General features: G+C 31.8%; 3 protein-coding genes across 5 annotated transcripts; all 3 read right to left on the reverse strand.

The window, feature by feature from the left end:
- Positions 1-12,890: 12,890 nt before the first annotated feature.
- LOC121131829 (sodium/potassium-transporting ATPase subunit beta) lies at positions 12,891-37,878 on the reverse strand. 3 transcript variants are annotated; one of them, XM_040727228.2, is made up of 2 exons: positions 37,721-37,878; positions 12,891-15,718 (listed from the first exon to the last, which is right to left on the reverse strand). In XM_040727228.2, the coding sequence occupies exon 2, from the start codon at positions 15,688-15,690 to the stop codon at positions 14,695-14,697; it is 996 nt and encodes a 331-aa protein (XP_040583162.1). In that variant the 5' UTR covers positions 15,691-15,718; positions 37,721-37,878; the 3' UTR covers positions 12,891-14,694. The 3 variants fall into 3 exon arrangements, with proteins under 3 accessions (XP_040583162.1, XP_040583160.1, XP_040583161.1); XM_040727226.2 differs by having other exon boundaries at positions 37,717-37,863; XM_040727227.2 differs by lacking the exon at positions 37,721-37,878 and adding an exon at positions 17,018-17,381.
- A 2,332-nt stretch (positions 37,879-40,210) lies between these two features.
- LOC121131831 (charged multivesicular body protein 6) lies at positions 40,211-43,321 on the reverse strand. Its single transcript, XM_040727229.2, has 5 exons — positions 43,146-43,321; positions 42,861-42,970; positions 41,215-41,338; positions 40,737-41,031; positions 40,211-40,479 (listed from the first exon to the last, which is right to left on the reverse strand). Exons 1-5 carry the CDS (start codon positions 43,203-43,205, stop codon positions 40,442-40,444), a joined length of 627 nt encoding a protein of 208 aa, XP_040583163.1. The 5' UTR covers positions 43,206-43,321; the 3' UTR covers positions 40,211-40,441.
- Positions 43,322-59,300: 15,979 nt separating this feature from the next.
- Positions 59,301-61,037, reverse strand: LOC121131832 (uncharacterized). Its single transcript, XM_040727230.2, has 2 exons — positions 60,637-61,037; positions 59,301-60,574 (listed from the first exon to the last, which is right to left on the reverse strand). Exons 1-2 carry the CDS (start codon positions 60,844-60,846, stop codon positions 59,915-59,917), a joined length of 870 nt encoding a protein of 289 aa, XP_040583164.1. The 5' UTR covers positions 60,847-61,037; the 3' UTR covers positions 59,301-59,914.
- Positions 61,038-72,089: the final 11,052 nt, after the last annotated feature.

Raw genomic sequence — 72,089 nt, forward strand, 5'->3', positions numbered from 1 at the left:
AATTTGCAATAGGTATAAGTATGAAATTTTACGCTCAAATTGTAGTTCAAGTTTAAGAATGTAGCAGATATAAAATAGGGTAATCAATTTTTTTTTAAATTATTTTATTTCTGTGGAACACCTTAATGTACTTAGATATTTTTTTCTTTTCTTTTAAGTGAACAAATCATTGTTCATCATTTCACTATAGATTTGTATTATATATGTACATTAGTGCTGAAAAGTCTCCAGTCACCATTCATGGATTAAGGCCCATTTTAGGCTATTAAAAAAGTTAAATGTGCTTCAGTGTCTGTGATATTTAACAAATTAAACATGGACTGAAAAGTCCGGGGCTTAATTTTTTCTTTTGTGTGTGTTTAGAAATAACAAAAGTTGGGTGACACTTGGCACAATAACACACAAAGTATTCAACAAATTCTCGTTCAATTTTGATTGCTGTCTTTTGAAAGTTAATATCAACAGAAAATAAGGTGAATTAAAAAAAATAGCATCATCTATGTGGGACTTTTCAACTCATGTGCTAAATATGCCCTATTACTAAATTGTATTTCAAAGTTTGGCCCTTTCCAAAGGATCTACGAACTTCAGTGGGGCATAACTCCCCTCAAAGTAAAGCATTTTTTTTTTTTTAAATTGCTTCAAAATGATTACAAAAGCTAGCGCTTTAATTGAATTTTTATAACAAAATTTTCAATGTGTAAAGAAAAAAACGATGTATAGTGATTAGAAAATGAAAAACAGTTGAGCGTTTCTTCTTTTTTGTGCATTAACATCTTCTATAGAAAGAATTATTGCCTATCTTTGCTCCGAATTGTTTTTCAAATGCATAATAAAATAAATATATATATTAATTTTTAATAGGATTAAGATATTATCTCTGCACTAATGTTATTTTAAATATTGAAGGCTCCACTTCCCATAACAGTAATTAATTTTCTGTTAATAAAATAAGATATATAAGAGATAATATAAGAGGCAACTGATATACACAAGGCTCTTAATTCAGTAATACCCCCTCCTTCTCGAGCTCTTACACCAATCCAATTTCTTCTCATCAGTACACATCAAATGAGAGTGGGATATCAATGGAATCTCCTTTATTTATCCCCCTATTAATGGAAAAGGGGGTACTTGCCATAATAGTAAATTCCTAATTTTTCTTGAAAGTATATATTTCCAAATGTTATCTTTCTTCCCTGAGCCTTCTAACATATAAATATTCATAATCATGTCAAATGTGTATTTTATCATTCATTATATTTTTAGAGACTCCAAAATGATATATTTTATAATTATGAAACGCTATAATAAGTTTTGTTCAATTTCTTCATGATGCAAATAATCACAGAATGCAAAGTTTTCATCGTATGACTTTCTTAATCACATTTTATTTATTTACATCCCCATAAAACTTATATTTAAATTGTAAAAATTACTGTTTTTGTATTTTTTACTTCCTATATTTTCAATTTTTCTATTACTAACAAATCAATTTGATATTAATATCAAAATAAATATTCTATAACTAACATTTTTTTGTGACTGACTAACTCAAACCTTTTGAGTGTTTCATTTGAGTCTTTACCATTAATTTTGTAACGTTCCACGAAGCTTCTCACTGAATTAACAGACAATATCCAAAATACATTATTTTTGTAAGGAAAATATAACTTTATACTGGACCATGGGGGTCCAATAAATTTAGAGTGACTTCAATGTTTTATATATCCAGATACGGCATAAAAGGTAGATGCTTTATTACCAAACTCTTAGTTACGCATCAGTCACAGGTATAAATGATTGAATTTATTGGGTACCCACCATGGTTTCATGCTCATCCACCTTTTCAAAAATTTATCTGTAGCTTTGTAATTTGCTTGCGTAAAAAACCAAACTTAATTTTCCCAAGACTCCGTCTGCTGGTTCTTTGCTATGAAGTGTGTTAAAAAAAACCACACTTGTCATGTTTAAGAAGACTTTCCAACGTTTGTATTGACCAGCAGAGTTGTCTAAAAAGTTATAGATAACTATGTTTCTGAATGTGGCCTTCAACTGTATAATTAGTTGGCAATAGAACAAATGTACTATGATGATATCATGGCAGTTATAGTCGGAGATATTAGTAAATGAGTATTTACAAAGATTATATATTTTTTTCTTAATAGAAGACCTAGGGCTGTATTGTCGAATGTTATGAACAGTTACAATATCCCTGAGTTGCATCCTGGGTTACAAGGTTGTAATTTTCAGAAAAGTCTCCAATGTCAACAAATTCGCCTTATTTTTTAAAGAAAAAAAAAGGAATCTACTAATATGGCAAGTATGACCTTTCCCATTTATAGGCCTAAATGAAGGTATTATGATTGCGATACCAATTCTTATTTTATGAGTATGAGTAGATTAATACTCCAACAAAAATTGACAATATCGAAAATGCGGCCATCCAAGTTCATTTTTAATAATAATGTTTTCATAGTATTTTTGAACAAATGCTATTTTTTAATCAACTGTAAATTAAAACACTTGCTCTTGTAACGATTTTAAAGTAAACTGAATTTCTGAAAAGGTCTCCATTGGAGAAAAAAATCGAATAAATGTTACTGATCCTATTAACATCTATGTTTTATTGTGTTGGTTGAGTCAAGTCTATCTTCTATAAAGTTTTAAAGTAAAAAAAAATTGCAATCGTTGACTCTAGGCTGACTTAGGCCCCAGCCAGTTCCGATTATCTTTCGAAAAGTATCAAACTTTTTTTTGTTGGGATAAATAACTTTACCAAAAATGAGAAATATCAGTTAGGGTCATATCTTAAATTTCCAAAATGTATGTACACTAAAAATAGATCTCCCCTAATCTTAGCGATGGAAGTATACCTCCTCCCTAAAAGATGTATTTAAAAAGTTATACCTACCTTTATAGATAATGATGTCAACAAGGGGTCTTTAATCATTAGTACTATATGATTAGAAATAGAAAAAACGATTACTATAGTTGTTATTTTTGAAATTATGTATAGAGCTGTGAAATATAAACCTACCAGTATATTTTAAAAGTAGTAACTGAAATTTGACATGGTAACCCTGAGCCTTTGAAAAAAATTTTGGGGAGAGAAGTTTACCTGTCATGATGTATTATTAAATTAGCCACAAACAGCTACCAAAAAATAAAATAAATTCAAATTTCACTCAGTATCCAACAGGAAAATTGAACTCAAACCTTTAAATCCTTAGCTTTACTCTCCGTCTTTCACGGGCACACGCTTTATACATATTGTATGTTATCGCCTTAAAAATGACAGAATAATGATAAAATGACAAAAATAAAATGGAAAATAAAACCCAATGCTCATAATGTCTATTACAAAAAAACAATTATACGCAGTAAAGGATATTTTTTAAAACTCTAATTATGTACAATATTTGTCAGATTGTTTTTGTAGAAACTCTCTATATCTCAAAGAAATGTTTAAAACTATGAAAGGTTCTATCAAGCCGTGTAAAAATTTTAGACAATTTGAAAAAATATTAATAACTCAGCGTGTATTATATTTTTTCCTTTAATAAAGAGCCCGGAGCATTAAAGTATATTATCATGGCGCAAGAAAAAACAAAGGCAAAAAATTCCAAACATGCTTGCAGCCGGAATGTTCTCAAAAGCAGTTGTTGTGGTCAAATAAGGCTCAAAGGTAACCGTCTAAAGTGTCAAGGAGCGTTGGGATAAGGGGAAATATCTCGGACAAGCCCCCAGAACTAGTTCTCCAAGAAAATTAACCGCTAAAGCTGTCGTTAAAGCCCTTAAAGAGCAGCCAGATTTCTCAACGATGGAGATGACCATGGACGTCATTGTCTCAAGATGCATCAAATTGGTTGATGGGGATTTTCTACAATTCCAAAAAGTACCCTTCCTGACAGCAGAGATAAGAAAAAAGTTAACCATAATTTTAGTACCAGTTTTTTGCAAAACTCTTGGCCCCCATTACCAGATCTGAATCCCTGGGTAGGTATAATCCTAGACCTGCAGAATCCGACCCTTAAATGTTGAGGCCTTCAAGGAATGTATTAATGAGCAGTGTGTTCCCATATCAGAGGCCTACATCAAAAGCAATTTGTTAATTTTAGTCTAAAAACTTTTGGACATGTGTACCAATATAATAAATTAATGAATCGTATGAAAATTGAATACGGCGTATGGAAATAGCGGTTTTATTTTTATCAGAGTACACTAAATGCTTTTATTTATATACAATATGAAAGGTATTTATCTAAGTACTCCAGAAAAATATGTATGAAAACAAAAATGGCAGATAGCAATGCTCTATTTACTTTTTCCCGCTTTCCTTTCCTCTCTGCCTTTCTTTCTATGACGTCATATCGTATATGAGCATACCCAGATTAAATCATCCACACGAGGACGGAGGGAAAACGAAGGGCATTTGGTTTATATTTTTTCTTATTGTTATTTTTTATAGGAAGAAGTTTGTGAATGTCGGGGAAAGAAAGAATACTTACAAAGCAAAAAAAAAGGCTTTGAAAGAGGGAAGGAGTTAGTTTAGGAGGGACAAGTATTTCTTAAGCATGTTCTTTAGAAACTGTTCAATGTATGTAAGTAAGAGAGAGTTGAGAGAAAGAGAAGATTCTATGAGGCCTATGACGAAATATATGAAGTCATATATTGCAAATAATATTCCTTCTTTTTTTTTTTTTTGTTCGTATGTTTCTATGCAGAAAAAAAAGTTATATATATTCACAAACCAAAAATAAATGTTGGAAAAGAAAGGAGAATTGGGGTGGAAAAAAATAAAACAAAAATAAAGAAATTAAAAAATAATACATTTTTGGAAAAAAATATATTATATAATATTTTTTGGAAAAAATTGCAAAAACCACAGCTGCTTACATAAAATTATTTCAATTGTAAAAAAAAAATTGAAAAAATGAATTTCAAAAATAAAAATTTTTGAAAAAAAATTTCGACAAATTTCAAATATTAAATTTTTTGGAAAAAATATTACAAATATTACATTTTCTAGTAAAATGCCAAAATTCCTTAATTGGTGGGAGGCACAAGTTCCCACCTCCGGTAGCAAAGCTGTGGAATCTTATTTTGACTCATGTGAGTCACATTAGGGTCGCATCAGATACTTAGACTAGTAACATAGAGACAAGGTATATGGGTCATCATTTTTTCTACAAGGACAGGTAGACGTCCAGTCTGATCAATTTAATTTATCTTCATCACTGCATGGAGTGATCAATAGTCAGTGATTTATGTATTCATTTTCTACAAATTTGTAAGATATTTTATTCTATTCTATTCTATATTTTATTCTATTGTTATCTATTATTAATAAAGGAAATTTTATCTGTATGAATGTACATTGGAATGAAATACAGTAATTTTTTATCTAAAAAATAATAATATAGTCATACAAACTAAATATGGGATGCTTTTTGCATGTAGCATTGAGCGGTTATAGCTAAGATTCAGCCAAATAGTTCTCCAAAGACTCAAGTACTGCCTGTTTCATCAGTCATAACATCATATAGGCTTCCTTTTTTCTCAAGCTGTTATTATCATTATTCTACTCCATGTATTGTATAAAAACCTGGAAGTGTGCTAATGGAAACGGGGATTAAAAATTGTTATGTAAAGTTTGTCTGTTCAACGAAGGCTAATAACTAAGGGCATCCCTAGTACTTAATACATCACAAAATAAGGTGTGCATTTCAATCTTTTTTGTGAACAGCTCCAATTATTTCAGTTAATTTTTAAAAAAATGTTTATCAATTGAAAATGGGCCTCCATTCATTTTGAGCAAGTATTAATCTGGGCTTGCTTCGTTTTTGCCTCATTCAGTTTAATTGATATTTTCATATTGTAAACCAAGAGTAGTTATAGACTATATGGACTATCTATAGTTTATTTTTCCTTTATGAGTGCTAAATATTTATTCATTCAATGAAGCTTACTGAGTGATGGAGAAGCACCCATAAAGATACATCCCAACTCCCCTAAAGCCTTTCCTAAAATATAGATATATATATATAGTTTGTAACATAGTCAAAAAGGGCTCATGAATCAAGGGCTTATTATCATAACATTTGACAACAAACATGAGTGGGGATCCTATTCCACAAGTACCTATCTATCGAAATTTTTAAATACCATTCCACACAATAAGTTTTGTAAATTCACTCCTATAAAGAAGCTTGAGGTGAGATCCAATATATTTGTGGCTCAATTTATTCTTCTAAATTTATTGCATTTTATTTTCAACACTGCTCTGGTAAGTGATGACATTCAATAATGACGTGATTCATCTTGTATTGTTTACATTAGGAAAATTGCTGAAATGAACGACGTTGAACAAAAAACGCCCATACAAATAATAGCTCAAATGAATGTCACAAAGAGGACACTCGCTGAAATTAATGCTTCTCAAATGAACGGACACGATGAAAATGGAATGTAAAACATTCCAGATTACATTTATTGGCTATAATCTCCACCAAAATTATTATTTATTTATCAATCTTATTGTAAACCTTTCCACTTTAGAAAATCTCATAAAAACTACACAAAATCTAGTCGATAAATCAATATTTTATTTTGCTAGGATCCTTTTCTCGTTACTCAGCTTGCCTTGCTCTTTAAGTTCTCTTGCTTTAAGAGAACTTAAATAAATAATAACAATAATAAAACCCATTGTACATGTACACAAAATTGATCGATACAGACCAAATTTCCAAAGAAATTGAATGGATTGTATTTTTTAGAATAGCAGAAGTTTATGTAGTGATGAAGCTATTAATACATTAGATACTTTGTAAATCAATAATAGTGCGTCATTTTGAGATAAGATCCTCCAAAAATATCTCTAAGTATCTACTTATAATCCCCAAGTCCTGATGACATTTGAATTGATGAACATAGTTGTATGTAAGAATAAGGATAAGTCCAGAAGAGTTGCTGGCAACCCTGAATATTACCTTTCAAAGTAGAGCCAAAAAATAAGAAGAGATTATGAATACATTTCTTTTATCCTTTATATATTATGTATATTTTTGAAGCTTAAATCTATTATTTCTACCTTTCTATTGGATTTCAAGTCGCAAAACATAAATGATCTATCCAAGACTTAAAACTGTTAAATATAATAACATAAAACATTTATAAGAGCATCTATTTAGTAAATTGATAAAATGTACTCGAATATATTCAAACTGATACTCATTTTTATAAATAGATAGAGGAGTAACAATGGAATTTGGCGCTTCAGATTTCCAGATTTTTCCGGTATATATCATGACTAAATTGCGCAGTGCTTTTTTTGTGGTAAAATAAATTTATTGTGCAAGTTATGGCTTTGTATAAGTTGTAACTTCTATATGCTAGTTGGACAAGTTGTATCCAAAAAGATGACCAATTTAAAAAGAATGCAATAATAGAATATTCCATGGATGATAGACATCTTAATGACTACTATATAAGTATTCAATGGTGCATTAGTATGTTCAAATCCCTACCGATATTTGAACTCATAAATACATATTAATTTTGTAATCTTAGAGGAATAAAAATAAATGATAGTATAGTTGGTAATTAGAAAAACCAATATTGAAATTAAATATTGCATTTTAAGACAAAAGATTGTAGGACGTACAATTTGCCTATACAAGTCGTAACTTCTACGGACATTTCAACTTGTATACAGCATATACATATAAAAGTGTCATGGCGTCAACATCAGAAACTTTCGAGCCTTTACATTTTTAGAGGCAGAACAGAGGGCATTTTGTTCAGGAAAGATCTGGATATTAGAAATGCTGAGGTCTCAAAGATAACAAGGACCGAGAGGAGAAGGGTAGCAAAGTTTAGGAAGGCCCTGGTCGATACCCCAGGAAAATGATCCCAAGATCCAAAAGCATTGATATGACTTGGTGTCCAAGGATATTTGGCCTCCTAGCTTCCCCGACATAAATCTGATAGACTATTTTGTTCAGAACTACCTTGAGCCAAAGGTAAACAGAGACTTAAGATCATCCAAATTTTGGTGAGGGGTAGCATAAGCCTTATTCTTGACTATGCCCCAAAGGGCAGTGTGGGGAGGAAAGTGGCTAAACTTACGCATTATGCGTTAGCCAATTCCACAATTTCTTGCCTCCCTTAACCCAGTTCCCTCGGTTGCTGTTAAAAGCAGTTGCTGATGCCGTTGTACATAAGAATCATTTTCCAAATCCTTCACGTACCTCCTCACAGTCCAATCACTGACGTTGAGAGTGTTTGGCATGCTGCCTCATTGACTTGGCCAGACTTCTTGAGATTGCAGTGCCCACGTCCTCCATGATCCCAAAGTCTACCTCTACCAAGGGACCTCTCATGCCTCTGACCTGAAGCCATCATGCTTTTAATCTTGTAAAAAAGCCTTTGGATACATCCTACGACCTTCATGATCTCCTTACTCACTTGGGCGTGGAGCAAATCGGACACTCTTTGCCTTTTCACCTCCATGATGAAAATGGTTGATTTTTAACGTTTTATATATAGTTTATTAAGTGGAATAGTCCATACTTTTAATAAGGGATCTTATTATATTTAAATATTCATCCTAAAGAAATCCAAATTGATTTAAAGCCAAATCCACTATTTTAACTCGTACGCTGTAGATGAATATTTTTATAAATTAAAATAGCATGATGTCGCATTCAAGATGGATCACAACAGCAAGTCGTTACATCAAATACATTAATTCAGAGCATGAAAACAGACCCGACCTGTGAAAAGGTATAGCAATTAAACTTGAAGAGAAAGATGTGTGGCATGGTTATTCTTAGCTTATCTTAATATCTTTACTTTCATGCTCAGAGCAAGAATATAAGAAATTCGAAATATCAAAACTTATAGAAATAAAAATGAAAAATTAAACATTAAAGCTACTTCTATTAAGCATAGACAGGATCGGAACAACACTACTGAGCCTTTTTTCACGGCAGTAATTCCTCAAAGTCAACTTTGTTGTTTAGTCCCTTCAACTTTGATTGAACTTCCCAAAATGTAATGTGATATAAGAAGTAGTAAGTCATGAAAGAAGCAACCAAATCTTCAACTCAACTTTATTATTGAAATCCCTATTAACGAAAAAAAGAAGCAAGTGTAAAAATTGTTCATCCATAGGTTTTTGTTTTTTGAAAGATTACAAAACAAAACAAAAAAAAGTCACGTTAAACAAATCAACGCTCCAAATAAAGAGAGTTTAAATAATAAGTTATATTTTTAAGAAATTGGCACAAATGAACTCTGGAAGTAAAACTATTACAAGTACATATTATTTATTTATATTGGACCGTTTGAAAACCGAGCTGCAAGAAAAACTCCTACGATTCGCCCACAAAAAAAGTCATTTTCCATTACAATATGTACACTGGCTCACACCTCACCAGTTCTGGCCCCAAAAGTATACAAAAGGAAATAAGATTCCAACTGGAGATACCCACAGCACTATAAATCTTTACTATTTTATCATCCATAACCATATCATGGATTTTATCAATAATTTCCGTAGTAGTAACCTCCACAGGGCGTCCAAACGTTCAGCGACACTTGTATATGGGCAATTTTGAAACGTCTTATAGACTGTTCTACTTGAAGGTCAGAGTCCCCATAATGTTTATCAAGCTTCTATTTAGTGTCGTGAGACGTTTTGCCTTTCATAAAGTAATGTTTAGTCTACACATAAAATTCATTTCTGTCCATTTTTTGAAAATGACTCCACTTCCTCGATTCAAGCGAATTCCAAATAGAAAGAAGTTGACCAATCTATGTGAAAGTTGGTCTGTGTTCTTCCAAGAGATGCTACAAACTAAACTCCATACACACCAATAGGGCCATCTCTCAGACTTTGAACGGACTTTTCAAACGACCATAATCTATATTTTTACTTGCAACATCTTTAGGAATAAAAACCTCAAAACGTAAGGAAAATTAGAGAGAAATGTTGTTAAAATATTGTTAAAAGATAAACTTCTAATCTAGAATACTTAATCATATTAAAATCCTGTATCTCAAATCTACTCGATCATTTTAAAGGAGCAATATGAAGAACCTTTATTGGAGGGGATTTAAAGTTATTTTGCTCTTAAGTGAAATATAAAATATCTCGCAATACCAAATTCCTAACGTTTATCGTTACAGTATCTTCTAACGTTATTATTGCAATGAGCAATGCTAGAGGGGAGAATACATATAGAGAATTGCAATTGCTTTTCCTTTTACAACATTCTTCTTATAAATGGTTTTTTTTTAATCATTTTGTCAAAAAAGAATTGCATGGAGTATTAATGTCTGCACATACATAAAAAAATGTACCCTTAAAAAAGTACATCATATAAAAACTAAGCCAATTAAATAATACGGTCATACTCAATCATTGTCTCAATAAAGACCCTTGAATGATGGACACTTTTTTAATACTTCTCCAAAACGGTTTTTTTTTTTTTTTAAACTGAATCATCGATTTACAAATGCTTACACTTATATATTTGTGGAAGCATTTACATAAAAAGATTCTTGGACAAAAATCAAGAAGAGAATAAAATCCCAATCATTTTTGAATTTTACATCATATATACGTACAAGACATAAAGATATTTGAGTCAATTATAGGCTCATTATTCAAATTTCTGGGAGTTTTAGATATAGCTTAAAAACTTATTTTTGTATAAAAGAAATTGCTTGGCCCTGATGTGGCTCTTTTCAAATAAAATATTTCAATTTGTCATTCTAGTGGCGTGACAATTATTTTCGAATAACTTTGAGTTCAATTTGCGGCCCATTCAAAGGGTGAATAAGTATCATTTTTTCATAGAAATGGACGAATATTTTTTTTTTTTTATTAGTATCCATGCCCAATTTTGAGAAAAATAATTCTAGATTGCTTTTGTACAAAAACTCTTACAAAAATAATCGAAGAAATCTCAAGGTACGCTCTAATATAAGACTAGTTTTCCCTATCAGGGGCAAACGAAAATAAAAGTGGAAAAAAAAAAATTCGCCTGACGAATTGCAACAATGCTTATATAATTTTTTTCACATTTTATTAGTTCTCATCGGAATGCTTTTTTTGTGTGTTTTTTAAGTCAATATGAATTGTGGTCACATTTACAGAAAAAAAAAATATTTGTTACATAAGTAAATATCTGTTTGATGTTTTTTTATTGAATATATACATTAGCAGGGGTGTCCGCAGGATTATAATTTAAGGGGTGTTTGAGTTTTAGTATTTTATTGAAGAACAAAAAATCCAAAAATTTAAATTTTGTGGAAAAAATTAGAAAAATCTAATTTATCTCAAAAGAATTTCAATAATTAAAATTCAAATATTATATTTCAAATATTAATATAAATTTTTTTACGCCAAATCAGTTGATTTGAAGCTTACGTAAATTAGGGTTATATCAAAATTTTACTTATATTTTATATAAATACTATGACCCAATCATGGAAAGTGGAATTTTAATACTTTTGATTGAAAAGAAATAACCCTTCGGTTTTTTAGATATTCAGACGACAAAAGGTCTCACTGGAAGGATAAATAAATTAGGTTCCATTTATAAAATAAACATGTTCATATTATTTTATCTCGAAATTCAGGCCACAGTTTAATAAAATTCCGAAGAAAAAAATTAAGATGTAATTTCTAAAAATCTTGGCAGTTGATCTTATTTACACTGGCAATAAAGAAAAGTACACAATTTTTGCAATGGCGGGAAGATGGCCTTCGTTTAATTATGTTTTTATTGAAGATCTTAAAGGTTAATTTAAGAATCAAAACAGCCTTCACGTGTATTTATTATCGATTTATTAGCTAGTTGTGTGCCACAGTACCAATATTTTATTCAGCTTACAGTATTTTTTGAAATTTTTTCAATTAAAAATATGTAAAAAAGTCATTTAGAACAATTTTAAAACCCCACATGAAACTGAAATAAATCATTTAGAAGGAATAATCTCAGTCCGAATCATTATTCAGCGACTATCAAAATATTGGCATATTAATTGTAAAGAATGGTTGAAACCCAAATTATACTTCTTTGGAGATTAGTCTGTATAGACTCAACACATAAAATTCTTATCAAAACAATGATAAAAGCTATTTAAATATGTAAAGTTTGGCTGTATAATAGCTTGCATTAGTTTCAAATAGTCAAAACTCAACTCTAAGCCAAAAAAGTCATTTCCTTCCCTTTAGAATTAGATTAGGCAAAAATGATACTATTAACATCTTTAACAAAATGGTTGTATTATATTGCTTAGGGAATGTGTCATCTAGTGCTTCAGTCAATTAATATAGAGATAGTATATAACTATATTTTATCTAACTATGTAAGATATGTATGATAATGATGTATCATAATAAATTAAGGATTTAATAGAAGTATTTTATAAGGAGTGATTTACTAATTGATCAATTCATTATTATGAGGTTATATATGGTAAAATGTTCAGCAACCGCTTCTTTGATAACTTTTAAACTACATTTTCTACTCTTTTTGTATTACATTTATCGAAGCAAATTCCCCAGTGACGTCACAAGAAATCGAAAGAGACTTATTTAATAAATCTGCTGTATTTCCCCTACAAACCTTGTTACAGTATAAGTTTATCATATATCCGCTATAAATACCAAAACCCAAATTCCTTACAAATGTAGGTTTTATTATTGCAATTTAACTTTTTCACTCACTACACAATACATTCTGTATACTATATGAAAATTGTAAATAACTTATGAGACATTATTTTTTTATAAAAAGAAGATGTGAGATATATTTTTTTCTTCAAATAATCAATGTTATCATTAAACACTATTTTGTAATTCTTGACAGTTGTATTTTACAATATATTTTTATTCATATGCTATATATGGAATATAATTTGTTGGTTTAAAAAAAAATTATATATATAACTATTTGTGTTACAAAGCGGAAAGTAAAGATTAAACAAATAAATAAAACTTTTGTATATAATATTATATTAATAATGGATTTTGGCATTGAGAAAAAACAATAATACATTATTCCCCTCAAATACCAGATCATTGAGTGTTGTAGGTAATTGAATTTGTGTAATTCTTTTTGTGAGAAGACATAAGAGAAATCATCGAAGAAAGTAGGGATTATTTCTCCTCAATCTCAGGGTCTTGATGTCCAGCATCATCCATGCATAATGGAGTTGCAGTAAGATATTTAGTGTCCAATGTCTTCCATGATTTTTTATTTTGTTTGTAGAGTACAGTCCCATGGAATCAAAAGGCATTATTTAGTCGTAGTAATGAACATAGTAATTACATTAAATACTAAAATAGAATAATGACATATTAAAAATAGGTTTATATTATTATTTTATAAATTTGAAAGAAATTTAGTATTTAGCAAAAAGTCACTACTAATTTAATTATCAATATTATTGTTATTATTTTAATAGTAAATATTCATGCTGGATATAATAATTTATTCATTTTAAATCTACAAATTAGAACCCCCCCCAAAAAAAAAAAAAAAAAAAAAAATCAAAGTTTATACGTGAATAATTTTCACTTTTTCACAATATTCTTTTTGGTAAATTTCATAAATATTTTTTTTTTTCTGATTGTCTTCTTGAGTCCTACATATGTATTTTTTTAATACATGTTCTTCCTTTCCTAGCACATTTTGTACCCTGAATATATGTAGGGTGTGTTTCAAAAAGAAAAGATTATATATTTATAAGGAGTAGTTGGGAGGAGGGAGAAAAGACCCCCTTTTGTGTGTGTGTGAAAGGCGATAAACGAAAGCAAACACTTTTAATTCATGAAATTGATGAAAACGACGATTAAAGCATTTTGAGACATAGTTTTTGTTCTTGTGGTTTTTAAAGCCAAAAGCTTGCAATTTGTAATATCCATGTGGCAGTGAATTGTACAATTATGATTATTTAAATGACTAACAATAAAAAGTTTGATCCAATCCCTGCACATTTCATATATGTAGTTTTTTTATTAATTTTATAAATGTGTAAATGATATTAAAAAGTATGAGGAAAGGTAGAGATGATGACGTCACAGTGTTGCTCATGTTTGGAGAAGTTCCAAACTTTGACACTATTATCACAACAACAAAAGCGACTACCTTATCCATCTTAGTAGGCAGGTAGATAGGCTTCGATACATCATCATACGCTGAATTCGCCCTCATGAGTTTCTATAAGTTGTGTTTTCTTGCTAATATAATTGTACATAGAGTGTTCTTGTCCACGAAGAGGCAGTTGTTTATTGGTTTTGATGTAGCCTACTATTAATGAACTTCTTTCGTCTTCTTCTTCTTTGTTTCAAAAGTATTTTTCCCGCCGCAGGGTTTCATATCATATCATTTTTCAATATTAACGTATTCCTATTCTCTGTTGTATTTTGTAATTGAAGAATGTCACTAATATTTCACGACTAAAACGTTTTGTAGACAATGATTATTTTTTTTAAAGGTAGACTTAATTAATTTTATGTAGTATGTGTATGTATATATAAAAAATGCTTATGTAGAGTCTCAGAAAAGGTGATGTTTAGTTGATTGGTTTTTTTTTTGTTTTTTCATCTTCGATATCAGAATCGCCAGAGTTGAACCACCATAAAACTCGAGAGATATATCCAAATAAATGTAATTACTCAGGATTTGAAATGGTTTTTATTGTCATTTTGTCATGAAGCATTAATTCTAAATGCACAATGCCCAAACGATCCATTCGGCTGTATGCGATGTTTTCAGCCCATGCGCGGCATTCGATGTGTAAAAGTTGTCCAACGGCTGGCTCTAGGAATTGAACAGCCACAATAGGAGATAAATAATTGGGTTGGTTAAGATAGGGGAAATAGCGATCTGGAAATCCTCTTGAGGGAGGGTAGTAAGCGATTGGCCCGAGAGATTCAATATCTCCAGAATTTTCTCCACGACAGTGAATCCAGACTTGCTCTTTATTCTCCACAGTCTCTACATGTTCCTTCAACTCCTCGGGTGCATCTCCAGGGAATTCATCTGCCTTTGTATAATGTACGTTTTTGAGCCCATAAATGCGATTTAATTTAAGAAAAATGCAGGGTCTCCCTGAAGAGTAACCATGACCTTCCTCAGCACACTCTCCAAGCGTAGAAACGTCAAAACTGCAGATTGCATCCTCGCCATCTCCTTCCTTGCAGACTGTGCTATTGATAGGTTTATAGCTATCTAAGAATCTTTGAGATCGTAAGGCCCATTCTGAATAGCCAGGAATGCTTTTGTATGACTCTGAGGAATCCTTGTTGAAAATTATCATTGATGAGTCAATGTTTGCAAAATCTTGATAGGGACGGAGTCCCAGACCAGGAGATTTGCCAATGATCCCGTTTGCGTTCTGCCATTTTGGAGAATGATTATCAATTGTGAAGAAAAAAACAAAGAGCATTAAAAGCCAGAAAACCGATAGGAATATGTAATAGATGATATAAAAGACAATGATTTTGAGCCAAGACATAGGGGTTCGCCCCATAATTGCACCTTTTTCAGGATCATAGAGAAACCAACGAATTGCTTCAAGTCCATGGCGTTCCACAGGTTTAATCGCTGTACCGCCTAAGGTATTCGGATGCTCCAATGCAGCTTGTGGTCCACAACCTCGTCCCATTTTTTTGGACCTCTTTTGAAGATAGGATCTGAAATGATAAAGAAAATATGGGGGAAATATGAAGAAAGTGAGAAATAAACACATCAAAGGCTTTTCATTTTGAGGTAAAACCCTAGTGCACAACATTAAATAGGCACATAGATAGATTGACATTTAAGAGTGCATTTGTCTATGGAGAAATATTTGGAGGAGTTGCTTTAAGTATGTGCCTCAAATATCTGTTGCTTTGCTATACCTTTTTAAATTCCAGGAGAGCTCATAAAATAAAACATTTGTTCAATTGAGTAGATATGTCAAAGGAATTTCCCATTGCCCACATATATACCAGGCATTTTAAAGGAGCTATGACGTCTTTAATAGTATGACGTTGTCTACGCCATGAAAGTGAAGAAAGTTATGAGGGTTTGTGTATGGAAAAAACCCCTATGAAATTCTCTATAATATAATTCTTTAACTTGAATCAATATATATATTTTTTAAATAAGGAGATTTAATGAGTGAAATAGAGCAGCTGATGTCCTCCATGTTGTTGATGGTTAGGATTAACAATTATACTTAAATCCATTATTTCTTAAATTGATTTTGTATAAGAGAAAGCTTCTACATGATGTAGGAAATTATTCTTTCCCACACTTTATCTCTTCAATCATCTGTCCTTTTTTTTAAAAGAAAATTTAAAATAGTTGTTCATGCTCATTTGCAAAAATTTGGACACATAGGTAGCGATAAAAACATCAAGTACGCCCTATATAGTAGGTAGGATAGCTTGCCCTTCTTATTACAGAGGTAGTAGTTTTCATGAAAGCCTGAAATAAACTGCCGCCAACTTTTCCCCTCTCACATACATATTCCTCCTCTTATTCTTCTTCCCCACTCTTCTTCTTTAACAACTGCCTACATACCCACTTAAACACTTATACATATATAATCCGTATTGTATGTATTTATAATTTTTTGAGTATATCAAAAAGTACATACATGCTGTGAAAATAAAATAAATTATTTAGTATAGTTTTTCCTCAAATGACACGAATGTTTTTTTAAAGGTTGGCGTCTGATCCGCTAAATAACATTTTTGAGAGAGGGAATACGTTGAGAATGATTGTAAGGAGTTATGGGCTAACTCCATGACCCTAGATTGATTTGTAAGCAAGAGGGGATGTGAAATAAGTAATTATCCTTGGTAGAGTTCAAATATTGCATCATTTAATTATACTACGAAGAGGAGGAGAGAAAGAGAGTCAAAAGGAAAGGAAAGGAAAATATCCATCGAATAAACGATACATGTACTCTTATATATCTATCTGTCTATCTATGTGTTACTTACTTGTAAGATCACAAAATGTAATTTTGTTTTATCAAATGAATGATCACTAATTATATTTAAATTGTAGTTTATAAAATCTCTATAATCACAAAGGGAGGATGATGAAAAAATGGGGGTTTTTTTTTGTTGTTTTTTTAAGGGCAAAGCACTCACGGATTTCACTAATTTGTATATTGCTAGGATTCAATATGTTGTTTTTTTATAAGTGTCTATGAATGTATGGTAGTCTCTCAATTGTAAACTAACACATACAAAAAAGTGTTTCAAAGGAGAGAGAAAGTGATGGGATGGGATGGAGGGAGACTTTGAACTAAAATCTGAGCCGTCTGCGATAGAAATGAACCTTAGTGAATACAAAATAATAAAAAAGAGGAAAAAGAAATTTCGAAAGCCTTTTCTAATTTCTTCTCTCTTCTCGTTTCTTCTTTTTTTTTATTGGGGGGAGGAAGCCTCCTCAAGCAAGGAAAGCCAAAAATACATTATGTTTCAATTCTGTATATATAGTATCTTCATCAAAAATTGATTCCTTCTCTACTTATAGATATGATTTATTCAAATATATATTTGCCAAAATAAACTTGTAAAAAAATCTATTGCACTACTTTAAATAGAAAAAAACATTTATTAAATGTACATTTCAATTGAATTTACTTATTTGTTGAATATATATATATTTGTCAAATATGTAAGAAAAATTTTCTCTTATCCCTACAACCTTTTTATTGAGGCTGTGGGCACTATAGAGAGAGAGAGCGTGAAGGCGTGAGGCTGAAGAGGAGACAATATGGAGATGAGTTGATAATCTTTTTTTTTTTAATAATTATTTTATTTTGGATTTAAAAGTTTGTATGTTTTTTTTTGTTTTTTTGTAGCAGATGAAGAAGTGAAATAATTCATATTGACATAAAGCCTATTCAATCCTCGTTCGTTTTGCCTAATTACTTACATAAATAAGAATAAGTGACTGTTTCCTACGAAGTCTTTTGAAGGTCATTTATTGTATATTTTATTTCTTCTCTCTATATGGTACACATAGACAAATGCTAAAGTACTTGTTGATATTAGGCCATAGGACTAAACCTACATAGTCATCTTGAATATTCTTCAAATATATATGTTTATGAATTGCTTTCTAATCAGTAGGTAAGTGTAAGAGAGTCAAGACTTTACATACGTAAATATGTACTTAAAAAGGTATTATTTGAAAAGTATTGGTTGATGAAGCAATGAGAGGCTTTAACGAGAACACGGATCCACTTAAAAATTGTGTCAATACAGAATGGGGCACACAACTTGGAGTAGCATTTAATTAAGATTGTATCTTCTTTATTTTTAATTACAAGGTTTCATTACCCAACCAAAGGACAGCTAAAACAATTTTTTTTATCTAATGCCTCTAAGTGTCAAAATGCAACAGCAAAAAAGGCCTTTCGGATGCTATCTTGTCTGGGACAGTGTAAGTGTAAGTACTGATAAGGCTGTAGAGACCGTTTCATAACCATAGGGACTGCCTACAACATCAAGAAGTCTATTAAAACCCTATTCAGCCAAGAAGAACCAAAATTTAACAATATGGCTGACTTCTGGATTGCCTCCATGTGCCCTCCTCCAGCCTTAACTAGACATTTGAGGCGTCATAGAAAAGAACATCTGTTGCACTTCTCATCAAAATTCGAATTTGATCCTAGCTGACAGCGTGGTACGCCATAGACTTCATCGTCAAGAGCTGCAAATCATTTCGTCCGCTTGTCAAGGCTGTTATTCCTTGTGAATAAAATATAAAAATAATAAGATAAGATAAAGAATATAGTATTTAAACTGATCACAAATGGGTTTTGAGTTGTCTTTTCTGGATTCTATAAAAATTAAGTTTTTTGTAATTTATTACTGTAAGTTTTGGGTCCGCATTCTGTACATATTATGAATTAGAATTAATGGTGAGTGGTGGAGTTTAAAAATATTTTATTTTTTTAGATACAAAGTAATAATCCTTCAAAATAAGACAAAACAGTTGGACTCCAAAACAAAATTAACCATTAAGGAGATCAAGAACGGTTGCAAAACTTTTTGCCTCACTTACTCAAAGCTAGCTGGTTCGACTCCAACCAAAATTTGCCATGAAATACCAATATATATTTACTAATGTTTGAATCAATCTAAAAAGTTTATACAAGTCAGTATTTTTCCACAAATTGTATTTGAGTGTGATCCTTCGAATGCTGCAATTTGCAACAGTTTTTTAAGGTAGAGTAACGGTTTTAACAGTTAAAACAATTGAATTAAAGTTTTTGTTTGTTTTTTTCAAAGTATTTAATTATTAACATTCAATGCAACATGTGTCTAAATTGAAAAATAGCAGATTACAATATAATAATATTTAAAGTCTTGTGCGTATTCCATCACTAAAGTTGTATCAAAAATGGCTTAGAAAGCGGTTTTTTCTAGTTGATAATCTGCTATCATTATCATTTAATGCGTGTGCTCATAAAGAATGAAGAGTTACAATGAGGGTTTGCTTGGGAGTTAAAAGTGTAAGTCTTTGTTTTCCTGTGAGTAGAATTTAGTATCGACATCGGAGTAATTCCAGACTATATGTTCTTGCAATGTGTGGAGTGGTATTTGTGTGTTTATTTACTTCCATTCACAACTTCTCGCTGCTAATTTAATGAAACATCATGACAAATAAGCCGCTTTTTTCTCAAAACTTCTTCATTTTTTCAGGGTGTCCACGTAATTGTCTGTTCCTTTTATTTTTTCATATTTTATGCTTCACTGTTCATCACTATGCGATTTTGAAGAGTAGAAAGGAAATGAGTTTCTAATGTGTTCTTATATTTTTCCTCATTCATCATTTCTATAATATGTATCAGACACCCAGGACCATTTCTTTTTTTTTTTCTATCCATCAAAGTTGTTTTTTAGATGGTGATTAAATATTTCATCAGGATTTAGTTCCGTGTCTTACATCAAAGCAAAACTTATTCATATAATATGGAATTAATGTTCTTAAGTCGTCAGGTAATTCCCCTTAATTAAATCCTATAGAAAATATAAGGCTAATAATCAAAGCTAAGCTTAGAAAATGTGATTGTTCGTCCAGGGAGAAGCTAATTACAACTTTAATTCAGGTATAGTATCATAATGATGATTTCAATAAAATTTGGGTCGACATGGTTGATTCAATACCAGATTGAGTTAGAATGCTCAAAAATGCAAAAGGCGGACATATTGAACACTAACATGTAATATTTTTCATTTCACAAGTCGATTTTTAAAAAATAAAATAGGTTTTTCTGAAAAATGGTTTCCTTTCCATTATCCCCTTGCCCCAATTAATATGCATGAAACAGTATATTATAGAAAATGAGAAGTATCCAATACAACGAAAACTTCGTACTGAGCGCAACGATCTCAAAGACAGAGTGAATTTTCAATTTTGATACAAATATATTCACTGATATCAAAATATATAAGTTACAGTAAAAATAATGAAAAACTTACTACATTATTGAAAAATATTGTTCCTCTAAAAAATGAAATTTAAACCTCAAAATCACGAAAAAAAGTTGACAAAAACTATTGATTTTTTAACAAAAATCTACATTATAGTTTACTGGGTGCGACCTCTATTTAACAACCAAATGGGTTTTCTCCTAAGCTAATCAATTGATTTTGATAGAAATCAATACCAAATGAAAACTGATTAAAGAAAAAATTGTTATTCAATATAATCGTCTTGGCGTCAATAACGTCATCGACTCTACCCAAGAAACGGGACCAAGTTTTGATGACAGTCTCCTTTTTGTCATATTCTAGACATTGTCCCACATTCTGGACATCAGCTCGTACAAAAGAGGATCTGTTATTGTGTCTCTCAACTGTTCCCTACAAAAGTAAGTCCATGGGTTGAGGTCCAGTGAGCTCGGAGTCCAAATACTGGATCCAACAAATTCACAAAAAAAAAATTGACAACAAGGTCAACATTATCTTAGCAGTGTAGCTATTGCCACACACTTCCTGATCCGCGTTTTAGAACAAATGATATCCTGGTAATGGCTTTCATTAAAATGGATGACACATTACATATGATTTTTTAGAAATTTACAATGAAATCCTGATCCATATGAGAGTCTCCCCTCAACTTGTGATCAGCACGCTTTGCTGTTGATTCATAATCACCTCCAGGCTATTTCAGTTCCTTCCTGACTTTATGACTTTGAATTTCAACATTGTTTCGTCCGGCAAGAATCGCAACAAGGGCACTATGCCTTTTCTACGATTCAATCAAAAAAAAATCCTTTCATCAGTTGTTGTTGACGTCTCAAATTGTTCCTTATTTATTTTTCACATTTCAATCAATAATGATTTGATCTTCACCCATGAAATTATAGAGAACTGGAATAATCACGCAAATTTTTATTCCCACATGAGGGAAATAAAAAAGGAGTTGGTTGAAAAAGAAAGGAAAAAAAGAGTCGATGATATTTTTTACTCCCTTCCTTAAGGAGGGGATATAATTGCTTTTGGAACTATTCAATGTGTCTAGAATTCCATGAAAGAAGAAAAGAGAATGAACAGTCTCAAGGATCAGTATTTTTTTTTTTTTTTTTTTGTAATAGACCAAACTGTACAAAAATTTAGAACTAACACAAAATATAGCAATAACATGTCATATTTACTCTGGATTCAATCAATTTTTTTTTTTCAGTAGGGTATGATTTTCAATTTCATGACGGTTTACTTATCAATCAGGATTGGGTAAATATCCAAGGGCAACCATAGGGCGTTGGTTGGAGGACCTGTAGTCCCCCACCCCAAATTAAGTAATTTTTGCTATTTACTAGAAAAATTAATATTTGAAATTTAATTTAATTTTGCAAAAAAAATTCCAAAAAATGTAACATTTCAAATGTAACTTAATTTTTCAAATTTTTTTTCCAAAAAATTTAATATTTGAAATTTAATTTCATTTTTCAAATTTTTTTTCCAAAAAATTATAATATTTGAAATTTAATTTTCAAAACAAATTAATTTTCTATGAATAGCTATATATTTATAAATTTTTCTCCAAAAAATTATTGTTTTCGGAATGCTGTGGATTTTTAAATTTTTTCAAAAAAAAAAAAGTAATTTTTTGAGAATAGCTATAGATTTTTGAAATTTTTTTCCGAAAAATTTATTATTTGTAATTTTTTTCATAAAAATTAAATAATTGAAATTTTTTGTCAATAGGTTTGGATTTTTTTTTTCATAAAATTTAATTTTTGAGTAGTATTGTGAAATTTTTTCGAAAAAAATTCCAAAAACCAAGCCCCTGCTCCCTCTCAAAAAAAAATCGATATATATATATTTATATAATCTTGTGGACACCCTAAAATCGGTTTATAGATTAAGGCCAAAAAAATTGGTTCACGTTTTGAAAATGATTAAATACCGGTCTACGATCAGAACTCGAATATTGTTCCAAACCGGTCGAAAAAAATTGCTCAGGACCGAATGGAAAAAACAATTCGTTCTCTGACTGAGTCTCAGCACTAATAAATACGTATATAAATCTTGAAGAATGATTATTCGTGGTTCATGAAACAGAGGGAAGGGAAGAAAATGAGGCAAAAGAAAATCAATTCAAAATGTTCTTGAGTTATGGATCCATAATATTAAATAATTCGGGGTAAAGATGTAAATAAAAATATTTGGACAGAGAAAAATGATGGCCTTTTTTTCCTTCCCCGTGTTTATACTTATATTTTTTAAGCGTTGATAGATGAATCGGAATTATTGACTTAGAATGTATATACAATATACACTGTATACCATATATATGTAAATGGGGGCGTAACTAATAGAGAAAAACGTAAGAGGTGCATCATACATCGTTATATTTGTAAATATTAAGCATTTTTTCCATGTGCGAATTTTATTCATAGTTGCCAGTCGTAAAAGTGTTCATTTTTTTATTCAAAGACTGTTATTATCATATTATATATAATTCTTCACATAAGACAGGGTGTTACTTCCCTAACACAAAAATATACAGGGTATTTTCTTGTCAGCTGTCGATGATTTTGCTTCTTTTTTTCCGAAGCAGTGTTCTTGAACGTTGATTGCGTGAACTCGAATTCCCTCTTATTAAGCAATGAACAATTTACGAAAGTTAAATTAAAATAATTCCATAGTGGGGAAGAATTGGGAAACTAATTTTTGGGTTTTTTCTTCTGAGAAAAGGTTGCGTGATATATATGGCAATAGCTAGTGATGGGTCTATGGATGAGCACGAGGAGAGGGCGGGAGCAGGTCATATGGTACTATAGATAAAATATATTTATATTTAAAAATCAGCAGCCTATTATGCTATAAATACAAAACCTGTATATATTAAAATTGCTTCTTTATTTTTTTTAAAAGAGGGAACTTTTTTAATTGTTTTAAAATGAATAGTATTTTGTAAAAGCTACCAATATTATGGAGTTTTCTTTTTTTAAATCTTTCTTTTTGTATGAATTGCACCTGTTTGACTTCGAAAAAAAATTAAATTATGTACAATGATGATAAAACGTATAAAATATGTGGATATTACGTATCGCTCAATCTTTTTTCTTCTAAATAGAGAAAGGAGGAGAAACCCCAAAATGGAATGTAGTTAGCTAATTATCCTTCCAAACTATTAGACTTCTCTTCATTCAATAGTTGGGAATTGTTCACAGGTGAACAAGAACTGCTTCTAATTCAGCCAATCAGCGTTCTTAACATTCATATATATAATGAACTGGAAGAAAAATCGACAGCTGACCTGAAAATAAATAGTAAGTATTTGTGATAGTAGCATAAGGCCGTGCTTTTATGAAAAGGGGCGCAGGTCGTACAGCAAATCCAATTTTTAACATTCTTAGTACTTACATCTATAGGTGCTAGAACAGGGAGCCAATTGAAATGGAGCATGTGTCTTTTTTTTATTTATAATTGTGAGTAAGCAAAGCATAGATGGCACTATGAAAATTCTTCTGAGCATGCCCCATTTTTTTAAACGACAAGTTACAGTCTGTCAAACCACTTTGTAAATAATATATTTTTTTAGTCTGCTCATGGCCTATTGGTTCTCACATTTTAAAAACAATAACAATGAAATGCTGGGTGGTTATGTGTTACCAATATTTTGATGATATTTATATTAAACTACTTTATTGGTTCCAATAAACCTATGTACATCACTTAAAAATCTGCACTGTTTCTCTTTTTTCCATTCGGGAGTGGATAAAGCCCGGAACAGACATTAGTAGAAACATTTAACAGCAGAAAAAGAAATACATCATTACTTTTGATATACATAGTGATATTCATAGAGACAGAAATACATAGAGGAACTTGAGCAAATTTTCAGCTGAAAGGGTTTAATAGGACGTAACATTTTTTTTTTTCTTACATTAATAATAATTAGCAATTTCTAATAGAGAAAGGATATTCAACTCTGATTTACTCTGCTGATGGAATAATAAAAAGTTAGGCGATCAAGTTCATTATTTTTACTGATGTTAAGCATATAATACACCAGAGATGAAATAATATACAGTAGTACCTTGACATACAAGTTTAATTCGTTCCTGGACTGGAGTTAGTAAGTATTTTCATTATTTAAATTTATACCAAAGGAAATAATTAAAAAAAAAATAAACTCTCGCGTTCTGTCACCTTCTCTCAACGAGCTCTTATCTTTATAATATTCGTATTTTGGGTTGTTCCAAGGTATCACTGTATCTACCCATTGCCATAGCAGACGTTCATTGCTACAGACTGAATATTAAAGCTTTACTATGCCGAACAGCCAATCGAATCTCTTTTGTCATCTCTATGGTTTTCGTTCTCTTTGGTATTACCTATAGCTTTAAACCAAGTAGCTAAATGCGACTGTTAGCCTGAGGGAATAGTATGTTCGGATTTTTCCTATTTTAAAAAAAAAAAAATTGTAAGATGTCGTTTTTCTTATGACGTCATTCATTTATTGATACTGAAGACTATCACACAGGTTTATCTATGATCCAATCTTTATAATATTTATACAGTAAAGTGGAGTTAGTTATTTTACTTTTTAGTTAAAAATTAATCATGTCCGATGCTAAGATTACTTTATCGGAGTCATCTGAAATTGGTTTAGTCTTTAAGCTCTGCAATCTGTCCTTTAAGGAAGCAGAGGAGCTTTTTGATTTTGCTAAGACTCATTTTGAATGAAACGGAAATTCTTCAAAAACTTCGTCAATCTCTTCCGATCATTTTCCCTGCAAGGATTGTAAGGCTTTACTACCGACTGTCGGAGACCTAGTTGAACATTCTTGTCTTCATGTTTTGGAGGAGTTTGATTCCTATCAGGAGGTCCCTGAGGAAGATGAATACTGTGAATTTGAGGAAGGCAGTCTATCGATAGAGTGTTTTCCTTCGAAGTTGTCCATTGTAAAATGATGGTCAAATTTAAGAGACTCCTGCTCTCCTATCCTCTGAGAATTCAATCAATATTTAGACATTCATACTTATGCTTCAACGTCCGGATTTGCATCTCTTTTTCAGGTGGGAGGTTCGAGCTAGGAAAATGGTCTTGAGAAGAGATAAAATACAAATCAATATGCCTAAAGGTATAACTTTTGATTAAATTATTCGCAAATTTGCCAGTACCATCTCTGAAGAATGAAATCAGGAGAGCTGAAGGCAGCGTTTCAGCATCGCTATTGCAGGGTGAGTCGTTTCAATGCGCTTCAAAATATCATTATTATTATTAATTCCCCAATTCCTTCGTATATCCTGAGATGTGAATTTTGACCTATGTGTTCCTGAAATTGCACATAGTATGAGGATTCTTCATGAAAAGATCCTCTCCGGTAGTGATACATATGTGAAATTAGTATCTTCCCATAAATGAATCCTACACTAAGAGCAAATGAAAGCTTTACATCAAACAAGTTGACAAGAAGGAACACAAATTCAAGTATAGTTTATATACTTTATTTCTTTTAATTTATTATGGAATATATATCTGTCGTCTGGGGTAAATTCTAGAAACTTAATAAATTCCGAATTTAATAACGGCCTCTTCTATAGCCTCCCCTTGAAGGTTTTATCAACATCTGTCACCTGTAGTCTGGGATCCATTTTCCCCCTTTTTTGTCTAAAAAAATGAGCATTGCCCTTGCAGACTAGCATTGAGTTGTCCGAACTTCCGATTTAACCTCATGAATTTCCATTAATTTATCTACCTCCGGACAAATTATTAAATGAAGGATTTAAAGATGGAGTCTTGAAGTTTGAAGCATCATCATAGAAAAAAAACTCAATTCATCCCCCTCAAGGACATGTTGGTAAATTTTAGGATGGAACTCCTCCAAAGCATAGAAACAGGAATGTTCAAGTGGGTATCATCCGACAGTGGGCAGCAAAGTCAAACAGTACCTCTAGGCGTCCTTTGACTAGTAGAGTTCCTCTATAAAATTACTCATGATATGGTCAAAAAGCTCAGTTGCTCCCTCGAAGGACAAGTTGTAGAGCCGTCAAAGTAGACCCTTCTCGGAAGACTCCCATACATTCATTTTTGATGCGTCGAGTGTGCCGTTATATTAAAAAAGAAAAGGTATCCCTATGTAAACAGTATAAAATATGATTTGACCTAAACGCCTACGAGATTTCAATCATTGTTACACACTAGCACTTCATATTTTATACAACTTTTAACATATTTTATTGTATACTAACGGAGGGTGTACGCATTCCCGTGCAAAAAAAGAAGAAGAGAAACAAAGAATGAAGGTTGAAAAAAAAGAAACAGAGAGAGGAATGTAGAAGGAGACCAAAGGAGAAGAGAAGAGGAGAGAGACCGAAAGAAGGAAAGATATATAAAAAGAGAGAAGGGAAAATAATTATAAAAGAAAAAATATGTTGATACGTTTAGAGAACTCCCTGGCTCATCATGTCATTATCAGTGTTGTGTCAATCCTTATGTAGGACCTAGGACCACGGTCTAGTCCAATTTGGTCCCATCCAGTCTAATCTCACTTGTCGGTCCTTAAAGAAGGTAAAATCGATCCTTTGTGACGCCAATGAGGGTGTTTTTTCTTTTTTTAATTATTATGTAATATAATAGAATAAATTATATAACTAAGGAACAATACAATATGTTCGCATCATAACGAAAAAAATCATATTTTTCGCAAGATAGTTGCAATATTTCATATACCTTATTTGGCTTAATAATCTATTGATATTTTTAAGCAAAATTCCAAGGACTGATGGTTAAGAGCCGGTCCCAATAATAGACAGTCAGAAAGACCGATATATTTAGTCTAGACCAAATTAATAAGGATCGACAAAACACTAGTCATTATTGGTTTTTTCTCAAGCTGTTATTATTAGTCTTTCATTCTTCAGGAGAGAAAGTCTAAGTATTGAGTGAGTAACTACGCGTGAGTGTGCTCATGAATAAGTCCATGCAATGCCGAGTACTACCGCTAGTTGAATAATAATTCTATAGTTAGAAAGAATTGATTTTTGGTACTTTTTTTTCTATTTCTTTTAGGATGAAAGGATGTGAGATTCCTACAATGAAGGTAACAACTGCTTAGTGGGAATACCATTGTGACATAGTAATAAAAATGTATTGTTAGGCCGGTTTGTTTCCCATCTTTTTGAATCTTGATTACGGCTAGTTCAGAAAAGTTGGAATTTGGTAAGGAAATAACCTATGCAACATTTTATTTTCCTACGACTTCATTTTTAAGTTTCAAAGTTTGAAAGGAGGTAAAAGTTATTTACTTCGTAAAATTAAGACTCCAATAAAGTAATAATCCTTATTTTAGATCAATTAATAATAATAGACATTATTCTAATCTAAAAAAAAGTTTTTTTAAGCAACCCTATGGAGCAAAAAGAGAGAATATTGTAAGAAAAATTGGATTTTTCCTTTTTGAAAATGTAAAAAAACCTTTTTCCGTAATTTTTATAGGTTAAAAAATTATTTAATGCAAAATAACTAAAAATGTATTGTTAGTATCATTATTCATTAAAGTAAAGAGTTTTTGTTTTGCCTTTTGCACTACTCGTAATCGAAATTCGGAAGAATTTGAAAATTAAACCGGGCTTTCGTTCCTTCCTTATAACTGGAATAAAAATAGGTCTTCATTAGTTTGTTATATTACATACTATATACGTTTATATTTTTTTAAATGCGAGAATTGATTTTGTATAGGGTTTGTGTACTATGTGGCTTTGAATATTTATATTCTTTCATGGTTTATATTATACATAGATAGATTTAAATGTAAATAAAATAAGAGTCGTGGTTTCATTCTAATAAAGGCTTCTAATCAAAGTAAAATATATCTTTACTGTTTCATCTTTTAGTTTGTCTCCACAATTAAAGCTGTATTGATTTCATGGATGTGTCCTAGTTTTACTAATTAGTTTTTTCTTTGCATTTACTCACGTTTGCATGAAGTGTACTTATTTATATTGTAGGTACAGAGTTCATCCTCTATTTAACAAGTAATACGACTTTTACTTAGATGGATTTTCTCCTAAGCTAATCAATTTTCATAAAAATCAATACCAAATGAAAGCTTAATAAAAAAATTATTAATCAAGATAATCTCCTTTTACGTCAATAATGGGATCGACTCGACCTCAGAAACGGGACCAGGTCTTGATGACTGTCTCCTTTGGCAAATTTTGGAATTCCTCCCGGATACTGGACATTGCTCGGATTTTGTGGTGCAGGAAGGTATGTTGGTGTGACAGTCAACCGTTCCTTACACAAAGAAGTACATTGGATTGAGGTCAGATGAGCTTGGAGTCCAAACACTGAGCCCAACAAAAATCTGACAACTAGGTCAACGTTGTTGTTTTTTTAAGTTGAGCTCCTCGTATCTTGTATGATTTGTATAGAAAATATCATCCACACACTTCCTGATCAGTCTTTCAGAACAGTTGAGATCCCTGACAATACCCCTCATCAATTTGGATGGTTCATCCTCAAATTTGTAATGAAATCCTTATCCCTCTGACAGTCTAACCTCATCTTGTCATCAGCAGGCTTTGCTGTTGATTCATAATCACTTCTAGACTCTTGAATATCCAGACAAAGGATTTGTCCAGGTTTAAGACGTTTGCAATTTCAAAATTGTCTGGTGCGGCGTGCACTAAGAACACTTTCATGGCATTTTTCACGATTGTGGAATAAATACTTTGTTGAACCTTGTCATTTTTTGAACTGACGTCATGTACTTCTAGAATGCTGCCAAATTAACGTACTACCTGTGCATGCGCAGCTGTTGCATGAACTCAAAGTTCCTCATTAAATAAGGGCCGCAGGTTCTATGTACTTAATTTACTTTAAAATAAATGTACTCTTGTGTGACACACCTTCTGAAATAGTATTTCAGTCACATAATTGTTTTATAAGGGTGACCTATGCCGTTTGAAAGACATTTACAAGAGGATTCAAATAAGATTTATATATTTATTTAATCGCAGTTTGAGTATTCATTTAAAAGGTTTGTCATTATAACCAAAATTAAATAAGTTTATTAGTAACAAAACTATTGATTTGAACTATTTATAGTTTATTTATTGAGTCAAAAAGTAATTTATAGGGGTTTGACTGGTTCAATTAGAATTAGCTATTGTTGAGCTTATAGCACTTCTCGACAATTATTGAATAATAATTTCTTAGTTGTTAAAAATTGGCTAGCTAATATCAAATGATTTCTGGCCTTCTGTTTTATTTATTTTCGTGTGAAATGTTGCATGATACAATAAAGGTAATTACGTGATATAAAAAAATCAAATCAATTATTATTTGTAAATAAGTTGTATTACAAATCCATTACGAAATATTATTCTGCAAAAATATTATCGTCAATTGTTCTTAGCAGGATATAAATTTTATCAAAGTCAAAAGCTGTACAAAAATATACCACTACACATGGCTAACATTGACCAATACATACATTAATTAATTATTTTTCAAGAATTTTAAGAGTATATTGACACCATTTAATACTTTTAATCCTTCAAATCTTAAAAATTCGGATAAAAATAGTCTGGAGTACCCACATTCCAAAACCGACACTGCTTCAAAAGACATGGAATCGAAACTTCAGTCTCTATTTGGAATCGATTTCTTATTTTGAAGCCTTGTGATTAGACAATCAAAGGCTTGAAACTTAAGTTGAACTTGAAGGCTAAGACTCACGACTAGGATTGGACTCAAAGCTGAGACTTGCGACTTAACTAGGGATTGAGGGCAACGACTCACGAATAGAAAAACTAAGATTAGAGAGGTAAGACCAGAGACATTATAAGATTTAAATTTCCTCACAATCGTTTCAATTTATTTTTGGGGGTTTCTTCATGGTACATTGGAATTGTACAAGCTTAGAATGTAATACCCACATAAAATCTTTTTCGCAGTCTACAGAGTGGAGACCCAATCCTTGCAGTAGAATTCAATTACCTTTTTATCCTTGTCATTTTTAAACCAAACGACGGCTGAAACAAAAATAAACAAGTTTTTTTATATCTTAGCTCTCTAAATGTAAAATGACGGAGCAACAACAAAAAAAGGCAACGCTTGAGCCATCTTCTCAGCAGAGACCGTTGGCAACTCCATATGGACTGGCTACATCATCAAGAAGTACATCTCAGCGTCATACAGCCAAAAAGAACAAAAACTTATTTAGCAACAATATGGATGACTTGTGGAAGGCCTCCATGTGGCTTTCCTTCAGCCCTCACCTCAACCCCTTGGATGTTTAGTTAGGAGTATCTTTAAGAAGAATGTCTACCGCACATTTTACTCCAAATTTGGATTCGCTTCAACCTACATACCATCATGACAGTGTGGTACGACATGGCTGCGACCTTCATCGTCAAGAGCTGCCAGTTTGTTCGTGGGTGTAATGAGGGGGTTATTGCTGCTGCTTGTGAAGGAAGACATATTGAATAAAAAATATAACTAACATATCCCAAATATGTTTTTAGTTGTCTTTTCTTGATTTCAAAAAAATCAAAGATTTGAAAGGAAGTTTCTGGGTCCCCACACTGTATTTAATAATTATGTATCTGATTTGGTGCGATGAACAAACTCAAGGACTTGAATTTTGCAGCATAAGGTCTTTTTAAAGCCTCCAATTATGCTTAGAGTCAAACTTGTATTACTATTCTGTAATAACCAACCAAAATCATCATCAAAAGAGGAATGAACAACGACAATGTATAAATGTTTGCGTAAGAATTATTGTTTATGCAGATGATGATTTAATAGTGATTAATGAGAAGAACCCAAACAAAGTATGTATTAATATTGAACGTACCCATAATTGTATGGTATACAACAAGTATCATACTAAACAAATAATGATCGTTCTTTGTAAAAGAAATATAATTTATGGCTATTTTTTTCAGCTAGAGATCTATGCAAATATACTATTATTACATAGCCTAGCTAATACATTAAGAGTGTTTTCATGTATAAATGTTCATATATTGTGCTCAATTCTTTTATTAAATTTGAATCTTTTTTTTTAATCCAATGGCGAAAACTTTAAATATTTATAATTTATACATAAAATAAACATTTAAAAAAAAGGATATTTGCGTTCAAGGCCATTCATAAGCCACGTGATTATATTTTTTACATTATCTCTCCCCTTTAAATGCAAACTCCGGTTGTTTTTAAAGTATCCTTTTTTGGCTTCTTTTAGCAGGAAAAAAATAATTAGTCCATTTTTGTCAAATGGCAGATTTTTCAGAAAATACAGGGTGTTCCCTCTATTTCACATTCAACAGTAATTTAAAAAAACATGTTTTCTCCTAAAGTTATCATCCGATTTTTGTAAAAACCAATACCAAATAATGAAAGCTGAATAATAAAAATCAATTATCATCCAAAATATTCCCCTTTGACGTCTATCACGGGTACGACTCGCCTCAGAAATGGAAGCAGGTCGTGATGACAGTCTCCTTTGGCTGATTCCGGAATTCCTCCGTGATCCTGAGCATCAGCTCAGATTTGTTCTTGCAGGAGGATATATTAGTGTGTGGCTCAACTGTGCCCGTACACAATGAAGTACAAGGTCTGGTGAGCTTGGAGGCCAAACATTTGGTCCAACAGAGTAAAAAAAATTGGGGACTAAAGGAAACGTTTTCTTTGCAGCACGGCATGGAACAGAGTCATAATTACATCCAGACTCTCCCAGTTCCTTCATGGCTCTCCATAAAAAGGACCCATCTAGGTTTAAATAATTTTCAATCTCAACATAATTTATTTTGAAAAAGGAGCTTTTTTAGATGCCCTCTTGAGGCCCATTTGAAAGAATATTACTTTTTTTAGAAAACGGCACTCTTTTCCAAAAGGTCGATCCTTCAATTTTCCTGCCCTCTTCCCTATGCCTTCATTTATGCCATCCTTACATACTACTCAGGTGTATGTGGTTCTTAGATGACATTCTCTCCAAAAAGGATTGAGAACAATACCTCCACCATCCATCGACGCGTGGTTTGAGAGTTTAAAATTTTAATCTAAAATTAATTTCCTTTTCAAAGACCTAAAAATAAGATGCATACTAGCCAATTATCAATCTGAATAAAATGTATGTGTAAATAATGTCGTCAATGGAAGTTAAAATTCCAAAAGAGACTCAAAACACAAAACTATGAGAGTACAATCTATATAATTAAAGCAAACTTGATCTATGATACAACAATACAATCGAGCTTGAACGTTATATTAAAAGAAAAATGGGAGTTGTATAAAAACAGTCTGTAAAAATGAATGAAATTTTGCAAGCATTTACATCAACTCATCCTTTATACAAATCTATAATGTATAAAATATGTGTTGAGGACTCATTTTTGACAACAAGCATATGTAAGTAAAGTTCATATTAAAAAAGAAAAGAAAACTAAAGTACATTTTATAAAGTAAAAAATAATTAATTTGTATTTATTATTAGTTTTGCATAACAAGCGTGTGTAGCTAAAGCTCATCCAAATAGCTCTCTAGAGACTAATGAGACCCTAGAGATCCTATCACGTCATATTAAACAAAAGTTATTGAGATGTTACTATTATTATTTCATTCTTGAGGAGAGAGCATCTAAGTATTGAGTAACTACGTGTGAGTGTGCTCATGAAAAACGGAGAGTAACAATGAGGAGTTTTGGGGAGTTATCTTCTATATTAATAGATCAAAATTTGTCTATTCGTCAACACCCCATAACTCCGGGCAATATGGGGTACTCCTGCTAGTATTAGGATTAATCAAACTCATATCATATTGTATGTATGTAGAGGGTCAAACATGTTATTTTATACAATAATTAATTAAACACATGAGACGAGAGCAAAGCTACTTGACTCACATGATAAGTTGACCAATTTCTTGCAACTTTCAATGAGTTGTACTGCAAGACTTTTTGTGGAATCAAAAACTATCCGTGTTGCATTAGCTACGGCTCTTTAAAGATGTACAACCAATTTTGAGCTTTGACTCATTTTCTGAACTGACTAACTCAGATAAATTTTCTTCATGTTAATTCAATTTCTTCTGAAATTCAAGCATTCGCTTATATACTTAAGCCCATTTTATTTAAAGAAAATGTAATTATGGGGTTCATAAATAAGGTAGTCAGTGAGATATTAGAGTTTGAAGTCAATCAATAGCTGTGACAAGTTGGTAAAAGAAGCTGTCCTTATTAAAATTGATATTAAGGGTAAAGTAACATTAACTATTTAGGGTATGAAATTGGTTCTAAAAGTTGAATAGGTATTGTTTATTGGTGTTGAGACTGGGTCTAGCACCGATATTTTTATATTTTTAATTAAAATAATTTTTTTTTGGGTTCGGTCTTTAGTGATTTTTTCTAGACCGATTTGGACCGATTTTTAGATCCAGAACGTGGTCTCAGCCTGTGTACCGATTTTTTTTTTTTTTTTTTGGTCTCACTTTGTAGACCATTTTTTTTCGGTCTCACTTTATAGACCTATTTTTTTTATCTCAATTTATGGACCGATTTTTTTCGGTCTCATATATTAAGAGAAACCATTTTTTTTTTTCTAAATCAACTGTAATTCATTTTTTTTTTTCAAAAATCTCAAAAGTACATGATAAACTCTAGAACAAATACTTTATACATATAAGAGACGGCGGTATCACAATTAATCCGAGCTATGCTCTGTTTAAACTTCGTATAATGGCATTGTACTTAAAAAACATATAATGGCATGTTATGAACAATTTATCTGTAAAATCGGTGTATACCGATTTTTTTGGAACTGAAGTAGACCTAATTTTATAAAAAACCGGTCTATACTAAGCTCTTTTATTGGACCGAACAATTCGGTCCAACAAAAAATATAACGATCTCAGACCAGTTTAGGATTTCCAGACCGAAACCCAACACTATTGTTTATATTTGCAATGCTTATCTTAATAACAGTCCAGTAGGTATATTAACTATCAATTTATACAAGGCAAAAGACAATCTACATTTAGTTAGATGGGAACTAGTTATATATTTTGGAAATATGGAATCTTTCTCAAGGATACCCTTTAAAAAATACTTCTATACAAAATCTCTCTTTTTTTCTTTTTTTTTTCATTTTAGTGAAATAACAAGTTATCATTATTACACCAGAAATGTTGAAGCTCTCTAACATCGTGATAACAGGTTATTTTTATGTTGTAATAAATAAATGGGCGTATTAAATTTTCTATTTTATTAAACTACAATAAAAGGGCTGTCCCATAGCCCAAAAACGACATACCTGTAGTGTAAACGTTGTTATCCCACTATCATGAAAATTTAAACTGCATTATTTCTCGACTGTCGATTTATCTACACTTCTTGGAACTTATTAGTAGTTTTCTGGCCATTGATTAGTTAAATCCGAAAATTGATGTTATTTTGGACATGTTAAAAAAAAGAAACAAATACCAAGAAGGTAAACCTGACAATTTGAAGAATATTTAGGAGGAGAGCAGCTTATGACGTTTCATTAGATCAGCTACAATCAGTTGTGACGAGGGAGGATAAGAAAATGGAAATTAACAAGAATATTAGCAAGAATCACACCGATGTTAATCCTCCATTTCTAGGAACTCTCCCCAACGGAAAAATTTGTATTGCAAATGGCTGTCCTGGGATACATCCTCGCTCATAACTAAGAGGAAATCACTGTTCTTGCCTAATAAGATGTTATGCTTGTTCGTCCATCCGTGAGTCTTTTTCAATATGAATAGTTCAACATGTCTACACTCTAATGATAATTGATAATGGTTAATTAAGTGATTAGCACTTCTTCCATTCAAATTGCTGTCGAGTTTGTTTATTTTTCTTCAATGTTATATTCATTAATATTATTTATATTGTCTCTGGTTCGAACTCATTAGACATTAGAAAAGTGAGATTATTATTTACATTAAATAGAGGAAGGCGAGTCTTCTACCCGGCGAGCTTTAACCTACACAAATATTTCCAGTTTGAGTAATCCTAGGACAAACTTTCTATTAAAATTTTTCGTAGGCCATCTTCTTAACACCCTAAATTCTACTCTAAGTTCAACAAAGACCTACAGATATAACTCTGTAATAAATCCTCGAAGTTACTACTCTCCGCCTTTTATGAATGTTCAACCAGGTTTTGAATATAATTGAATGTGGTAGAAAAGGAAGTTCACTACGCATACCCTAAATAATAATGACAACAGCTTACGAAAAGAATATGCTTATTCAGATCCTTTTGGCTAAATATCTACGGATTTTGATTGTTTTTCTTTCCCTCTTAGAGAAAATGGTGCCAGATAAAATACACATCGCAATTTGTTAGATTTTTTAAGAACACAGCCAATAAGAGAAGGAAATGAAAGTTGATATTTTGTCGTCATCATATTATACAGAAGTGAAGTGGATGAATATTATACACAAGGGAGTCTTAGCACTCCATAAAGATATTGTGGCCTTGTTTCATAATTTAATTCTAATGATTTACTTTATTAGAAAAAGTTGAAAAATGGGATGAATATTTTCAAAGATGTGAGGCTTCTCTTCCGAAAAAAAACAACTCGTAAACATGTTCAATCATGAATTCATGTATATTTAGATGGATTGTAATTTTTTTATAATATATTTTATGATGAATAAAAGTCTAATTAATTAAAAAAGTTCTTAGAAACTTGTCATCACCCAAAATTCATATTTTTGCCAAGTTCTCAACTCGTCAAAAAAAGTTTGATTAATTAAAATATAAATATGTAAGAACATATTAATCTAAAGCAGTAGTTCTTATGCGGGAGGGGGGGGTATTGTTAATAAAGGTCTAGTATTAAACACTTTATAGTTTACTAGTGGTAGTAACCGGCAGTACCCGGAGCTATTAGGGTTCGTCGAATAGACACACTTTGCCTAAAAGATAACTACCCAAGAAATATTCAGTGTTATTCACCGTGCTATGAGTCATAACTCTATAACTAGTGTTGAATCGATCCTTATTTACGACCACGGTCCAGTCTAATCCCACTTGTCGGTCCTTAAATAAAGTAAAATCGATCCCTCATGACGTCAGTGAGGGTGTTTTTACTCTTTGTAATTATTCCGTTATATAATTATATAACTCAGTAACAATATAATATATTTGTATTATATCAAAAAATATAATATTTTTTGCAGGATATGTGCTATAATCTCAATACATATTTTGTATATCTCATTTCGCATAATAAACTATCGATATTTTTATGAAAAATTCCAAGGACCGATCCCAAAGACTGACTGTTCTAAGTACCAGTCTCAAGGATCGACGTTCTTAAGTACCGGTCCCAAGAACTGACAGTCCTAACGACCGATAGGACCGGTCCTAGGACTGGAGTGGATTAAATAAATAAGAACCGACACAATTCTAATTATGACTAATGAGGCAGGGACTACTTTAGTCTCTAGAGACCTACCTGCTTAAGCCTTAGCTACATACGCACGTTGCTAAGTGCAAAACACCTTCGAAGTTTGTTATTATGACTTCATTGTTATTTCTTAGATCAAAAATATGAATATGATTTATTTGAGTGAGAAATATATAAAGTGCACCCTCTGCATACAAGCTCAATACTACATGCAAAACGCCTAGTAGATTTCATCAATATGACTACATTGTTATTTCTTAGATCAAAAATATGAATATCATATATTTTTAATCAAAAATACATCTACACATATTCATCAATGAGTTATTGCCAATTTCCATCCATAAATTATCCTTATTCACCCAGTGGCTGCTTCACAAAATGCACTTAAAGTAGCCAAAATTAATTATCTCATAAATCACAATTACTCAATAACTTTAATGTTAAGATAACAGACAATTTATCTAGCTCTAAGATCCACACTTTTTGGGGGTGAAGGATTTCTCATGTGTGACTGCAGTAGATGCAAGAATCAGTGTTGGGCAAATAAATGTAAGTGGCTTTGAAGTACAGATACTTAAAACAGCAGTCATACAAATAAAAACTAATCTTTTAAAGATAAATAAATCAGTGAAAGTTTGCTATATTGACATTCCAAAATGAAGTCATCGAGGTAAAAAGATTAAGAACCACTGATCTAGAATAAAGTTCATGTACCACAATTAAAAGCAATGATTAAAAAAAAGCAAATTTATAATAACAGCAATTACCTACAGATGATACTACTTTTAGTACGGGAAGGGATGAGACTTGAGAGGAATGTTGTTTTTTTGTCTTTTTCATCAATTTAAGATAAAACACAATCCACAAGCATAGGAATAAACAACTAGGCCATAATAATTGAAAAATATTATTTTACCAACTTATCAGTTAGGCAAAGGCATCCTAATGACTCATTTCCTTCCTTCAATATTTAATCGCTAGGGAGTAGTGTTAGATCGGTCAAAAAAAACTAAAAAGACTGCAGTACCATCAGTCCGGTCTTAATCATATGTCTCAGTTTAAAGTCCGGTCCTTTTAAAAAATAAGACTGACAGGGGACAGAAAAAAAAAGACGGATTAAGAAATCAGTCCTTGGGCCGATCCAATATCACTAGGGAGGCAATTTAAAAGACTAAATACATTTTTTAAAGTTTGTCTTTGAACGGGAAATGTGAATTATCACATAACGTAACAGAAATAATAAACATTGAAACAGACTAATATTTATTAATTATCTTGATATTACGATCTTCAGCACCGCCTTATCTCGCTAACATGAAAATTTACAATGGACTTTTTGTCAGCCACCGATTCTTCTGTTACTCTTACACGTTGACTAGTTGAACTCAAATGAACTTTTTCCAAGTTTTAAAACAATTTGCTATTATTTTTAAAGGATAGTAACATAGTTGGTAAGAATTGCCCATCTACCCGTACATTTTGGGTTCTTTTATTTCTTTCTTTGCATGAGGAAAAGGTTGAGAGGTAAAATAAAGGTAACATCGTCTCAAAACTCAGAAATTATCCTTCCCAAAATAATGATCTTCTATTAATTAAAAGATAGTTGTTTATGAAACAAAAAAATATAAAATAGACGTCTGTACAGGAGGGGAGCAATTGTCATTGGTATCCCTCTTTAAAAAAAACAAAAAACAAAAAAAAACAATGAAAATAGAGTGCAAAATTTTATTTTTCAATAACAGTGTACGTCAGATATTTTTAAAAGCATTTCCCCTCCTCACAAAGGTATCCTCAACACTGCATTACCTCCCGAATACATAAATTTACAACATACATATATATATTTTGTTGTTGGCTGTCGATTTTTCTGTTTCTTTCACTCCCATCAATGTACTGAACGTTGATTGGTTGAATTCAAATAAGCTATAGTTAAGCTGTGAACAATTTTTAACAATTGTTGAATCATAATTCCATAGTTGGGAAGAATTGGCAAAAAGACCAACTCATTTGGGCCCTTTTTTCTGTGTGTGTGTTTTGTTTATTTTTAGATAAAGGTTGCAAGATACAATAAATAAACACTTTTATTTTATCACGCAACCTTTTTGCGAAAAGAAGGGGGGGGGAAAGTCCAAACACAATTGTTAGTCAATTCTTATTTAATAATTGTAAGGAAATGTTCATAGCTTATAAGAAGTTAATTTTACTACAAGCAAATCAACGTTCAGTGAAGTAACGCCTTGATATACTTAAATTTAGATTATTTGTAGTCACTTTTGCCGGATTACGGCAAAAGTTAAGGATTGATTTTAATTAAGATGATATTAGGTTATAGTAAAAAGGCATTAAATTCTTACAGTTTAAGGTAACACAAAACGTAAAAAATGCATAATTGACCATAACTTTGGAACAAATTGAGATATATAACTTAATTGGATTTTAGGCAGAAGTTTTGAGCTCTACGGAGTAGTTGAATATAGGTCATTATATTATTTTGCTTGCATAAGAGTAAGCTGAGTGAAAGTATATTTACATAAGTATGTATGAATTACTAATAAAAGTATAAAACTAAAATCGGATATTTTTTTCCCCTGCATTTCTACAAATACATATTATTTTTTTCTTTGAAGAGCATAAATTCACTTATTTATTTACATCTGCTGTAATAAGTACATTAAATTATACATATAATTATATACACATAAGTGTCTTATATAGTTAATTATAACATTATATGAGTGTTACAGCTGAAATAAATGTTATAAAAGGTTTGAAGAGGGAAAGTAGTGATATATCTATTGATGAAAATCGCTTGTATTTTGGACATGTTAAAAAAAAATCAACAAGGCAGCTCTGACAATTTGAATTTTTTTTTTTGAAGAGCAGCTTAGCTCTCATGATGTTTCATCAGATCAGTTATAAGCAGCTGTGACGAGAAAGGAGGGGAGAAGCAAATCAACAGGGACATGTCAAGAAATTCCTACCTTATGTAGATCCTCAATTCTACTCTGAGTCCAACAAGGACTTACAATTCTTACAAGCTTTCTCTCCGTCTTTCATAAGCACAAACGAATGTTCAATCAAGTTTTGAATATAGTATAAAAGGTAGCTAACTCCTCAATAATTAAATAATAATGACAACAACTGAGGGAGAAAAAATTCATTTTTCAGATTACCAATTAAAAAAAAACGAACGAACTAAAAAAACTCCGGATTTTCATCAGAACCAATATCTAAATACATAGGAATATACTTAACAAAATATGTTGTAAATAATATTTCCTTTATTTAAAAAAAAATAATAATTTTTTTCTCATTTAGGAGAAGCATTTTACAAAATAACATTGATAATAATAATTAATATATAATTATAATTGAATACCATTGAATGTATAAAAAGAAAATTAATAATTAATTTGACTTTGATTGACTTGAAGGCGAAGGTGCAACTGGTCAAGAAATAATATCCATATTAATAAACCAAAAGCACCATAGTTAGGCTTCCAATGCAACCTTCTCTCTCGACGGTTTTTCTAAGGACAAAAAAATGTTCATTAGGTCAGTGATTAGGAGATTTTTAAATCACATTGTTATTATATAATCTAATTTATTATTCTCCTATATTAGACAAATACTGAAGGAAATGTGTATTCTTTACCTTATATACCTTATATAAAATCAACGTTACCAAAATGTGGCATATTTACATATAAATACATAGAGTTAAATCTCGATCTAATTGACTAATATTACATTTTGCTCTAGGCCCACGATATACAGAACCACATACCTTTTTCCTTAGGAGCCTCCGGTAAAGGCACATTTGGTACGTCCGGTAGCTCTGGAACAGTGGATCCTTGTTCTTCTTCTTTTTCCAACTCCTCCTCTGCTATCAAGTTATTAAGCTCTTCCAATACTCCTTCCTCGTCCTCTTCCGTTAATTGACCAGAAATGAGCTCCTCAATTTCCTTCTGTTTCTCAATTGATTCGCGTGATTCATCCATAAGACACTCAATTTCTTCCAGAGAAAACATTTCGTTTGCTTTCTTGAGGGCGTCATTCCCTGTTTTAAGGCCATCAATAACCTAATAAACATTCAAAGTTAATTATACATTCATATTGCCTAACAAAATATTGACAAGGTACGAAAAATAAAGGTAATTTTTTTTATTATGCTTCATGATAAGTATCATTATTAGTGAATGTTTTTGTTTGCGACTTTCACTATACATATATTAATCACAGCTAAATATTAGGAAAATGTCTACCTGTTTCTCTATTTGAACAAATTCCAAATCTTGAACTAACTGCTCAATATTATTAATTTGTCCTTCAGCTTTTATTAGGAGTTCTTCTTGATATCTCTTCTTCCTTAGTAAAAGTCTAGCACGGCTGCAAATAAATGACAATAAAAATAGTTGATAGGTACGAATGGTATTAATATCAGTCGACTCAATAAAATGTTATTATTTATATATTTCCTTATTAGATAAGCTAAACTTAAATCCTTGTTATTTATGTTTAAGTAATTAATGTTGACATATAATACGAAGAGGACTTAAATGGGATATATCCTAAGTAGTCACAGGCATTCCAGCCAACTTTTGAAAATAACGGTCCCCCCTTATCTTTGTGGCTATCTATAATTACTATCATAAATTAGTACAAGTTTCATATTTTTTCATTTAAATGAACATTTGATAAAGTAGGGAATATAAATTCCTGGAATATAGGAGTGACATATAAACGTACAAACGAACGTTTATTTGACACCCATGTCAATTGCAATGAATGAAACAATCAAATCATGGAATCTGTTTTGTTTTATAATTTTCTTGAATTACTTGCAAAAACATGGCAAAAGTATATCAAACCCCTTGATGAGTTATAGGAAAAAAACTCATTATACAAAAGGGGTAATAGAAATGTGATACACTATTTCATTTAGTACAGTAATACTCGGAGGTGGGGAGTACGACTCAAGACTTACAACTCTTTTGGACTCGAGGGTCCATATTTGAAGACTTGCAACTCGACTTGATCACAAAAGACTCGAGACTTTACTTGAACTCGAAAGTTAAGAATCACGACTCTTTAATGTACCTTTAACTTGAACTAGACTCGATGAAAATATTTAAGAACTTGACTTGAAAGCAATAACTTGATACTAGACTGGTACTTGCAGTATAATAACGTTTTCCTAACTCCTGGCAATACCTCAAAAAGTCCAAGTAATTGGTTCTGGGAAATGTTCAACTGTTTTAATCTTGGCAGTGCTATAAACTAACATTGTATTATATTACATGTAAATGGTGGATTTTATGAACACATAAAATAGTCTAGAGATGAAAAACTATACTATGGTGAAACTATGGGACTAAACGAGATATTCATTAAGTCCGAGTTTCGCAATAGTCCAGTTTTTCATTTTAATACACATTTAGTAACAAAATCCACCAATAAGCTACATAAGGAAATAATTAAATATCATTACATAGATCTGGCATACACATGTGTCTCTAACCATCTGGATTCAAATAGTCCAGTATATCTGTGAAACAAATTATCCAAACTGTTCTGGGAATTGTTTTATTGAGCTTTTTATATGAATTAATTGAGCTTCTTCGTAGACTTTCAATAGTATTCATATTTAGTTATAGGTATTTTCGAGGAATGCAATTGATTCTATTGTCAGTTGAACAATGTTGAGCATGGAACATCATCTGTTATGTTATAAAAACAACGCATATATAAAGAACAAATTCAATTAAAACGACCCAATAACAAAAATGCAAGTCTTAATCGTTCTTCTGCTATATGCAACGAAATTCATTCGTATAAATTAATTTTAACCTCGTAATAGATTGTGGAATATATTCACATTTTGAATATGCTCTGATAAAGAAAACCTTACTCCTTTTTGCCTTCTTTAATCAACTTCTTTGCTAACTCTCGATCATTTTCCAAGACAATATTAATGCGTTTTTGTTGAATCTTGAGTTGATCTCGCGTCTTTTTTAGTTTCTAAATAAAATATTAAACAATTAATTGGATTAATTAATATGCTATCAGCAGACTAAATGTTTGGGATTTTCACATATAATTTACGAGTCAAAAATAGACACTCAAATTATACGAGAAAATTATTATCGAACATATTCAATGTTAGTTCAGAATCAACTGACAGAACAATAGTTACCAAAATAGCCGCATCGTGTTGTGTGATTCGAGAAGTTTTCTTCGAGAAAAAGGAACCCATTATAACTATAATTTATTCGTATAAAATATTAAAAAAACCCTAAAATTTTAAATACGATATTCTATTATTAATAAGACTTCAAGTTAATGCTGTGTCTCAATGTTTACATAGGAATTAAATTACTCCTTGTTTGGAAAATATGACGTCATCATAACAACACTTAAATTCAGGAACAACCATCTAGACAAAGCATTTCAAAGATGGATAAATATATCTATTTACGAAGTTAATGTGTTTAAATAATAGTTTTATGTGTTTTTCTACATTTTTTAGCCTAATAAAGATATTCTAAGAGAAGAAATCCATGAATAAACGTCAATATAAAAAGAACGGAATATTTTCTAATTTAGTAGTCACAAAACCTCTCTAAGCTTTTGGACTGTCATGAGGACACATCCGTTATTAATTAGATAAATTACTTATGATTCTATGTTTTAAATTCTGCTAATTAAATATTCAAGTGGGTGAATTAATTTATGTTTGTATCTATTAATACCACTTGAAAAAATTAGTACCGAATCATTTTAATATATTTTATACATATGAAAAAGTAGATTTTCGTATAGTACAATGCGATCGTTATAACATTGCGGACATAATTTGATAAGGTCATTGCATATTACGATCTTCAAACTTTAAGCAATTTTCCTAATAAAAAAAAGGAGGTTTTTTTACGACAAAGTTTCTTGTTTATGAGAGAAAAAATTTATTAGACGGATTCTTGAAAAATTTGCAACTAAATTACTATTACTAAATGTGGTTATTTTTTGCATACAAAATTAAGTTTGAAAAAATAATATTTATTATTGTCTTAAAATGGAAAAATAATTGTTGATGAAGTCAAAAGAAGGCAGCAAAATAAACAGAGACAAGATACAAGGAGTGTAAAGGACTTGGGTCCTTTAATAGGCTGAAACTGGGGATATATAAAGGGAAACTTACAACTTACTTTTGATTCACAAAACACTTGGACGCTTGTAGGGCATAAGTAGGATCAATGCTGGCACTATTAAAAGAGGGGAATGATCACTTATTTTCAATCACTTAAACGTCTCTACAGTTGGAGCCGAGAAGATGGAATAGTAGTAGTAGATATATTACATTACTTAAGTTCCTATTGCAGGAATATTACTTGCATGACTTCTGTCCTGTTCAATATTTCGCTTTCTTTAATATATATTCGATCATAAGAATAACACAATAAATTATTAAGTAGCATGAAATTCTCAGGCACAATGAGTCAATATTAATATCATGTTATGCATTCCAGTAGAACAAATGAACACAATAAATCCAGAAACAATGTGGTGTTATGTTTTTGAAAAATATACCTAGTAATGAAATAAAACACTAGTTAACATTTAACAAATACCTTATTATTAAAAGGGTAGCAAAACAAAAATTCAAGATTTTAAAGTCAACTAAATAATTTTTCTACCTGCAGAACAATTTTGCAGATAACGTTTTTTAGATTGGTGTATTTACTTTTTTTTTTTTTCATTTACTAAATTTTTACTAAAAAAATTACAAAATTTAAAGAAAACTTGTGCGGCATAATCCATAAAATGATGTCCTTTATCGCACTTTAATTCAGTAGGAATTATACATTTTAATATGCTGACAAATTTATCAACAAATACCCTTCTAGGATTTGAAGAATTCATTCAGACATATTTTGCTTCTTTTGATGAGAATATAATGTCATGTAATTGATTTGCGTGAAGTGCAGTTAAATACAGCAAATCCGATGGTCCTTTTAGGCAACCTATATCAATTTGATCTTGAAAACTTTCGATCAGCTCATGATCCTCTCCATCGTAATCTACACATTCATTGATTGGTCAATTAGAACCCAGGAATTCAAGTAATCGCAATCTTTTAATTTAAATGCTTTGATTATGAAAGATGCCATATAACATGATATGAAAAGATAACATGTTTGCGTGAGATTGAGTTTAAGTAAAGTTTGACGATGGAAAGCTGAAGAAATTGGTAATAGATTTTATATCTAATATTTCGTTTTCAAATGACTGATCCTCTTCTTTTAAGACGCGAAATATCCCAGCAAGATTTAGATTATTTGATCAAACTATTTTTGTCGACAGCTCATAAAATAGTCGGCATCAGAGAGCTGTCTATATTGTCCAAAATGTCGCTGTATGGGATCGGGCGTTATATTTCGAAGATAAATGTACTTCATTTCTTTAATAAATATTCAGTAATTTCAATGAGAGCAGAAGTAGTTTGAATTCCTATTGAAAAAGTTTCAGAAGTCAAGCCCTTCTCGAAACATTTAGGTAACACTTTCCAAGATAACAACATACTTAAAAAATTACGTAAGAAGTCCAAATTAATTTTGCAGTTTTGAAAAATTGGTTTTCGCTTTTCTCGCCGTTCTAAAAATCCAAATTTTGGATATTTAATCGATATCACGCACCAAAACTTATGTATTATTTCAAAAAATGTCGTAGTTTGGTTCCAATCGGAATGTTCATTACTATATTGCCGAAGGCCAGATATAGTAGATGGACTGAAGAAGCGTTTTGCTAAATTTACTTTTTCTACCGATTTCGAAGCCAAAACTTTATTGTTCAGTAGATGTGCAAACTTTAAAGGTAAACCTTGTTCCTTCCCAAAAAGTTCAAATAAGTGCTTGAGATTTGCCTTAAACAATTCTTCTTATTTTCCCTAAATGACCATAATATAAATAACATTTTGTTTATGAAATTATTATATAACTTTTAAAAAAGATGCACAGTATCATATAACAAAAATATTCGATTTCCAATTGAATACGGATTTTCTATTGATGTCTTAAATTGCCCTTCACATAATTCTTGATGATATAATTTTCGATTAGAGGCATGGCCATCACAAACTAATGCGGCTATATCGAATCCAATTTTCGTTACTAATTTAATTGCAGACATGTGCCCCTCTTTAATAATTTTCGAATTTATTGTAACAATTGGAACCATGGCAACAATATCATTATATTTAGTTGCTATACTTTTAATCATAAAACATGGCACCGCTCTTATGGGTGTGCCAAAATTTTCCCCCAACAAACTCAATCATTTATGAGGAATACACTTAAGTCGAATATTAAAGACACTTTTCTACTTTCGGGAGAAATTGAATTAAAGCGCGTCTTGAGATATGAATTGGTAGAAGAAGATATCCCTGTACATATTTAAATTCAAGGCCCCAGTTAATTTTTGCAAATGCAAAACACTAGGTAAACAAAGGCAAGCCTCTTTGACAATAGTTCTATAAAGAGAAGGAATACATGTTTCCTACAGCATGCACATAGCAAGCAACTTCATTGAGTAACGTCTCCCTTTCGTTTGATTTTTTAATAATTTTAGTTGCTCAGAAATAAAATTCACTTTCTTCTGATCCTACTCTTCTTCATATCAAAGACTGTCAAGAATCGTGATGTAGTATTCTATTCTTACCTGTAGAACATCTTTAGATGGAAGTGCTTTCACAAAAACAAGCAAATTTCCGACTTGAGAAAGAGTTTGAATTTTATTAGAAGAACAGTTATGTTGAAATTTATTATGAGCGACTATGGAATCACGATAGCATAATTTAAAGGTGAGATCGTCGAAAATTTGAAGTTAATATAGAATTTGTAAACCGTTGTAATCATCATCATCAATTTTCTTATGCCTTTCGTATTTCTAAATATAATTTTCATAGACTCTCAAGTTTGATTTGTATATTTGGTATTTATTTCCTTTCGATGTTTTACCACAGGAGAAATCTCTGTAATACATACAATTATTATTTTCTAAGGATAAAGTAACTAATACAAAATATATATATATAGCAAATCATTATAAGAAGTTTCATCTTTTATTGTTTATGAAAATAGATTCTTGTCCACTAAGTCTATTTCTCTATTTTCAGAAGTAGAAGGTTCCAAATAAGGAATATATTATGTATGATCCTGAAGTTGTGGAAGTCTTTTTTTACCTAAAATTCGAAAAAAAAGTTGCTTGAGACTTCCTTAATACTTAAATTTTCTTAGCATCTGCATAGTTCACCCGAATGAAAATGGGTTTGATGGAGTTATTGGTGAGCTTGGAACGTTAGGTTTTAGATGTTTAAACAATGCTGGAGTGGCTTGAGAGTTGGAATTCCTTATTTCTTCAAAATGTTTAGAGCACAATCGAGAATTATATTTTTAGGACCCCTTACCTTGCAAGGAATTTGTCCCTTGGAAATGAAAAAAGTGGCATCCTCTCAGATCAAGAACGATTCTTGTAATCCACGGCGCACGACAAGAGGGCATACTTGGAGTATTTTAACAAAATATATCGCGTTTGTAGAGTTCTTCACCTAAAATATAGTATCAAATTTTGAATGTTTTGGGCCGTGACTCAAATACATGAGGAAGTCAGCTATCGTCAAACCGGATAGCCCGGTGACGTAACTCTACTTATAAGGCTCTGCATTAAACCAAGTAGCGCATGGACCACCATAAGCCTGAAGAAATTGTATGGTCAATATTTGTCATAATATTTTCGCAAGATGTCGCTTTTCTATGACGTCACTCATTTATTTATTGTACGTACTACGTAATATTCTGTATTAATAAGTTTGAAAAAGTGATAATACGTATAATTATATAATTTATTCTAATATTAAATATTTTATATTTATATATTAATTTAAAGCAAATTTGAAACAAATTACTCCAAAATAATGGGTCATTGTTGTGTACGAGGATGCAAAAATAGAACTGAGTCAAATTTCCAAGGGTTCAAGGAAACGTATGATTTTTTTTAAATTTATCATTCCCAAAAACCAAAAAGAAGTCAATTTTTGTCATCTTTTTTAAATCTTTGATCATTGATCTAAAACTGATTTCCACGTTCGAAAATTGCTCCCAAAAATTTTTAGAGCCGTAAAGTAATCCATTTAAAGACATATAATTTCGTAGGGAAAAAATGGTCGATTTTTCTTAATCAATATAGAATGACTTGCATTAATTACAATGAGAATGACTCTGAAATATTTTACGTGAACAATAGCCAACCAAATAAGCGAAAGAATTCATTTCAGTTAAGTCGAGAGAGATAATAAAAATGAACTCAAGATCCTCAGTCTTTTTTTCATTGTTAAATTCTTCGATCATTTTCAATTCATTTAGCCATACTAAACACGGAGAATTATCCTCCTCATAACTTATCCCGTGTTTTTTTAAATAGGAATTGTGAGAGAAAAACAATTTTCCAGGCGTTCTTCAGTTCCATAGGAGAAGGTGTTAGATTTTTATATTTTATTTGGGCAAATATATTCTCAACACAGTCTTGAGTAAATCTAGATCCAACCTTCGTGTTTGCAAGGCTTTTCGAGAATTGGTGGAATGAATCACCTCTTGGGTTTTTACAAATAGCCACTGAACAGACTCTTAAAGTTTTATTTACATAATTAAATTAAATATAAAAAAATAATAATATTATAACATACTAATTATTTATTAACATATGTTACGTCTATATCTCAATAATTTATGAAATTTAAAAACTTGCTTGTGGTATTATATTTAGTAAAATATCTCTTAAGAAATATCGAGTAACCACAAATTTTTACTTTTTTTTAGAGGGCACGACACCCTTTAAACCGATGACAAGTAATTCTAGACTCGAAAAGATAAGTTTCTTCTCCTTTCTTCATATTTTGGTCTGCAATGCATATTCTATACCACTGTTAAATATAAATAGTTATTTGGAACTGTTAAGTGATTATGTGATTTAAAAAATATATAAGAGCCCTTTTAACTTTTATAGACTTCTATTGAAATATCTTAATATAATTTCAATTCCAAAACGATTTGAGTTGGGGATCCTCTTCTAAACAATTAAATTGCTGGTCACCTTATTTGAATATTAGTTATTACTCTAGCGAATAACTAGGATTTCTACACAAATAAATTAATTACAGATGATACAGTTGTTTCGAACTTTTAAGTAATTATGTGTTTTACAAAATATATTGTTATAGGCCTCAAATGACCTCGGAGTTCTGTTTTTTTTTGTTTTTTTTGTTAAAATAGCTCCTACTAAATTTTCATTGCAATATTGTTTTATTAGACACCATTTTTTGATTTAATTTATAAAACATGGCTATATCAGAGTTTTTCCTCAAAAAAGGTCATCAAAATTGACACTTTTTTGGTTAATCTAGGTAAAAAAAAACGTACTTGCAAATTTTTGAAGTTATCAATAGACGCTCATTGGCTGTTATACGTACATGAATAGAGAGATAGGCAAAAAGGCTACATTTCATTTAAATACATTTCATCGTCTTTCAGGCACGTAAAAAAATTAGTTACCCTCCAGGTAGTTGGTCTTCAGCCATGGCAAGATGGTGGACCCATGCACCTTATAGTAGGCTTCCTGACCGATTTTCTGTCCAGCCTTGAAAAAGAAGGGAGGCATCTCTTTTCTATGAGAGGCCACAACGCCAAGGACCATTGTTTGGGCCGGATATTTGGTGCGATAACTCCCTTGGACCTCTTCTTTTAATTCTGCAAGCCAGCGGTTGTTTCGGTAATTGTGGAATTAATCAACTGTGAAAATCTTCTTGTCCGAGAAATTTTTCACAATTGACCCTTTGCCTTGATCCATATGAGGATTTTCTTGCACTTCTCGATCCTCCTGACTTTCATGCTCTCTGTCAGAAGGTGGTATTGGATCCTTGTGAATGAAACTAATCCCAAGTTGTGCCTTATAGCCCCTGATGGTCTTAGGAGCCACAGATATGTCATTGGCGAGGCGATACATCAACTTAGTGGCATCTTCCTTTATATTCTTCTCCAAAATTAACAAGGACTTCTTATTCCTCTTTAAATTATGCTTTCCACTTCCTGATATACTCGAGAGATCTTCTCTATTTTTTTTTCATCTTGGCCAACTTAAAAACCAGGCTACTAGAACACTTAACAATGTCAGTAATCTTTAGCACATCAACTGCACCGTCTGGTAGATCTGAGATGTGCTGCCTTTTTGCTTATTCCTCATTCATGAGATGAAATGACTAAGAGATTACTATAGTTTGTTTGTGTAAAAAGGACGGTGGAAACAGAATATCAAAAACTAATCACTAAAACTTTTAATAGTAATGAGAAATAAACATTAATTAACAGTTCACGCTTTGCTGCCCTGCCCTGTAACAAAATGGTAAGTTTTTCCTGAGTTTTTTGTTTTCTTAAGTCTCAATTGAAAACTAAACTTAATTATAATCTAAATAAAACCTCGTAATAATCGTCAAAACCGGGACGAAAATGAAATTGCCCCAATTATAATAAAGTTTACCACTTTGTATATATACATAGACGTAGAAGATGATAGATTTTATTAAAACGACTTCAATTTTGACCGAATTTAAAATAACTAAATCACTACAAATTAAAAGACATTTGTTTGAATGACTTTTTGTTTATTCCATTTCTGTCTTCTTCTTTTTTAATATTAAAAACTAACCAATTTTTTTAACTGGACTTATATATACCCATTGAAATTATGAGTAAATTGTAGAAGTGTAATGAAGAAATTCCCTTCATTGCAAGTCCAAGTAGAGTATAAATGCTAAAAAACTAGTCTAAAATTTTTGTTTACAAGTACAAGAACTTAAATATTATTATTTTTATCAAGTCCAGTTCGAGTTTCTCAGATTTATTTTCAGTTAATTTCAAGTCCATGATTATTGTTTTGTTGATTTGTTTCTAAAGACTTTTTTAGTCCAGTATAAAATAGTTCTGATAAATCAAAGTTATGGGCACGTCGAACCACGCCTAAATTGTTAAGGCCATACTCCCCTCTTTTAGAGATTTTTTATTTTAGTTTTTCTTACTTATAGTTATTGCCTCCCACACACACACACGATAACAAACAATTCGCAGAGCCAGATTTCACTTGCTAATATTTTGTTACTTATTATGACTCGTTTTGATTTTACACCTATACATACAAGGTACTTTATTTCCAGTGAAAAATTGACTTTATTATGAGAAAATTTGTTAAGAAAGTCAAGTCTTCAAAATACGTATTCGAGAACAATTTGTGGGCTCTGCTAAAATCAGTAAATTTTAGCTACCATAAACACCATTGATATTTATTAGACAGTTAAGAAGTGTAAATAGCTTCATATGGTCCCTGGTAATTTGCTTGAAACTATTTTGTCTTAATATAAATGAGGTTTGTACGTCGTTATTGTTCATTTTTGATTGAAATTGATGTCTTGAATCAAAATATGGAATAATTATTACTATAAAATGTATTAAATGTATGGTTTCGTTTGGAATAATGATGAAATTGTGCTCTTACCTCATATTATGCGTGTTCGTCCATCCATGAGTATTTTGTAGTATGAACAATCCATCATGTCTAATGATAATTACTAACGTAAAAGAGATTAGCAATTCTTCTATTCGTATCGTTGCTGTGTTTATTATTATTACTTTTTTTTATGATACTAATTTTATTATCTACTTTGTCTCTGGTTCAAATTTATTACATAGTGAGAATTTGTTGGTGTATTGATTGAAATTTTGGGGCATGCTTCCATAATTTTACAGCAGAAAACAACCATTCAATACGGTTTATAGTTATATACATTACATATTTTGATTAAAAAGTTCTAAAGGAACATCAATTTCAACCAAAAATGACCTATAAATCTAATTTATTTATATACAAAGGCAAAATATCCTTGAGACAAAATTACCTAGCACCACTTTTTGTTCTATAACCAAAATAATTAAGTAACCATCTAAGATTATTCCAGGGATGATGAAATTGTTCACAAATTGAGAGTCTATGTAACCGTATATATAATTAAACTATACTTTTCATATGTTAATAGGCCCATTAAAGTTCAGGTTTTAGGTTATCTTGGGTAACCATACCCATCAAATGTACAATTGATTGCTCATGAGTTCTAGGTGTGGTTTTTAAAAGTGGGAAGTCACATAACAAGACAAAAGCTCTTTACTAAAGGCAATTGCTAGTAAAAGGGCAGAGTTTCCGATCATAGGGCACTTATAATAACTGGATGAAAATGACAATACTCCTCCCTTATCCCCCCCCCCTCAGTTACTCTCCACATGGGTGTAGCATTAGGCTTTTAATAATGTGGTTTTATAATTGATCCTGCAATCATACAGGGCCATCTCTCTATAATGCAACCCCTTTTTAAATGGCGTGCCTTTGTCATATTTGGTATATTTCGATGTTTACCCCTTACGGCTTATTATTGACAATGCTTTAAAGAAACTGTAAACAAAAAATAAGCCAAAGTCAACCAAGAAATAAGAGCGTCATAACCAAAACATGGATCAAAACAGTGCTGCAATTTTGGAGATATCATTCATGCCTACAAGAGAACTCTTAGCCAGGTTTTGAAGCCTTTGGATCGAGTAACAAAGTAAGCCTTCTCAAAGCACCGACTGTTCCCCCTTGGACCTTTTTACTTTTGAGGACTTCAATGGGAGCTTTAGGGGAGTCCGATACACAATAAAAGACCAACTGAAGGACGCCATCATCATTGCTTGAGCCAACCTAGAGCCGAGCTTTGTAAAGAACTGCTGTACAAAGTTCTGCACCAGTCTGAAAGCGGTCATTAAGAAAAAAGGTGGCTAAATTGATTGGTAATGTAAATAAGACGTTCCTTGATTGTATTTATGAATTAAATTTCCCAAACTTGATGATATTTTTTAAATATAAGAATTTTTTGTAATATTCAAAAAGTGTATGCATTTTTGTATAGTTGAATAATTATTATAAATGCGTTACACTAACATAAAGGTGTATAATGTATATATTATATATTATAGTCCTTCCGGATTTGTTTAAATGTGTAAATTCACAATTTTATTTTAAGGAATATGTATATACTATAGCGACTATTTGATGTACAGGGAATCCTTTATCTAGTCAAACCCTGACAGGATCTTTAATTTTAAACACTAAGAGGAGCTCAAATTTCTGTCAAAAAACTCAAATTACTCCGTGGCATCATTTTCTTGTGATATAAACTTTGCCTTGAGCTTGAATTTCCTGTTTTCAGTCATAATTATCACCGTGTATCTGCAGACAAGTCGTTGCCTTGATTAAATCACACAACCTTTCTCCCGAAAAGAAACCTGAAAAAGGCCAAAAATTATCTGATTGTTAGCTAAAAAAGGGCCAAAAATCATCTGATTGTTAGCCAAATAAGTCATCCATACCAACTGCTGTTTATTTCTTATGAACTCCCAGACTATCACGCTCATATTATTTTTCCACACTTTTTAACATGAATTACATCATTATATATATTTCAAATCCTACATAGTATTTTCTTCGATACTGTATTATAGGAAACAGGACACCTGGTGATCCCTGGCGAGAACCCCACAACCTTTTATCCCTAATTTTCCACTCCCCATGCCATCTATTCACCGAATCCTTTATCCCCCTCCTTTTATCATTATTATTGAGAAGTACAGCTAGCTAACGTTAGATGGCCAAAGTCATAAATGAATGTTTTGATAGTGACTGCTGGGTAATGCCAAGGTTAATAGAAATACAAGGTTATGCCATCATGTAATCGGGCTTGCTAGAATTTTCAATTTGATGTACCATACCGACTGCTGAGCAAGACAGATAGATTCATAGAGTATGACTGTGGTACTCTAGTAGAAACAGTCAAGGAAGGCGATATATAGCTACTCTTGGTGACAGTTATACTCTTTGATGTCACTATCGAAAAACGTGGTAGATATCAAACATCAATCGGAAAAGCGTTATGGTATAACCTTGCATTTCCATTAACCATTTTGAGTTCGAATTTGAAAGTAATTATGAGTTCTATAAAGCATTAAAACTCTAATGCTAAGCATAAAGCTTGACTTATATCCCATGACAAAAAATGGCAATAAATGGATTTTTACTACGTCATTTTATATGATGAACTGAGGGATTTATTTTTGAAGGAGTATGTGCATGACTCCTGTGGTTGTTAAAATATTGAATATTTGGTGGTATGATTCTTATTTAATGTAATAAGGGGTAGATGGCTTGGGGAGAGAAATGCTAGGGGTTTAAAGGACGAGGAGCAATCGCTTGGGGTTAAAATATAGGGGTAGTCGTCCAGGAATTAGAAGCCCAAGAACCGCATTTTAATATTGCTAAATAATATTTTATTAAAAGCGTAGCTATTCATTCAGTTGAAATAAGCTATTTTCTTTATCAACTACTAATTGATTGCATCAATTCCTTTTGATCTGTTAAAAATAATTATGGATTTACATGTAATGGAACAGTGGTCCTTTGAATATTATAGTATTTACAATAGTAATTGGAATAAGAAAGTCAAAGAATACTGCATTAACTTATCGAACATCTAAAGAATTTTCAATTTTTACATACAGGACCCTTTTTTGGGGGAATTTGTTCAAGACCACGCTTTTGATTTAATTTTTTTTAAATAGCTATGGATTTTTTAATTTTTTTTTCCAAAAATTAAATTTTCTAATTTTTTTGCAAATAGCTATGACATTTTGAATTTTTTTTCATAGCAATTTAAGTTTTGAAATTTAATTTATGAAACTTTTTTCCGAAAAAATAATTTTTTTTTAAACAGCTATGGATTTTTGAAATTTTTTTCTAAAAAATTAAATATTTGAAATTTTTTTTCATAAAATATTATTTTTGAATTTCTTATTTAAAGATATAGTTTTTTAAATTTTTTCAAAATAATTAAAAATCAAGCTCCCCCCAATCATTGATTAAAACTATTCCCTAAGTCATGTAATAAACGTAAATAAAATGAAAGAATGTTATTTGATACTTGATGTAGTTTTGCGTTATATTCTTAGGATCTTTTGAAGAGATACAAAATAAATAGAAATAAAATGTGTGAAGTATAATGTGGTAAATGTACTTTTTGATGTGACTAATTAGATTTATGATATAACATTAAATAAATATATATTGTGGATATCCAGGTATATTTTTGAATACATAGCCTAGACGAACAACTTATTCAGCAAAAGTCCTTTAAAATCAGGTGTATCCGGATTAGTGGTGTTCGGTATACCCATACTTTAGTGGTACCGGGCACATTTTTAACGGTACTATACTAAATTGGTAGTAGAAACGGGACTTGGGGTACATTCACAAACAACGTAGTTACTTAGGTGGAGGTGTAAGGCCTAAAACCCAGTCTATCCTCGTTGGGGTGGGGAAAAAGTCAACTTAGAGCCACGTTGACCTGAATAATATATCAAGATGTCATAAATGACGTCATAGCGAAACAAAAATTTGAAAAAAATAGAAATAGCGGAAGTTTAGTGCGACAAACAAAAACTTAGACCAATGTTTCTAAAAATGTGATATGTGAACTACAATATTCGGTACACGCATGCTTTAAAAGGGGTGGGAGGAGGGGTTACAATCTCCATGATACAAACTTATATAAAAAAATGTCATTTTAGAAATAGAACAAAAATATTAAAAATAAACTAAAACACTATCCTCTAAAAAATATTTTCTTTTTTTAGGGGAGGGGGTCTAGCAAAAAACATTTTTGTTCTGATTATTAGTCGAAAAAGTAAGCAATTTGATACTGGAACAATAAAGTTTGATTACATAGAAGTGTTGGATCAGTCTAAAATAATAAGAGTCTGCTATCCTATGAGTCCGTTCCTAATAAAAATGTGTCAGTCCTAGGACCGATCCTTGTCGGTCTTTTATGGTAACTGGATTTGCTGAAATAACGTAGTTACTACAACATTTCCTTACAACTTTTCTACAAAAACTCTTTCAATCGATAATATAGCTGAAGTTTAAAGTAGGAGGTTTGTGGCTAGAACTTCTTACTATAGGTTATAGCTATCATTTATGCTTTTCTTCTTATATTATTCACTCCTTGATATGAGGGAAGAATAGCTATAATGATAGCTAGGACTAAATCACCAGAGTATCGATCCTTGTACCATTGAATGGTAAATGTATGTAGGAATGTATGTGTCTATATTAGACCCATGAGTCTAAATTTATAAATAGAAAATAACTTATTAGGAGCCATGTATGTAAAGTGTTTTTTCAATAAGAGGCGTTATTTTGATATTAAAAGAAAAATTGTATTTTTGGAATAAATGATCAGATGTTTAATTCAATGTAAAGAAATAATAATAATGGAAAACAATATTTTAGCCAAATAGCCGACACAACACTACGCTTACAGGACCGTATCCTTTTTATAAAATTTTCCATCCTTAAATCGCAAAGTGGCTGTTGTATGCCCTCAATAGCTTCACGAATTCCATCGCTGGGCTGTTGGCGTGGACCTTATTTTTTACGTGGCTCCAAAGGAAGAAGTAACAATGTGTTAAATCACAAGATATCGGTGGCCAATTGCGCAATCCATTCACCGTAACTATTGCTCCAGCCTGGGGTTTCTTCAACACTTTGAGCTACAGCAGCAATATTCTCAGTTGTTCTTAAGCGACGTGCACATATTTTATTCATCACATCACTAACCTGTCCCAACAGCTCCAATTGTTCCACCAATTTCTGCATTGGAGTCCGACAAGGTGCTTCACGACGACCCAAAAATGTTTTAGTTTTACGAACCGTCTCTGCCATTTTTAATCATTTCAATGCGTTGTTGAAGCGTCCATCGTTCCATTCTTATTAATGGCGTAGTTTGTACCTATGAAATGTAAACAAATTAGAGCTTCAAAAGTGGCATCTACTGAAATAGTAGGCTATTCAAAATAACACATCTGATTGAAACCCACGATAGTATGCTCTTGTTTTGAATGACTGATTGAATAACTTCCATAAAAGCCCATTTAAGCATTGGCAACATTAGTACGACCTATGTGTACCTACTGTCAGTACATAGCTTTAATTGTAACCCTATTGACTCATCTTCTACATAATTTACTACCTCAATCAACTAATGAATGTATACACTGTATATAGATTATATACATTACATATGTTAAACACATTTCAAATCCGCCACACCTTTTAAAATTAATAGAGTACGGGTCTTTTGTTGTCAAGAGTGAGAAAAAAAGATATACATTTGTTCCAAAGTAATGTTTACTGTACTTGTACTATCATTTATATAAGGATAGATATCTATTTTCTGCATATTTATTTTTCAGTTCTGTCAGGTACTTATATGTAGAAAGAGAGACTCTCAGAAGTCCCACTCTTAAATACGTATTAAAACACACGAATCGTAATAATTACTATATAGTGAAGGAGCTACCTCCATAGACTCCAATAAAAAAATTTAAAAAAACTTCGAAAATTAATGACGTCATTCCGACAATTTGAAGAACGTTAGGGTGGAGAGTAGTTTAGCTGGCATAACGTTTCATTAAATTACCTACGAGCAGCTATGAGATGAGGGGAATAAAAATAAATATCACTCCGTCCCTAGCACTGATATAGGCAGGAATTATAGTAATGCCGATCTTCAATTATACTCCGAGTCCAAAACACTTATAGTCCAGTACACTTATAACTATATTCAACTCTTTTTTTTAAATTATATAAGCCCACGAGTGGGGGCTTAGGAAAGTAATCCTTCTCCCCTTAAACCAGTTTTGCCACTATGATCATGCATGTCAACCCTTAAGTAATGGTGTATCTCTGTTGGGTCTTATATCACGACCAAAAATGCACGGAAAAATAAATTGTTGAATTGTTTAGAGATTGACAAGAGCTCATTCGAATTCACCAATTAACGTTCAGAATACTGATTAAGAGAAAAATAGCCGAAACAACAACAACAGATGACAAAACACACTGAATATTTTTGTGTTAGCAAGATAAAACCGTGATCTATGTATTCGGAGCTGTTCCTGTATAGGCTCATCATATTTTGATTTCCAAAAAAATAAACCACTTCTCTGAGGGGATTCACACTTTGAAAATTTTGGATATTGTTTTATTTAAAAAAGCTAATTTGGATTATTTTTTTTAAATATAATGGATTTATGTCCCGAATTCCTTAACTAAAAGGATTTTGAATTGAAGTCAATTTTTAACATGCGGCCTTCATAAAACTGAAAATTCTATTAATCTATTCCAGAAAATCCGTCGAAAGGATTTAAAAAGAGGACATGTCGAGCTAAAAGGGAACAGTTGATCACCCTACTCCTCCGCTATTTTATACGATTCCAAATCGACTCACACAACTTTGGACTTCGAGTCGAGTGTGATGTCATAGTTCAATTAGACTTCACTCAAGTATGACCCAGAGTTGAGAGTACATACCAGCAGGCTCTAAAAGAATTACAATAAGTTGATGGAGTTGCCAAAGCAGTGCCCGTACCTTAATCCTATAAAAAAAATTATAAGTGGGAAGTGGGTTACAAAATCAAGGAATTATTTCCCCACTGTATAGTATGTTCATTTATGAAAAATTAATGATGGAGTGAATAACCCTCTGTGACCTCTTGGTATGTTTTATGAGAGGTCTTTGTCTCTCTATTGGTTTAATAAATGACCGTTGTCTAGACGGTTTACAACTATTTCAAGACTTTTTGTCCGTGAAGTAAAAGAAAGTGGTGGATTATTTTATTGTATTTATAAAATCAGTGCCATTGGTCTATCATGTATGAAACATAAGGGGTCTCATGTTAACCCTAAGGTGGGGGGGGGGAGAGAGTTAGAATATTTTGTATTATTTGTAAATAATAACGTCATTTATCTTCAATAAATCCTCAAGGGTTTTTATTACGTAATTAAAGAGTACCTTCAGATCAAGTCATGGTTTTATGAATGTGTACTTTCATATGATGGATATTTTTGTATGAATTTGTACATATATAATTATCCATTATATAATATTAAAGACACTGTTTGTGAGTATAGTAAGTAGCTCCTGCTCAATTCCTTTGTTGGTGTTCCTCCCAAACAAAAGGGCGTGTCCTCTGTGTACGTTTTTGACCCCCTACGCATTGTGTTACATAGTTTTTAAGCAACTACCACACCCTTAGATCAGATCTTGGTTTAATTTGTGAATGATCTTTGATTGATAAGAGATAAATCATCAATAATTAAATATTACATATAATTTCACTTCTTCAGAGTATATTTATTATACTGGTCTTCATTAACCCAAACGCACAAGTTAGCAAGCAAAGGTACAAAAGTGTTTGGGGCTATGAAATAGTTTAGCCTGTGACAAATTTAACAATATAAAACATTACAAATAAAAATCAAAATTAAATCTCGTTGTGCATATTATAAAAAATCAGAGTCTACATGTATATAGAAATATAAGTCATAAGGTACTTGAGAACTGATCACTGTTTTTTGTTTTTTTAATGATTGTCTTTTTTGTGAAAAAATATCAGTTGGGAAAAGAAAAGTTCAGTTGTTTGGTGTAGGGGTTTTGAGATCAATTTTTCTGTAGAATGGAGTTAAAAAAGAAAGAGAAAACAAGGGCTTGGTTCTTTGATGTGTCACTTTGAAAGCCTATCAGCAAAAATTTTGTTTTTTGGAGACACTGCTTCTGGAAGTTTCGTCATCTCAAAGAATAGTCTTGTTTATTTTCTTTTTTATGTACGAAAAATTTGATTCGTTGAAGATTGAAAGATTAGATAGAGTTGAGCAGTTTGTTGGCGAGTCTCGAAATGTGTTGAATTTCGGATCCCAACCTGAAAGAATTTAGATTTTTTGGGAAAATTATTCTTCAGCTGGCCTGTCAGCTGCAGCGGGGTAACCATGGACAGCAGGGTATTCAGCGGCATAACCATGACCAGCATATCCAGCAGGGTATCCAGCGGCATAACCATGACCAGCATATCCAGCAGGGTATCCGGCGGCATAACCATGACCAGCATATCCAGCAGGGTATCCGGCAGCATAACCATGACCAGCATAACCATGACCAGCATATCCAGCAGGGTATCCATGACCAGCATATCCGGCAGCGTATCCGTGACCAGCGTATCCGGCAGTGTATCCGATTCCGTGGTGGACAGCGGTGTGGACATTCTTGACAATGGGAGCTCCTACGACTTCCTTTATGATGGGCTTTCCAAGAACTGGAGTTGGGACAGGGATTTCAACGTGCTTGGGGACAGCATAGGGTTGCTCAACCTCCTTGATGACAGTTTCGTAGACGGGGACGTCATAAGGGACCTCGACCTTCTTCTCAACAGGAACAGGCTTGTTGACGACATGTGTTTCAGTGACAGTCTTGGAAACAACAGGGTTGATGGTAGTTTTGGGCTTCAAGACCTTGGAAACAGCAATGGGGAAGTGAGGTGCTGGGGGCTTGATGATTTCGTGGTGAACATTGGCAACATAGGAAGTTTGTCCCAAATGAACTTGCTCGCTAACCTATAAATAAATTTGGTTTATTTTGTATATAAATAATGGTGATAAAATATGTGAAGACTTACTTGTGCTGGGGCTTGATGAACAGAAGTGGATCCAGGTCCTTGGTGAACCTTGGTGATGGGAGCAGGTACGGCATAGGGAGCAGCGTGGTAAGCAGCGTAGGGAGCGGCATGGTGAGCAGCGTAGGGACCTGCGTGGGGACCAGCTGGATAGTAGTTGGTTGGGACTGCAACACATGCAGTGGCAAACAAAACGATGAATAGAGGATTCATTTTTTTAGTTGAGTATTTCCACTTGATGTCAATTGAGACTCGACAAAAACTGTGCCTTAAACCAAAATGAAAGAACGTATTTATAGTCTTAAGAGTGGGAAAGAAGACTCCACCTATGTATGGTAGCGTACTCCCTATTGCAAAATCCGTCTTCAAAGAACACACCCGTTACATATGTACCTTTACACCACCTTTTTGTACCACCATAAAAAAAGTGTTATTATTATTATTATTTGAAAGAGAGTGACTTTTATAATAAAGAAAAGGTATGAGAGGTTCAAAGTACTGAGGGTCAGGTCAATGAGTACATACATACAACAGAAGAGGTAGGAGCTTTCTATTCAATATGGATTTTCTATCTGATTTTGTGGAAATTATTGAACAAAACCTCAAACACAACCTCCTCTTACCTAAAAATACACAGGGGTTTATAATCATGATGGATCATATATAGCCATGATTACTTATAATAAGACTGCAAATTATTTTACCCAATTGGTATTGTAGGTATGTGACTAGATGCATATATGTTCCTAAATATGTATGTCCTATTTAATAGATCAGTGAAGTAAGGTTCTTTGTGAAAGAACTGGAAGATAAAATCTATGCAGAAGAACTACTTTACGACTAATGAAGGGTTTAGTGAACGTATCAACAACATTGTCAAAAAAATGGTCTTATGTTTATTTTAGTCGATGTAGAAACGTGCAGTATAATATAGACTACAGGCTTGAATATTGAGCCGATCATGCTTTCCCTTCATTTTTGAACCCTTGAACGGAAAAAATAGAGTAATTCACTGAAACAGCGTCTTTGAACGACGTTCATTTATGCAGTCCTTTTTTATTGTTTTCACTAACACAACACAAAAATATACAGTGTATTTTTTTGTTGGCTGTCGATATTTATGTCTATTTCCACTTTACCAGTCTTTTTCTGAACGTTGACTGGTTCAATTTGAATTCGCTCTTTTAAAGATGGAAACTGTTATCTACTTTTATTAAGTAATAAGTACATAGTGGAGAAGAATTGGCTAACCACCAATTGATTTTGACCGCTTTTTCTGTTTCTTTTTGAGAGAGGTTGTATGATACAACAAAAGTAACGACCTGTTCTCCAAAGACATATTACATCCCAGGACCAATTCTAAATTGACGACCACGTGATCCACTTTTCCTTAAATTTAGTTGGATAAGAGAATACTTTTTGTTCAGTTGGGGCGCTGAGGGTATCATAAATTACTATAACTACAACTTCCATGAATTCAACCAAGGGAAGAAAAAATTACATTACGTCAAATGTTTAAGTGACGTCAGTTGGTGTATCTCAAAACGGACAGTTGACTAAGAAAAAGTTTCAAGAGGTCAGTGTTTCGGTTTAAAATCTAATATTATTAAAAAATATTTTTTCATACGATATCCCGATCCAATCCGATATTTTACAAATAATTAGATGTTTTGCTTGCCAACAGATTCATATCCTAAAGTCACAAAATTTAAAAAAAATCAAAACTAAATATTTTTCAGTATCTAACTAATAATTTTGGAGTTGTAATAATTTAAAACATGCTGCTTATTTATCTTGCTTTAGCCCTGGTTGTGAATTATTGAAAAGGTTGACTCGTGAGAGACAAATGTATTTGAATAAAATATATTTTAGTTATAAAGTACGGATTCATTAATTTGATCCCGGTTTAGTAATGTTAGCAAGATAACCGTTTTGTTTGTTTTTTTAAAGAGCCATGTTAATGGAAGACAAACTTGACAAGTCTTGAACAATGAATCAATTTGTTCAATTGATTTTTTATCTACATAATGTAATGCCCAGGGAGGCAAATTTTAAGTGACACTCTTTTTAAGAAGTATATAGATCCTAACATATACATTCATTAATTCCAGATATTGTATATTTTGTCCTATAAATTGGTTTTCCGATTTCAATCTAATATATCAGCCCACGTCTGGTCCAAGCCTGATAATATGTAACATTAGAAAGTTTGATTAAAAAGCCCAATTAAACAATGATTTAGATAAAATTTGGAGTCATAGGAAGGTAAATAGGTGTTTATTTTTGTAAGATTACTGACAGATATTAAAAAAAATGATTCGCCAAAGGGGATTATAATTTGTCTTAAAAATTAAAATATCAACGATCAATTATAAACTCAATAATCTAGTTACTGGATATCTACATAGCTATATCACTTATGTAGTAAAAATCTACAACCATGTACATACTTGAATTAAATTTAATTTTAGAGTTACAGAATGGAGGTCTTTATTCCCAAGCAACAACTTGAATATAACTCTGGACCTCTCATGATGACATCACTTGTCACAGAAATGTATTAAAACTTTGTTATTATAATATCTGGAATCTGGAAAGCCTCTAATCCAATTCCTGGCACGAGCAATAATTAAAAAATCTATATATTTCTTTCCTGTTTAATCCATTTGAGATTGGAGAAGCTCATTTCTGTGGAAGTCACTGTAATAGGCAGGGGTGTAGGCTAACCTGAGAGCTACCCAAAAATTTTGGCAAAGCTCACATATTATCTCTTTTTTATTTTATAAATATACTCTAACGAGTTAGTGAAGATTTGATAAGTCCCCTAAATTCCAGCAGTTGATGACTTAATTATGTAGAAACGTCCACTACTCATCTTTGCAAAGACCTTTATAGAAAAGTCATCATACAATACTCATAGATTCAAGTCCCTTTATATATTTTGCCTCAGCCTCTCTAACAAAAGGAGTCTCTGAGACCCAGAGTCGAATGATTTCGCCTTTACAAGAAAAATATTATAGATCATCTTTGCCTGTCCTAATTTTTAATTACTTTCTTATTCGAACTCAAAAGGAGTATTGCCGAATACCTCACCTAACAACCATAACATTCATTAATTACTTTGGCCATCTATCGTTTAGTAGCTGTACCTCAAAATAATAAATGATAAAAAGGGATGGAGGGGGTTAAAGAATAGGGATATTATTTTTCTATGGAATAGGTGTTCTGTTCCCGCTGTTACACTACAATGAAGACCTCAACTTTGACTTATTCACAAGACTGAATTTTATTATTTATTTTGAATGTTATCATCTGATCCTTACGTGTTTTAAAACCTCATTCAAAGTCAGTATCATTCTTTAAATGTTATCACACATAAATTGCAACAACAAAGTAAATATAGATGTACCTCTCTATAAATTAAAAACAGTTTTTATGCATATATCGAAAATTGACTCTTTTTTTTTTTCAAGGTGATAAATTCACATCAAAGTAAACGCCCATATTCTGAACCTTTTTGACAGTTCATAGACTGTATCCGATTTATGAACCAAAGGGGACTATCATACTAAGTAAACTCAAGGTAAATAAACACTATTATTTCATATCCTTGTAAGTAACAGAACTAAGCACTAATCAAAGGTGTTCAGACTAGATACACAATATGCAGAAATGGTTTGCAAATGCACTCATCTTGATTAATTGTAACATTTTAGATGCACTGTATTCTAGCTTTTGCTTCTACATTTTTCTTCATTTATCAGTTTTTTAATTTGATGTAACCGGTCTTTCTAAAAGACCAACGCCCAAAACCTTATCTTTTGTGAGTTGTAAAAATATATTAGTATGTTACAAGTTACACAGATAATACTTATTTGATTAATAACTTGTTTTGAATAAAGGGTTTGTTTTGAGGCAAGATAATAATTTAAGGAGTATAGTTAGTTATCCACCCAGTCCCTACCTTCTAGGAGCCATAATTTAGCATTTTATTTGTATATAACTAATATAATAATTTAGCTGTACTAAGTGGTCCATTAAAATTTGAACACTTTGATTTTCAACTTCAACAAGATATCATTTATTATTCTAATTATAGAATTTCAACACAATTAATACTATGAATAAATGTGTGTCTGATCTCTCTTAATCATTAATGTAGCAGTCCTTAGCGGCAAAGATGGCTTCCAGGCGGCATCAGAAGTCCTGGCACCCGCTACGGATGTAGTCCTCTGTTAGTCCCAGTGCTGACTGACAGTGGCTTTGAGGGCCTCCGTGTTTGGATGACAGACACTGCAGGTATTCCCCTCGAGAGTCACCCAATAGGTCTGGCATCATAGCTGTAGGGGAGCCAAAAGTGTCAAAAAGAGTTTAAGAGAACTCAAAAGACTTATTCAATAGAGTCTTGCAACGAAGGAAATGGGGTTCTTTCATTGGTTGTGTCAAAAGTGGTCTCTTCACCCTCACAAGGCTCTTTCCACTCACTTTTTTAATAACTCTCTGGTCAGTCTGTTGTGAAACTCTGATATCTCTTGCCTGGGCCCACATGGACTTGAGGGGATTGTCCTGGGCTGTTTTCTTTAACTTGTCTGGGTCTATTTTGGCCTTTTGACAGAGCCATTTTCCCTCTCCAACGTTTCGGACATGCTGACGACGTAGACGGTGATCCTGGAGATGCCTCACTGTTGTGAGACTTCCGTCGGGGTTTTTCCAGCGTCAAGGAGTCTGCGAATGGACTTTCATCGATCATGTTCAAGTTCCATTTTCTTGACTTGTATATAAGCTAGAGCCGCTCAAGCTTGTTTTGTTTTGTAACTAATTGTTTATGCTTTGATATATGAGAATATGAATTAATTTCAATAATTCAACCTTCATCTGTTTGTTATGAAAAAGTCCTCAATTTTAGCTCACACATTGTACGTAAACCTAGGGTTGACTGGGAACAGATATAATAAATTTTTGTTCTTTACTTGATTATTCAAAGCAGATTTCACTGAGACACAGCCATTTTTCACACAACATATGAATTATATGGTTTGAATCTGTTTACAGATGATACCAGTCAGTAATTTCTGTCAGAAGTAAAAAAAATTATTTAAGTACGATCAGTAAAACGTTCCAATATTACAAGTTTTGTAAAACCAAAAAAGTTTTATTTATGTTTCATAATTATGGTACACAGTTAAGGTTTAGTTTTAAACAGTTTTTAAAGTAATATAAGATAGGTGACGTCCCTCATTTGTCCATTTACTGAACTTTAGTATTTTAATACACATTGATTTGTACATTTTTTTGTTTCTCTTTAAATAAATTTTCAGTAAAAGGTTTTAGATGGGTATTTTATAAATATTAAAAGGCAAAACTTTATTGACAACAGGTTTTATTACATAATTGTGGATGACTAGTTGACAGCGTAATTACTATTTGGCGATTCTGCAATGGTCTTAAAAATGTTTGTTTTTCATCAATAAAACCGGTTTTTATTACCCAATTTGAACAAACCCCACAAATTTAAAATTCTTGCATGACATTATATCTGATAGCACCAGTTTTAGCACTTTAGCATTATTAACCGTGGAGTTATTTGCATTCAAATAATTTTAAAAATTTCAAATTATGAAAATCAATTGACAAATTTATTTTTGTATAAAGAAATTGAAGCAATTACCTCATTTTCATAAGCTGCCCACATAAAACTCATGAATTAATTAGTATAATTTCATAAAATATTCTGTCAAATCATTTTTTGGCAATATCTATTTTTACGTCAAACGACGTAACGTCACTACTTTAACGCATGAAAGTGACTGGCTGTCTTTCCATAAAAACTTTAAAGTCTTGGATTTAGAATGAAATCACGCCCACACTGCACCTGTTTCTACGGTATGACTGCCACTCATTATAAAAACGGAGGTAATGTTGCCGCACCCTGTAGATAACAAAAAAGTATAATAGTTTGGACAACTGACTCCTTTATACCTAATGTTAGAGCATCTCAAATCTATTTTGAATTAGATAATTGTAAATGTTGATAAAAATATATCAACTGATATCAAAATAATCAATAATTTAAAAGATTAAGTAATAACAAAGTAATTGAAATATTATTGTTTCAAAAAATTACTTTTACTGCAAAAAATCAGCTTTTATTCAATATCTCGAAGAGAAGTCTACAAAATCATTGGAGTGTGTACACAATAATATGGATAATATGTATTTTAAAATTGTGAAGAAGTTTTGTGGAAGTAGTTTTTTTGATGTTCAAGAAAAAGGGAGTGCTTCAACTATCCCCGTTCTCTTCTCTTATATTGAATATTAAACCAGCAAAAAATGTTTCATTGTTTTTAGACAAGATATACATATCTATGTGTCTATTAAAAACAAAGGATTAAAACCGTTGCTGAAAAATTGTTACTCCTGGCAAAAATAAGTATTTATATGACCCCACAAATAAATAAAATATGAAAGGGTGATCGTAGGCCCAGTATAAATATTTAACTTAAAATATTTATGTTGCTTGAAATCATCTTGAAGGATATTAAGGCGTTCCTCAACGTTATTCAAATTACATTAAGAGCTACAATAATTCTACATATATATGGAGTTGTTATTTTCTTTAATGTGTACTGTTAATGAGGGCTTTGAAGTTTGATGAGATGATATTTAATTTTATAAATGTTAATATAAATGGAAATAATTGAGATATATGTATATGACGGTGCTATCTCGCTAACACAAAACTTTACTATGTATTTTGTTGTCTGCTGTCGAGATGTATCCTTCTTCTTTTCCCTAATTAGTATTCTGAGCGCTGATTGGTTGAATTAGAATCTGCTCTTGATCAATTCAAAAGAAAAAAAAAACTAGAAGAAGAATGCAGGCAGTCCAGATGAAGTGGAAGTAGGGTAGGAGCCTTATTCTTATTGATTCTTTCGGATTTATTTTGGGCATGAAAATGCTATTTCATTATAGCGTGCATGCGTATGATTTATATACCCCTTTACATACATACAGGGTGTCCACGATAAATTGGAAATATCTTAATATTCAACCTGCTTGATAAAAATGGAATTTGGAGTGTATTTGTTAATATGAAAAAGTTAGACATGATATTAAACAATAAATTTATTCAACATGTCCTCCCTCAGCAGCCACCATCTTCTCCATCCTGCCCCTAAAGGATTTGCATGCCCTGATGACTTCCGCGGAATCGACAGCATTCCACTCCCTCGTAATGGAGCCCTTCAGGGCGGCGATGCTCTTGTGGCTGACCTTGCATACCTCCCTCTCCAACTTCCCCTACCAGTAGTAATCACACGGATTGAGGTCCGGGTGAGTTGGAGGGCAGGTGTTGCAATCCCAGAAAGTGATGTCGTGGAGAGTTGAAGAGGTTAGTGGTCCTCATGGCGATGTGTGCGGGCGCCGAGTCTTGTTGGAATATGAACTCCCTCCCAGCGGCCGTATCCTTCATCCAGGGGATGACGAACTCCTCCATGACTTCGCAGTACCTTATTGCGTTAACCTTTTCCTTGGGATTGAAGAAGAAAGGAGGCATCACCTGTCATTGACACCCAGGGGCATCACGGAGACCGTGAACTTTGTGGTGAAGACCGCAGTGACCTCTTCTCTCTCTTTGGCAAGCCACCTGTCATTCTGAACGTTGTAGCTTCTGCCGACAGTCCAGTTCTTCTCGTCGGAGAAGAAGATGATTCTTCCTACATGGCTCTTCAGGTCATTGAGGAGACGCTTACCGTTGGTGAGCCTGGTGGCCTTCATGGATGCCGTGAGGATGTGTTGTTTGGCCATTCGGTATGACCTGTACCCGAGGTCCTCATTCACAGCCTTGGAGACGAGCTGCTTGCTCACTCCACGGTTCTTAGCCAACAATTGTGGTGGAAGTTATAGTGTATTGTTCACGCAACTTTTTATATTAGTATGATTTAATCCCGAATATCCACATTATGGATCTGGATGAAGTTTAAAGTAGTTCCAATTTATCGTGGACACCCTGTATTATGTAGTCCCAGGTTTATTATAGTCACGCGGTATAACATGTTAAGAGCTGCATTTCATAAAAATGTCATAGATAACTCCATGACTAATAATTCAGACTAGAATCAATTATTTATATTTTGATTAATAAAAATGTTTATAAGAACACTATTCAAAAAATTATAACGAAAAAAAAACATTAATAGATAAATTTCAACCCTTTACTATTCCATTAAGATAAATAATTTCTTCTTTTTGTACTCTTTTAGTTATCTTCAATTAAACTTATTGCCGAGGAAATATGATATTAGAGTCTTGATCGGATAAAATCAAATCATAAATTGAAATTGAAACAATGGAATAAATTTATATTTTAGTTAACATATAGTAGTTAACTGTGAAACTCCTCTTGGTAACTCGTACATGCTCAATTAAACTCAGCTAGATAAAAGTTTACTTCTGTAAACAAAGGAGCAGACTCACGTTCAAAAAAATGTATTGTATCACATAATTATCAATTTTCTCCATTTTTAACGTTTACTATTGATAGCTGTAATACAATGTGGTGCCTTCAAACTTGAAACATATACTTTATAGATTGTGTACTTTCTAATACTCGAATTTTTTCAATACAACTAACACCATCTTTTTAGGAAGCAGCGTATGTCTGGGACCGCCATTATATATTATAAAATATGTTGCAAAAAGTTGCATCTTGTTTTACACTTTGCAAAAAAAAAAAACCACACACACAGCTTAAATCTGAATATAACTTCTACAAGCTGATTTAAATCCCAAAAATTGAATTTTGTGCCAACAAGACCAACCTGCTCTTCCCTCTATATAAAAAAAATATAAACTCTCTTAAACATATTAGCCATGAAATCTATTTAAAGTAGAATTTAGAATGATTGATTATACAAGCATAAAATATACTCATAGAAAAGAGCCATTTTTTGAGGCAATATTTTATCCTTAAGCCTGAAAAATATAAATACATGACTATAAAATAATGATAAAAATATTTATTCGTCTACTAATATATCAAAATGAATCAAAAAGATTGATCAGTGGTGGTGGACAACACCAGCCCCAGGTTTGAGAATTTTTCATGTGGCCCTTCAACAATATAAACTTTTATGTCAATAATAAATAAATTATTGATAATAAAAATATTTTTCATTAAACATGAAATAATAAGGCAGGTAATTTTGACAAAGCAGTTTGATTTCAAGAAAATATATTTAAGTTCAATAACGTGGCCCTTCACAAAACACCACAGAGTCATTTTTACACACTCAATCCGAAAGGTTGTCGAACCCTAATCTTATTCAAGTGGTTATGAAAATATTATCATTAGTTTGCCGTATGTATTAAGATTTTAAAAGATGACGCTTGGCTTAGGGCAGAAGGGATATTAATTTTGACATTAATCAATTTTAAGAATAAAGTATTATTGATTTTTTTTTGTTTTGACACAATATATTTTGAATTTTATTTTTATCTTGTATGTCTATTTTTAATATGCACCATTTTTCCTTTATAAAACCGGACATTTCAAGAACTTTGAAGAAAGTCCCATGAAGGGTCATTCATAAGGCCCGAAGGTTTTTGTTGTTTTCTCATAACTTTTACTCCCCCCTACGTAAAGTTATTTTCTGAATAGTTATAAATTACAGGTTTTAAGTACTATTAATTTATTAAACTTATTCAGTTAACTAATCGTTAAGTTTACTTCACAAATTTCAAATGTGCTCTATAGTCTATACCATCACAATTCCCAAACATCAATAAAGTCTAAGTTATTATGTTGGGTAGAATATAGCCACTAGCCTTGCTTATCCATTACTTAGTCTTGTGAATAGTTAATGTCATCAGTGAAAAGTCTTACATTGCAGTGAAATTTTGCGTGCATTGTCGTTCCTTGGTTACGAATGCATAAATTATTTTGCAAAACTTATGAATACATTAGCAATAGACAGATTTTGATCCATTTCATTTCTTGTTCATCTAGTTAAATATCTTATATTCCAAATATTTTCTTTTTACATAGCACAATTATTTACAAGATATAACTAATAACTATATACAGCTATAAATTAAATCTATATTAGAAGTATATAGACTCAAATGACTCAATAGTACTTATATTGGCTATAAAACATATTATTTAAAAAATATAATGATGTTGGAGTTGGAGTTTGAGTCGGTGACATTCAAAATACTTGAGCCGAGGTTGGACATTTTATGTACCAACTCCACAGCCCTGCTTACAAGGGTCTTTTATATACCCCCACCCAAGAACTACGTGTTTATGTTGGGAGGAGCCCAAAAAAATGGACATTTTTTTGACACACAAAACAAATATTTCTTTACAATTCCTAAAATGACCTTTCTTTGGAAATGTTTACTCTTTTTTTCAAAAAAGACCAAAGTCGATCGATCCATTTTCTATCTTTTCAAGAAATTTGTTCAAGTTTTGAAGTTGATCCTCCCGATCCAACGATATTAGACTTGAATAAAAACTCAAGGAGACTCACTCACATCCTTTATTTTAAATAATTATTAAAGTTCAAGCCCATTGAACATTTACGATTGAATGACGACTGCAGCTGGAAGATTCATACTGCTGAATCAGACTTTAAATTTAAGTCAAATATTTCATTTTGAGTAACAGTTAAATTTAACTGACTCTCAAAATGAAAATTCTCGAAAACTCATAAAAAGCGAATTTTTTCTCATAATATAGGTATTGTAGGGTAAAAAACTGCTCTCTTTTCCCTGTAAATATCCTCTTTTTGCACGCTACCCGGGGCTTCTGGGGAGTTTGTTAAAAATCAATCAAATATCCGATTTTGTTAGTGCTTATCTAAATCCAAAATATATTTTTTTTAACAGGAATCAACGCTGATCGGCCGAAGGATTCTCCTTTTCGGACATCAAAATATGGTCACCTTAAAGTTATTGCCATACAAGAATTGAAACAGTTTGACAAAAACAATCATATGCTTAGAGAAGTTGGTATATATACTTCTTCTTTCAAATTTTGTCAGACCATATTTGTGGCATGCATTTTACAAAATATATTATTTCATTCCTTTTATATATATATATTTTATGATGTCCTTTTAGAGAAGACATTCCTTGATAACCTTTCTTTTAGCAAAGAATGTCTTTATAATCCTTTTTGAAAGAAAAACATTACTTTAAAAAGAAAATAACATTTTATGAACATATCATGCTACTTGAATATTTATAGTTCCCTCATAATTAGCTGGACATTTGCCTCCCATGCACGCCTTCGTCTCCTAAGCCTATGAGAGCAATAGTTTTAATGATTTATTTTTGCAAATTACGATAGTCATACTAAGTGGTAAATTAGTACATAATATAAGATTATGTTAAGTGCACCCATAAATGCATTCAAAGTTGTTAAACGTATGAGAAGGGTCTTAATTCAGTAG

The sequence above is a fragment of the Lepeophtheirus salmonis genome, chromosome 1 (genome assembly GCF_016086655.4).
Source record: "Lepeophtheirus salmonis chromosome 1, UVic_Lsal_1.4, whole genome shotgun sequence".
In the NCBI taxonomy this organism is placed as follows: Eukaryota; Metazoa; Arthropoda; class Copepoda; order Siphonostomatoida; family Caligidae; genus Lepeophtheirus; species Lepeophtheirus salmonis.

Excerpts from the sequence above, each read along its gene's own strand:
- LOC121131831 (XM_040727229.2), bottom strand. The coding sequence starts at position 43,205 with ATGGGTTCCTTTTTCTCGAAGAAAACTTCTCGAATCACACAACACGAT. Across the intron at positions 42,971-43,145 it reads AACACGATGCGGCTATTTTG|AAACTAAAAAAGACGCGAGA; the intron begins GTAACTATTGTT and ends TATTTTATTTAG. Across the intron at positions 41,339-42,860 it reads ATTAAAGAAGGCAAAAAGGA|CCGTGCTAGACTTTTACTAA; the intron begins GTAAGGTTTTCT and ends ATTTATTTGCAG.
- LOC121131829 (XM_040727228.2), bottom strand. The coding sequence starts at position 15,690 with ATGGGACGAGGTTGTGGACCACAAGCTGCATTGGAGCATCCGAATACC.
- LOC121131832 (XM_040727230.2), bottom strand. The coding sequence starts at position 60,846 with ATGAATCCTCTATTCATCGTTTTGTTTGCCACTGCATGTGTTGCAGTC. Across the intron at positions 60,575-60,636 it reads TTCATCAAGCCCCAGCACAA|GTTAGCGAGCAAGTTCATTT; the intron begins GTAAGTCTTCAC and ends ATTTATTTATAG.